Here is a 71,601-nt window from a genome sequence, read left to right on the forward strand (position 1 = left end):
ATGGATTGGCCATTGTAAATTGCCCTTCAGGGGGATTAGTAGGGTAAATATGTGGGGTTATGGGGATAATGCCTGGGTGGGATTGTGATCGGTGCAGGATCGATGGACTGAACGGCCGCTTTCTGCACTGTAGGGATTCTATTAAAATGAATTGGAATCTATTGTGATGAGCGTGAGCTCTTCCTATTGCACCTGGCAGTAGTTTGCCTAATTCATGTTGACAGTGCAATGGGACTAGCCGTGGTACACTAGCTAATCAACACTCTTCTCCCATCTTTTAGAAGACGACTCGCACGACCGTCTCTCGCTCTTTAGGGTCCACATGCAGTAAAGCTTCACTACAAGGCCACACCCAGAATTCGACTTGTTGTGTGCTCCGAGACCTTTCGATGCAGCAGAACAAAGCATGGGCTCCATCCTTCACCAGTCCCGTCTCTTCATGAGCCACTGGCGACGTAGAAAAACACTTCAGCGCCGGAGATGAAGTTGCAGAGGGAAGCTCCTCCTACTCTTAGCCTCAAGATGGCGAGGGGAGGAGAGCGGAAGAGAGAGCGGTGCTCCTTCTTGTACATGCTTTCTTCCTTTCCAGAACTCTGAGCTCAAGTCCACCCAAGACACTTAGGATAGAAGTCTCTTCCACTGTTTACTTTCTGTAAAAGATCCCCTTTAAATCTAATGCCAAATAAAAGAAAGATTGACCTTGAACGATTTATTGGAAAAAGATATACACACGAGGAAAGTAGACCCTAGTGCACATGACGCGACTCGCACAATCCCAGGAAAAGAAAACTTTAATTCCCATAAATAAATCTTTGCTCTAATGTACATAATTCTGAAAGGCCATATAAATATATACACAAATCGCTTCTACAGATCCCCAGCAGGGAAGACAAAGAATATTTATTGGAACAAATAGGTAAGCAGTGTTAAGAGTAAGGAAACAGTGCACCCGTTCTCAGGCTAGACACATTTCCATTTTCTGAGGCAGATCACACAAGCCCCCCCCCCCACCACCAATCTGGGCAGACAGAGCCCACTCTCCCCGCCCCCACCAATGAACGGTTTCACTCAACAATGTGAGACTTCCACTGCTGACGCTCATTGCAAAGACTTTCTCGAGGGACTGCTCGTGCTCCTACACTTTTTTGTGGGTTCGGATAGCTGTTGGGGGTGGGGGCAGCGGCAGAGAAGGGATGGGGGCAATGGACCTTCCATCATTTCAGGTCTCCAGCAACAACCCTCCTCCTCCCAACCCACCAAAAATACCAGGGATACAATCAAAGAAGATTTAGCAGGAAATGGCCCTGCCAGCTTCCCATCACCGGGCGAGGGACAATAATGAAAAAAAAGTCTCCGGAAAAAAAAATCAGTGGCTGTTGACAGGTCATAATTCATCCATGCCAACAAGCAACAGTTGTATTTTTCTGGTAGGGGGTCTGATAAATCACTGAACTACAATTTTTTTAAAAAAACCATTCAGTCATCACGTCCATCTGTCTAACACTTCCACGCAGATTATTACAGTGCACCTCCACTGGTTTTGCCCAGCGAGGTAGAGCTCGTGACATACTGGATAGACACACAAAAGACCATGGTATAGAAAGGGTCCCAGCATCAAAGGAACAATGGCAACAGTAAACCAAATATAATCCAGAAGTCATCTCACAAAGCACCGTGCTGCCGTTGAAGCTAGTTCACAAATATCGCAGGCTGGTCACTCGCAAGTGACTCAATGACCGCAGAATTGGATTGTATCAAATGGATAGCCAAGGATTCAAGGTACAGTCAAAACATGCTCGTTGGTGTGTCGGGACTGCATGTGCATGCCACATTGGTTAGGGTTCCTCTGTTCAAAGGTGGGCACCTAAAACAGACATCAGTCCCTTCATCTGCAAGGCAGGTGCAGAATGGCATTTTCTCCATAGTCAAGTTTCTTCGGGTCCTTAGTAGAGTTCCGCTGGGGAGGCAACTCACTACACATTAAGATATGTAGGCCATTCAGCCCCTCAAGCATGCTCCACCATTCAATAAGCTCATGGCTGCTCTGTTTGTGTTTCTAATCCCACACTCCTATCTACCCCCGATAACCTAGGATTCCCTGACCTAACGAGAATCTATCTACCTCCACCTTAAAAATATTCAGCAAGAAGTCTCACAGCACCAGTTTAAAGTCCAACAGGTTTATTTGGAATCACCAGTTTTCGGAGCGTTGCTCCTTCATCAGGTATCACTCACCTGATGAAGGGGCAGCGCGCCGAAGGCTCGTGATTCCAAATAAACCTGTTGGACTTTAACCTGGTGCTGAGAGACTTCTTGCTGTGCCCACCCCAGTCCAACGCCAGCATCTCACAGTGGTTAGCACTGCTGCTTCACAGCACCAGGGATCTGGGTTCGATTCTCGGCTTGGGACACTGCGTGGAGTTTACCCGTTCTCCCTGTGTCCACATGGGTTTCCTCCGGGTGCTCCGGTTTCCTCCCACAGTCTGAAAGACGTGCTGGTTAGGGTGCATTGACCCGAACAGGCGCCGGACTGTGGCGACTAGGGAAATTTCACAGTAACTTTATTGCAGTGTTAATGTAAGCCTTACTTGTGACTAATAAATAAACTTTAAATCTTAAAAATATTCAGTGGCCCTGGCTCCACCGCCTTCTGAAGCAGAGAGTTTCAAAGTTACACGAGTCGGACAAAAAATCCTCCACATCTCTGGTCTAAAAGGGTGACCTCTAATTTTGAAATAGTTCTGGATTCACCCACAAGAGGACACGTCTTTTCCACATCCACTTTGGCAAGACCATTCAGGATCCTTATAAACTTCACTCAAGATGTCCTCCCTCTTTTTAACTCCAGTAGAAACAAGCCAAGTCTGTTCAACCTTTCCTCATTAGGCAACCCACTCATTCCAGGTATCAATCTAGGAAACTGTCTAGTGAACTGTCTCCAACACACTTACATCCTTCCTTAAGTAAGGCAACCAAAACTGCACACACTATTTGAGATGTGGTCTCAGCATTATCCTGTATAACTTAAGCATTACATTCTTACTTCTAATGTTCAATTCCTCTCGGAATAGATGGTCGCATCCCATTAGCCTCAAGTGCGTGCTGTACCTGCATTCTAACTTTTTTTCCACTCATGCACTGGAACACCCAGATCCCTCTGCACCTCAGAATTCTGCAGTCCTTCTGCCATTTAAGTAATACTCTGTTTTTTTAATCTTCCTGCCAAAGCAAACAACTTTATATTTTCCCACCTTGCATCCCATCTGCCAAATTTTTTGCACAACTTATTGCAACCTCCTTATGTCCACTTCGCAACATACTTTCCTACCAATCTTGCAAATTTAGCTTCCACGCCTTCATTCTCCTCACCCAAGTCATTGATACAAATTGTAGAAAGCGGAGGCCCCAGCACAGACCGCAGCAGGATTCTACTCATCACATCTGGTAAATCGGAAAAAGGCCCATTTATGCATACTCTCTATTTTCTGTCAGCCAGCCAATCTTCTAACCATGCCAATAAGTTACCCCCTACGCCAGGGGTTCCTACTCTGCGCGGTAACTTCTGATATGGGACCTTGTCAAATGTCTTTTGAAAATCCAAAAGACGCCTGTCTATTGGCTCCCCATTACCCACGGCGCATATCACTCCTTCAAAGAGCTGCAGCAAGTTGGTTAAACATGGTTTTCCTTTCACAAAACCATGTTGACTCTTCCTGATCACCTTGATGTTTCTGGAAGTTTTACTTGCCTTAGTGAAGAACCTGGAAGGGCACGAGTCCTAATTCTGGGTTCACCTTACTGGTCTCTCCTGTGGATGTCCTCACCCCCTTCCCTTCAGGCCCTCCTCCTCCTCCCAGGTCTGATGCGCCACCTCTTGGTTCCACAACTGGCACCCACAGCTCAGGAGCAGAAACTACACAAGAACAAGCTCATCTAACACCTGCGGAGAGCTGGGGATCAGAACCCAGATTAAATTGCTGGATATCAGGTGGTTAAACCTACTATGTTACACTCCCAGTGAGGAAGCCACGGGCTTGGGGAGCATCGGACAGAGACCCTGGGCTACAAATCCTTGGACCCGTTAAGCGGCACACCTTACTGCTCACCATGCTGGATCTGTATTTCCAAACTTTGCAAGTAAGTTTTTCTCAATGCAAATAATGCCTCGAGGCCTGACCCTGCGTCTGTAAGAGATCAGAGAACAACATCTCGCTATGTGGGTTATATTGTTTAAAACACAAGGTAGCTGTCGACACCAGTACGCAGGCACACTTGCCTGTCCATGCAGAGGAACCAATGGTGTCATTTGCGGACGACAGCGCCAGCAAGAACCAGACTGTGACCTCTACCTCGGCAATCTTTAAAATGCAACTTTCTTCTCTTACTTCACACGCCGGGGGCTTGCAACCTTTGAGCAGTTCTGTTAAATTAGCACTGCTGCCTCTCAGCGCCGGGGATCTGGGTTCGATTCCCGGCTTGGGCCGCTGTCTGTGTGGAGTCTGCTCGTTCTCCTCTCGTGTCTGCGTGGGTTTCCTCCGGTTTCCTCCCACAGTCTGAAAGATGCGCTGATTAGATGCATTGGCCGTGCTAAATTCTCCCTCGGTGTACCCGAACAGGCGCCAGAGTGTGGCGACTAGGGGAATTTCAGAATAACTTCATTGCAGTGTTAATGTAAGCCCTACTTGTGACACTAATAAATAAACTTCATTTTACTTTAAAATGGTCCATTTATTTCAAAGGAATCATTGGCTCTGCACTCTACTGGGACTGAAGGTTAACGGTGTCAAGTTTAGGAATGTATTTTCATCCCACCCCTATGCTATCAATGCCGGGTAATTAGAATCGTAGAATCCCTACAGTGCAGAAGGAGGCCATTCGGCCCATCGAGTCTGCACCGACCACAATCCCACCCAGGCCCTATCCCCATACATTTACTCTAGCGAGTCCCCCTGACATTTAGGGGTAATTTAGCATGGCCAATCCACCTAACCCGCACATCTTTGGACTGTGGGAGGAAACCGGAGCACCCGGAGGAAACCCACACAGACACGGGGAGAACGTGCAAACTCCACACAGACAGTGACCCCAAGCCGGGAATCGAACCTGCGTCCCTGGGGCTGCGAGGCAGCACCTATGGGATATTCCTATTGGTAAATGACAATGCAGAGCTTTCAGTTTGGTAAGACGCGCATGTATTCAGTTGGCTTTGTGCCAACACGGGGCTGTTCATACTTCCGTCACTCGCAAGGACGCCATGGAGTAAAACAGTACCAACTGCGCCTGCATGGTGCCGGCAGCAAGCGCAACCGTTTCCTTCTTCAGCACAAGGGTATAGTTCCTACAACACAGCTTCCCCACCTTGTCCCAAGTGGTCAACCTTCATAAACAAGCCAAGGACAGCAGGGAATGTCACAGTCAAAAGCCAACAGCCCAGGGAAACACTTCTCAGGAGGAATCACCTGTTAAAACTTACAAAATGGAAGCACCGTCCGATGTGATTCTTGCGAGCCCTGAGTCGCTATGGGCTAACTGTAGTGTTGCTACGCTAGCTGATAAGTGGCCAACTCTGCAGAGGGGCAGGAATCGAGCCTTTCGGATCCGCGTGGCTTGGCCGCATGCTGGTCTCATCAGCTGAGAGAACGTACATCGGTTCAATTTGGGGAGAGGGGAACAGAGAGTTAAATCTCCGTCAGCTCAGAAAAAAGGAGACTTTCAAACCAGGCAGGATAACAAGTGTTTTTTTTTTTTGGAACAGTTTTTATCACACGTTGAATAATGCCAATGGAGTCTTTGCGACATCAGACCAGTGCGCGCACAGAGGGAGGGAGACTATTCTGACATTGCCAGCTAATGGGAGGGGAGGGGGTTAATAACAGCATCCTGCCCAACGGGAGGACTGGGGGGGGGGGGAAAGATCACGCTCCAGACCTGCCTGCCGCACCGTCAGATCTGCCTTAGAAATCAGAAATTGGCTGCTTCAGGATTTTACTTTAATTACTGTAGTCCCCTGTTGTTCACCTCATTAGCAAAACGTTGGGTGGTCTCCGGACAATAAGAGCAGCAGTGTTGTGTAGTGTCTGTGTTTGTGTGTCCCTGTTAGAGTTCGCCCCATGATTCTGGAGGTGGGAACTGGTCCATGTCTCCCATCTCGTTGAAGGTTTGCTCGCCCAGTGCGAACGTGAGCTTGTACCGTAACCGGACTTTCTCCTGCAAGGAACGAGGCTGCACTTTAGTCTTTCACTTACACAGCTTATAAACAAGAACTTCCCTCCACCCCACCCACAGAAATGAATTGCCTCCAACATCTGGGACTTAACAGGATGGAGGGTTATAGGTAGGCCTAAAAGGTAGGGATATGTTCGGCACAACTTGTGGGGCCGAAGGGCCTGTTTTTGTGCTGTAGTTTTTCTATGTTTCTATCACTATCGGTGGCACAGTGGGTTAGCACTGCAGCCTCACAGCGCCAGGGACCCGGATTCGATTCCCGGCTCGGGTCTCTGTCTGTGCGGAGTCTGCACCTTCTCCCTGTGCCTGCGTGGGTTTCCTCCGGGTGCTCCGGTTTCCTCCCACAGTCCAAAGATGTGCGGGTTATTGGGATTGGCCGTGCTAAATTGCCTCTTAGGTTTATTGGTAACTATCTTCTCTCGGGAATTGCGGGTGATGTGTTGGCAGCCCGGAAAGGAAGAACATAAAACCTTGCAAAACAAAAAATCTGTGATGAAGTTGAATATTCAATTGTGCTGGTTAATTCAGTTCCCTCACACAGACAGGAAAGTCCTTGATTATGAAGCCAAACAAAATAATTTGATAAAAATATTAATAGCAATGGATGAAGGGATGCCAAATCCAATATGTGGAATAAACATTCCCAAACCATGGAGTCGCTACAGTGCTGAGAAAGAGGCCATTCAGCCCATCAAGCCTGCACCTGCTCTCTGCCAGAGTATCTTAACCAGGCCCTCTCCCCAACCCTATCCCTGCAACCCCACATTTTTACCATGGCCAATCCACCAAACCTACACATCTTGGGACACTAAGGGGCAATTTAGCACGGCCAATCCACCTAACCTGCACAGCTTTGGAGTGTGGGAGGAAACCGGAGCAGCCGGAGGAAACCCACGCAGACACGGGGAGAATGTGCGGTCTCCATACATAGTGGCCTGAGGCCGGAATCGAACCCGGGAAGCTGTGAGGTGGCAGTGCCAACCACTGTGCCACCCTTAAATTGATTAGATGCATTCAAAGGGCATTTAGTTCCACCTTTTAAACATTTGAAAAGATGTCGCTGCGTATTGAGTGCTTATTGAGTACCCTGTGATTATATACATACACATCAAATCAGATTGTTATTGGACAGAGGTGCAACGAACAATGAGCATTGGTTTGGGGGGTGGGTGGGATGGAATGGCACACCGACAACCTCCCCATCGCTGGAAACCACGCCACGGTGGAGACACTTGGTAACGTGCTGAGCAGTCCCACAGCAATAGAGTGCTGTGTGTGGGGGGCTCTTTTAACGAGGGCTCAGTGGGTCTTTGGCCCCCTCACCGCGGTGGAATCCCCGCCCTCCGGAAGTGCCAGCCAATCCTGGTATACCCGGAGCATGCAAGTCACAGAGATATACAGCACGGAAACAGGCCCTTCGGCCCAACTCGTCCATGCTGACTAGGTTTCCTAAACGGAACTAGTCCCATTTGTCTGCGTTTGGCCCACCTCCCTCCAAACCTTTCCTATCCATGTACCTGTTAAAATATCATTTTAAATGTTGTAGTTGTACCCGCCTCTACCACCTCCTCTGGCAGCTCATTCCATACACACACCACCCTCTGAGAAAAAGTTGCTCTTCAGGTCCCTTTTAAATCTTTCCCCTCTCACCTTAAACCTCTACCTTCTAGTTTTGGACTCCCCTACCCTGGGGAGGCTATTCACCTTATCTCTGCCTCTCATGATTTTATAAACCTCTATAAGGTCACTCCTTATGGGCAGCAAGGTTGGCACAGTGGTTAGCACTGCTGCCTCAATGCCAGGGACCCGTGTTCAATTTCCAGCTTGGGTCACTGTCTGTGTGGAGTCTGCACGTTCTCCCCGTGCCTGCGTGGGTTTCCTCTGGGTGCTCCGGTTTCCTTCCACAGTCTGAAAGACGTGCTGGTTAGGTTAAAGTTAATTTTATTAGTCAAAAGTAAGGCTTACATTAACACTGCAATGAAGTTAATGTGAAATTCCCATACTCACCACAGTCCGGCGCCTATTCGGGCCAATGCATCTGACCAGCACGTCTTTCAGACTGTGGGAGGAAACCCACACAGACACGGGGAGAATGTGCAAACTCCGCACAGACAGTGACCCAAGCCGGGAATCGAACCCGGGTCCCTAGCGCCGTGAGACAGCAGCGCTGACCACTGTGCCACGCCCAGCACAGGTGCATTGGCCGAGCTAAATTCTCCCTCAGTGTACCCGAACAGGTGCCAGAGTGTGGCAACTAGGAGATTTTCACAGTAACTTCACTGCAGTGTTAAAGTAAGCCTACTTGTGACACTGATAAATAAACTTTAAAACTTTAAACTTCATCCCTCCTACGCTCCAGGGAAAAGTCCCAGCCTATCCAGCTCCTCATTATTATTCAAACCTTCCAGTCCCAGTAACATCCTTGTGAGTCCGGGGCCTTGGGCCGGAGGGGGGAGGGTAGGTAGGGACTGGAAAGAAGGTTGGTTTAAAAATTGAAGCGGATCGACAAAGGGCAACCACTTAAAAGCTTGCGCCCCCCAACTCCAAACCATTTGAGGCTTCCTGCTCCCGTTACGCTGTCCACACCAAACATATTACGGCATGGGCAGCGTCTTATTAGGTTCAATCAGCCTGATGGCAAGCCTAGACAACCCTTAAATGGTCATTTTAATATGGTTGGTGGGCAGCTGGATTCAGCGCTGACTCATCCCTTGTATTATGGGGGCGAGCGAGAGTAGGAAGGTGGTAGGGTGTCCCCCCCACCCACCGTGTGAAACACGTCCCGAGGGAACACGTAAAATTCAGCCCTTTTATTTATAACTCCTTTAGCAAAATAAAACATCGCAAGTCGCTTTGCAGGCTTGACGAAAAACACCGATGGGGAATAAGTGAAGGGGCATAAGTTCTCGCTGTGCCAAATCGCCTGCCCGGGCTGCTGGTTAATTAGTGGGTACGTGGTAGAAGCACACTCACCTTCTGTGGGTTTGCTAGCAGCAGGACCTGTGTGATTGCAGAAGGCGGAAGAATAGGATTAAAAGCTGGCAGCTCAGTGCCCGACGGAGGTTGCAGCTTGACCTTCATAACCTGCAAAAGGAAGCTGATTAAAGATTTCCCGCAAGGAGTTGGGAGGGTAGAGAGAGAGAGTGAGCGAGCGAAACTAATTCCTCTAGAAGGACAGCTCGGCGGAAGGGGACAGAACGTTAAAATTAGATAAAAGCAAAATACTGTGGATGCTGGAATCAAACACAAAAAAAAACCCAGAAAAAGCTGGAAAATCGCAGCTGGTCTGACAGCATCTGTGGAGAGAGAATGGAGCCAACGTTTCGAGTCTAGATGACACTTTGTCAGTGCCAGTTCTAACCTGCACATCTTTGGACACTTGTTCCATTGTACACTTCAGGCTTGGGTCTATATTTTTCATCTGAGCAAAGGACAATTGACCACGGTTGATCCCCCTAACCCGCACATCTTGGGACACCAAGGGGCAATTAAGCATGGTCAATACCCCTAACCTGCACATCTTTGGCCTCTTTTTAGGAGTGAGGGAGGAAACCCACGCAGACACGGGGTGAACGTGCAGACTCCACACAGACAGAATCGAACCCGAGTCCCTGGCGCTGTGAGACAGCAGTGCTGACCACTGTGCCACCGTGCATTGTGCTGCCAGCAGTATTAGTACGAACACTGAAATAAAGGCTGGGGCTTTATGCACACCAGCCCTGGAAGCCACGAGTGGATCTTACAACCCGATCAGACAGTTAATTGCTTGCAGTCATGGCTTCTGCCCCTCTGGGGCACTCAAGGGCCTCAACCGAATGGTGGAGCAGCTCAAAAGGGCCAGAGAATTGTAACACTGCTCTGGGAACCTGGATTCAAATCCTGCCATGACAGACGGTGAAATTTGAAAAAATGCTCAACAAAACAAATCTAGAATTAAGACTGAAGTGATTGTTGTAAAAACCCTTTCTGCAGGGTGAGATTTTCCAGCGGTTTCTCTTTTGGTTTCAGATTCCAGCATCCGCAGAAATTTGCTTTCATCCAGTGTTTAACTCACTGCCACTTCTCTTCCAGGAATGCCTACCCTGAAATACTGCTCTTCTCTCCGATAGCATTTCCTTATGTCTCTTCTCCCCCCCCCCCCCCCCATCCACCTTCCCTGCTTTCCATTTCTTAGTGTCTCTCGATGGGCTGCCATTAGCAGCCTTTCCCCTGGTTTCTGTGGCAATGACTCATCTTTCATTCCCTCCTCCTGCGGTATAAATATCTCCCACTTTCTCTGCCTTTTAGCTTTGACAAAGGGTTCATCTGGACTCGAAACATCAGCTCCTTTCTCTCCTCACAGATGCTGCCAGACCTGCTGAGATTTTCCAGCGTTTTTTCTTTTGGTTTCGAAAATGAGGATTGGGTAAAGGTGGCTGCCACGCCCAACGACAATAGAACAACTGCGCGGGGATAAGACGCAAGGCACTGGGAGAGGTATCAGAGTCATAGAGGCTTACAGCATGGAAACAGGCCCTTCAGCCCAACTTGTCCATGCCGCCCTTTTTTTTAAACCCCTAGGCTAGTCCCAATTGCCCACATTTGGCCCATATCCCTCTATACCCATCTTAGAAATCATAGAAACCTTACAGTGCAGAAACAGGCCATTCGGCCCATCGAGTCTGCACCGACCACAATCCCACCCAGGCCCTACCTCCATATCCCTACACATTTACCCGCTAATCCCTCTAACCTACACATCTCAGGACACTAAGGGGCAATTTTTTTTAGCATGGCCAATCAACCTAACCCGCACATCTTTGGACTGTGGGAGGAAACCGGAGCACTCGGAGGAAACCCACGCAGACACGAGGAGAATGTGCAAACTCCACACAGACAGTGACCCAAGCCGGGAATCGAACCCAGATCCCTGGAGCTGTGAAGCAGCAGTGCTAACCACTGTGCTACTGTGCCGCCCATGTAACTATCTAAATGCTTTTTAAAAATTGTACCCACCTCTACTGCTACCCTCTGGCAGTTCGTTCCAGACACTCACCACCCGGTGTGAAAAAATTGCCCCTCTGGACCCTTTTGTATCTCTCCCCTCTCATCTTAAACCTATGCCCTCTAGTTTTAGACTCCCCTACCTTTGGGAAGAGATATCGACTATTTAGCTGATCCATGCCCCTCATTATTTTATAAACCTCTATAAGATCACCCCTCAGCCTCCTACGCTCCAGAGAAAAAAAATCCCAGTCTATCCAGCCTCTCCTTATAACTTAAGCCATCAAGTCCCCGGTAGCATCCTAGTAAATCTTTTCTGCACTCTTTCCAGTTTAACAATATCCTTTCTATAATCGGGCGACCAGAACCGTCCACAATATCGAGCACCGTGGAATTAAACAGAGCTGGCTGGTTCATTCAAAGCGAGGGGTAAATGTGTTTGTCTTTAAAAACGACTCAACAACGTGCAATGACAAGAGGATATTGCTATCCTTCGTACCTTGGGAACAGCAGCTTGGAATCTTATATTTTTCACTGGTTGTGGTGCTGTACTGATCATGGAGGTAACAACAACCAGAACATCCACCTGTCCTGGGGGAGGATCCTTCGCAAAATGAAACAGTACCCGGAAACTATTCTTATCATAGACCGTGACTGGCAAGATGCTACCTGTGTGGGAGAGAGGGAGAGAGAGAGAGGGCGGAGGGAGAGATAGAGATATAGAAAGGTCACTTGAAATGCACTGATCATTACACACTACAGTGTGCATGTCATGTACCACCCACCCAGCCACTGTCACACCCCATCCAACACCATGCTGCCCATGTACCATTCAGCTGTCCAATGTTGTACATGCTAAACACACACCATCTATCCTGGGTCAGGATAAGGGGAGGCGGTGGCCTAGTGGTATTATTGCTCGACTATTAATCCAGAAACTCAGCTAATGTTCTGGGGACCCGGGTTCAAGTCCCGCCATGGCGAAATTTGAATTTGAAAAAAAACTTTTGAATTAAGAATCTACTGATGACCATGAAACCATTGTCAGAAAAACCCATCTGGTTCACTAATGTCCCTTTAGGGAAGGAAATCTGCCGTCCTCACTTGGTCTGGCCAACGTGTGACTTCACAGCCACAGCAATGTGGTTGACTGCCCTCTGAACAAGGGCAACTAGGGATGGGCAATAAATGCTGGCCCAGCCAGCGATGCCTGGGTCCCATGAATTAATTAAAAACACACTAATTCCCAGCCCAGAACTGGTGCCATCTCCCAATCCTACCACATTCTCAAAGGCAATTAGGGATGGGCTACAAGTGCTGGCCCTGGCTGGCAACATAGAATCCTACAGTGCAAGAGGAGGCCATTCTGCCCATCAAGTCTGCATGGACTCTCCAAAAGAGCATCTTACCCAGGCCCTCTCTCCTACCCTATCCTCAAAATCCCAGACATTTAGCATGGCCAATCCATCTAACTTTCACATCTTTGGACAGAGAGAGGAAACCGGAGCACCCGGAGGAAAGCCATGCAGACACAGGGAGAATGTGCAGACTCCACTCAGACAGTGATCCGAGGCTGGAATCGAACCCGGGTCCCTGGCGCTCTCCATGCAAGTGAAAAACAACATGATACTCACTTGGTTTAATCGATTCTAGAGGTACTAAAACATTAGTTAGGGAGATTTCCTGAGGAGGCATCGGTGAGATTCTGAGGCCTCCTTGTGCACTGTGCTGAGTCCCAGGTTGCCCTATGCACGAGGCAGCAGAAGCCGGGGGGATGGACGAACTGCATGCAAATGTGGCTGGCTGATCGGGTTGAAGGGCAAGGCCTGAAGAAAGGGCTGTGCCGAGGATCGGCGAAATGCTCTTGTTTGAAGCGGGATAAAGTGGCGACGTGCCCAAGGCAACTGCAGTGTTGGTGCTGGATTTGTTCTGGAGATCGCGAAGTGTTTGTCTTTGCTGTGGGGCTGACCTGCAAGGAAAATACATGGTAAGAGAAAACATCAGGGCTGCAGACCTTCTCCTTTCCCAGGCCAAATGGTGCCTAACTTTAGGTTTCTTCCAATCTTCTCTTGACTGTGAGAACTTCATGTAGAAACATAGGAAATAGGAGCAGCAGGCCATTCAGCTCATTGAGCCTGCTCTGCCATCCAAGTGGATCATAGATGATCATCCAACTCTCCCCCACTATCCCTCGAGACTATTAGTATTCTATAATCCATCCACCTCTCTGTCCAGGTTGATAGGGTTGTCAAGAAGGCGTAGGGTGTGTTAGCTTTTATTGGTGGAGGGATTGAGTTTCGGAGCCAGGAGGTCATGCTGCAACTGTACAAAACTCGGGTGCGGCCGCACTTGGAGTATTGCGTCCAGTTCTGGTCGCTGCATTATAGGAAGGATGTGGAAGTGTTGGAAAGGGTGCAGAGGAGATTTACCAGGATGTTGCCTGGTATGGTGGGAAAATCGTATGAGGAAAGGCTGAGGGGCTTGAGGTTGTTTTTGTTAGCGAGAAGGTGGTTAAGAGGTAACTTAATAGAGGCATACAAGATGATCAGAGGATTAGATAGGGTGGATAGTGAGAGCCTTTTTCCTCGGATGGTGATGGCGAACACTAGGGGACATAGCTTTCAATTGAGGGGTGATATAGGACAGATGTTAGAGGTAGGTTCTTTACTCAGAGTAGTAAGGGCGTGGAATGCCCTGCCTGCAGCAGTAGTGGACTCATCAACATTAAGGGCATTCAAATGGTTATTGGATAAACATATGGATGAGATTGGAATAGTGTAGGTTAGATGGGCTTTAGATTGGTTTCACGGGTCGGCGCAACATCGAGGGCCGAAGGGCCTGTACTGCGCTGTAATGTTCTATGTTCTGTTTCTATCTTGACCACACTCAATGACTGAGCTTCCACAGCCCCCCGGGGTACAGAATTCCAAAGATTCTCCATCCTTGAGTGAAGAGATTCCTCCTTGAAGAATCCCTACAGTGGAGAAGGAGGCCATTCAGCCCACTGAGTCTACCCCAACTCCCTGAAAAAACATCTTACCTAGGTCTACTCCCAACCCTAATCGGCATAACCCCATGAATTTACCCCGCTAGTCCACCTAACCTACACATCTTTGGACACTAAGGGACAATTTAGCATGGCTAATCTACCTAACCTGCACATCTTTGGACACTAAGGGGCAATTTAGCATGGCCAATCCACCTAACCTGTGCATCTTTGGAGTGCAAGAGGAAACCGGAGCACCCGGAGGAAACCCATGCAGACACAGGGAGAATGCAAACTCCACACAGACAGTGACCCGAGGCCAGAACTGAACCCACGTCCCTGGTGCTGTGAGGCAACAGTGCTAACTACTGTGCCATCATCTGAGTCTTAAATTGCCTACCCATTTGTTCTGAGACTGTGCCCGCTGGTTCAAGACTCAGCAGGCAAGGGAAGCATCCTAACCACATCTATCCCACCACACCCTGTAAGAATACAATGAGATCAGTTCTCATTCTTCGAAATAGAGAGGATACAGGCCCAGTTTCTATCATTAAGACCATCCCAGGGATTAGTCTGGTGAACCACCATTGCAAATGGGCGGCACGGTGGCACAGTGGTTAAAACTGCTGCCCCACAGCGCCAGGGACCCGGGTTCGATTCCCGGCTTGGGTTCACTGTGCAGAGTCTGCACGTTCTCCCCACGTCTGCATGGGGGTGCTCCGGTTTCCTCCCACATTCTGAAAGACATGCTGGTTAGGTGCGTTGGCCATGCTAAATCCTCCCTCAGTGTACCCGAACAGGCGCCGGAGTGTGGTGACTAGGGGATTTTCACAGTAACTTCATTGCAGTGTTAATGAAAGCCTAGTTGTGACAATAATAATTAACTAAACTAAATGTTGAGACCAAAACTGCACTCACAAGAAAACAGGATTTCATTCTACCAAGAGCCAAAACCGCTTCAACATTTGTAATATGGTCAATGTATCACTGCACACAATCCCAGCAAAATATTGCTGGCAACCCAATGGCGCAGAATTGTTACTGATGGGAATAAATGGATGGGACTACATTCCCCACAACCAGATAAGACAGAGCGACAACCAGATAGGACATGGCAACAACCAGATAGAAGTCTAACAACACCAGGTTAAAGTCCAACAGGTTTATTTGGTAGCAAAAGCCACTAGCTTTCGGAACAGGCTGTTCCTTCGTCAGGTGGGTGGGAGTTCTGATTACAAACAGGGCACAAAGACACAAACTCAATTTACATGAATAATGATTGGAATGTGAGTCTTTACAGCTAATCAAGTCTTAAAAGGTACAGACAATGTGAGTGGAGGGATATGCAAAATCTCACTAGCTGTCCTGTCTGGAGACAATACACATCTCTTTAACCTGTGCTTAATGTTCCCTCCACTCACATTGTCTGCACCTTTCAGACTTGATTAGCTGTCAAGACTCACATTCCAATCATTATTCATGTAAATTGAGTTTGTGTCTTTGTGCCCTGTTTGTGATCAGAACTCCCACTCACCTGACGAAGGAACAGCCTGTTCCGAAAGCGAGTGGCTTTTGCTACCAAATAAACCTATTGGACTTGAACCTGGTGTTGTTAGACTTCTTACTGTGTTTACACCCGTCCAACGCCGGCATCTCCACATCATGACAACCAGATAGGACATGGCGACAACGCTGGCTCAAAATGCCGTTCTGGTTCCACCTCCTTCTGTCTCTCACCATTTGACTTGCTGAGATCCTGGAGGCAACGACTGCTGAAGGAGGGTTTTCCCCAACATATCCAAGTCATCCAAGGCTTTTTTCCCAGCAGACGCAGGCACGCAGGCAGGGGCAGGGTTTTGCTGACCGGCGCTCGAAGCCGCTGGTTTCAACAGCTCAGAAGACAATGCGATGGACTCGGCGGAGGTCAGGGGACCGCTCATATCGTCAGACTCCGAGGACTAGGGAGAATAAAACAACAGCTGCTCTTATATGGAAATTGTGCACATCTATTGAATATAACAAACAATGGATATAGGAGGCATGGAAGGTGATTCAAAAAGGCTGACAAGAATTACAGAACAGAACTGAGGTGTTAGGATGACCAGGAATAGAGCGGAAAGACAGCGGCTTCCTTCTCTAGGAAAGAGAAGCCCAAGGAGTGAGCAGCACAGTGGTTAGCACTGCTGCTTTACAGCACCAGGGACCCGGGTTCAACTCCCAGCCTCAGGTGACTGTCTGTGTGGAGTTTGCCTCACGTCTGCGTGGGTTTCCTCCGGGTGCTCCGGTTTCCTCCCATACTCCTAAGATGTGCAGGTGAGATGGATTGGACATGCTAAATTGCCCTTTAGTGTCAGGGGGAACAGCAATCTTCCGACAACCCTGACTCTCGGAAACAGCATCTTACCTAGGCCCACTCACGGCCCTATCGGTGTCACCCCATGTATTTACCCCGCTAATCCACCTAACCTACACATCTTTGAACACGAAGAAGCAATTTAGCATGGCTAATCCACCCAACCAGCACGTCTTTGGAGTGTGGGAGGAAACCGGAGTAACCGACACGGGGAGAACGTGCAAACTCCATACAGAGTCACCCAAGGCCGGAATCGAACCCATGTCCCTGGTGCTGTGAGGTAGCAGTGCTACCACAGATGTGTAGGTTAGGGAGATTGGCAATGCTAAATTGCTTCTTGGTGTCCAAAAATGTGCTGGTTAGGTGGATTAACTGAGTAAATACATGGAGTTACACCGATAGAGCTGTGAGTGGGCCTAGGTAAGATGCTCTTTCAGGGAGTCCAGGGTTGCCAGAACATTAGTGTCAGGGGGAACAGCAAAGAGCAATTTAGCTTGGCCAATCCATCTAACCTGCACATCTTAGGAGTGTGGGCGGAAACCGGAGCACCCGGAGGAAACCCATGCAGACACGAGGCAAACTCCACACAGTCACCCGAGGCTGGGAATTGAACCCGGGTCCCTGGCCAGCCAGGGACACCCATGTCCCATGAATTAATAAAAAAAGGGATTACAAGGATAGGGCCTGGGCGGTTTGTGGTTGGCGCAGACTTGATGGGCCAAATGGCCTAATTCGGCACTGTAGGAATTCTATGATTCTATTCTGAGGCGTGACCGAATAGAGGCCATGAAATTTATGAAGGAATTTGATGAAGTAGATCTTGTTATTTGAGGGAGAGCCAAAAACTAGGGGCCATAAATATTAAAACGTCATTCATAAATCCAATCAGCAATTCCAGAGAAACCTCCTTATCCTGAAAGGACAACTCGGAGCACCTTAGATAACGATTGATGCATTTCAGAGGAAGCCAAGTGCATAAGCGAGAAGCGAGTGAAAGGTTAAGCTGATAAATGAGTTGAGGTAGGGCGGGAGGAGGCTTGTGTAGAGGATAAACACTTGCTCTCCCAGTCACAGTATTGACATGGCTGGTACAGTTCACTTTCTAGTCTCTGGCCTACAGACTTTGGCTCAACATAGCATAGAAACATAGAAGATAGGGGCAGGAGGAGGCCATTCGGCCCTTCGAGCCTGCTCCTCCATTCATTGCGATCATGGCTGATCATCCAACTCAATAACCTAATCCTGCTTTCTCCCCATAACCTTTGAGCCCATTTGCCCCAAGTGCTATATCCAGCCGCCTCTTGAATACATTCAATGTTTTGGCATCAACTACTTCCTGTGGTAATGAATTCCACAGACTCACCACTCTTTTGGGTGAAGAAATGTCTCCTCATCTCCGTCCTAAATGGTCTACCCTGTATCCTCAGACTATGACCCCTGGTTCTGGACTCCCCCCACCATCAGGAACATCCTCCCTGCATCTACCCTGTCTAGTCCTGTTAGAATTTTATAAGTCTCTATGAGATCCCCTCCCTCATTAGTCTGAACTCCAGCGAAAACAATCCTAACCTAGTCAATCTCTCCTCATACATCAGTCCCGCCATCCCCGGAATCAGCCTGGTTCAGTCAATAAATGATCCATCGGAGTGAATATTAATTCATTCATTTTCTTCTTCTTTCTGAAGACACTTCCTTTTTTTTAATAAAATAAGTCACATGGGATGGGAATAGAGGGGTACGGTCCCCAGAAGGGTTTTAGCTCAGTCGGGAACAGGTTTGGAGGGCCGAAGGGCCCGTTCTTGTGTTGTCATTTTCTTTGTTCAATGGGAAACATGAACTCTTACAGAAGCTCAAGGGAATAATAACGATGGGCTCACTAATGTCCTTCAGGGAAGGAAATCTTCCGTCCTTACCTGGTCTGGCCTACATGTGACTCCAGAGCCACAGCAATGTGGTTAGCCTCTCAACTGCCCTCCAAGGGCAACTAGGGATGGGCAATAAATGCTGGGCCCAGCCGGCGACGCCCATGTCCCACAAATGAATTTTAAAAAATTCCACGTTCCGTATTTCCTTACCTGAAACGTGTTCCAGTTACTTGATTCCAGAGATTGCGATGAAGGTACCGCATTGGGAACTAGATCATTCAGTCCTGCAGGGACAGCAAGAGGGGAAAGAGTTGGAACAGAAGGTTCTTGCACAGCAGGTACGCGAGGGATGAAATGCAACCTGCAGATTTATCATTCACATCGATCTCCCTGACAACTGCAAGCTATTCCTGCCACTCTAGCAGACCACCCAACAGTGTAACTATGCTGTGATTTACCACCGCACATCGTTTATCGGATAAACTGAGTCTTATCAACTGGACTCCAAAAGACTACATCGAGTCGTAGAACCGTATCTAATAACACCTGCTTACAACAAGGCCCAATCTCACATGGACGGCACAATTGCACAGCTGCCTCTCAGCGCCAAGGACCCGGGTTCGATTCCCAGCTCGGGTCACTGTCTGTGCAGAGTCTGCATGGTCTCCCCGGATCTGCATGGGTTTCCTCCCACAGTCTGAAAGACGTGCTGGTTAGGGTGCATTGGCCGTGCTAAATTCTCCCTCAGTGTACCCGAACAGGTGCCGGAGTGTGGCGACGAGGGGATTTTCACAGGAATTTCAGTGTTAATGTAAGGCTACTTGTGACACTAATATAAACTGCAAACTCATTGGTCTATTGGGGTGGCACCGTGGTTAACACTGCTGCCTCAGCATCAGAGACCCAGGTTCAATTCCCGGCTTGGGTCACTGTCTGTGTGGAGTCTGCACGTTCTCCTCATGTCTGCGTGGGTTTCCTCCCACAGTCTGAAAGACGTGCTGGTTAGGGTGCATTGGCCATGCTAAATTCTCCCTCAGTGTACCCGAACAGGCGCCAGAGTGTGGCGACTAGGGGACTTTCACTGTAACTTCATTACAGTGTTAATGTAAGACTACTTGTGACTCTAATACTAACTTTAAATTCATTGGTCTATTGGGGTGGCACAGTGGTTAGCACTGCTGCCTCACAGCGTCAGGGATCCGGGTTCGATTCCCGGCTTGGGTCACTGTCTGTGTGGAGTCTGCAGGTTCTCCCCGTGTCTGCATGGATTTCCTCCTACACTCCAAAGACGTGTGGGTTAGGTTGATTGGCCATGCTAAATTGACCCCAGCAGGGTAAATGTGGGGGGTTATGGGAATAGGGCCGGAGTGGGATTGCGGTCGGTACAGATTCGATGGGCCGAATGGCCTCCTTCTGTATTGTAGGGTTTCTATTCTATTCTAACGTGCAGACCCCGCAAAGACAGTGACCCGAGGCCAGGAATCAAACCTGGGTCCCTGGCGCTGTGAGGCAGCAGCGCTAACCACTGTGCCACCATGCCGGTCATATTTCAACTAAAGAAGGGATTCAGTTGTAATAGTACAGTCACAATTTATTTGGGCACCAACGCATGATATCTTGTACCGCGTAAAGTCCCTAAAATTCAGCCAGAGCTAATCACTGCACAAGCAAAAACAACTTGCATTCAGAAAGCACCTGTAGCGAGTAAAAGGCATTCTACAAGCGCTGAATCAAATAAAATCCGACACCAAGCCACACAAGGAGATATTAGGACAGTCGATAGCAGTGGAGGCCGGCTCACCGAATATATTCGGGGCTGAGTTAGATTGATTTTTGATTGACAAGGGAGTCCAGGATTAAGTGGTGGATGCAGACGGGAAAGCAGAAACTGAGCCCACAATTAGATTAGCCATGATCTTAATTGAATGGTGGAGCAGATTCAAAATGGCGAAGGGTTTACTCCTGCTCTTAAGTCCCCTGTTGTTCATAACTTAGGATCTAGGCAGTTGAAAACATGCCCACCAACAGCGGAACTACTAAAAGCAGGGATCAGGCCAGCGCTGGAGGAAGAGCTGGATGGCACGGTGGCAGTGGTTAGCACTGCTATCTCACAGCGCCAGGGACCCGGGTTCAATTCTGGCCTCGGGTCACTGTCTGTGTGGAGTTTGCACTCTCCCCCCGTGTCTGTGTGGGTTCCCTCCGGGTGCTCTGGTTTCCTCCCACAGTCCAAAGGTGTGCAGCTTAGGTGGCTTGGCCGTGCTAAATTGACCTTTAGTGTCAGGGTGATTAGCAGGGTAAATGTGTGGGGTTACAGGAATAGGGCTTGGGTAGGATTTATAAAAAGTTTATTTATTAGTCATAAGTAAGGCTTACATTAACAGTGCAATGAAGTTACTGTGAAATTTCCCAAGTCGCCACACTCCGGCGCCTGTTCTGGTCAATGCACCCTAACCAGCATGTCTTTCGGAATGTGGGAGGAAACCGGAGCACCCGGAGGAAACCCACGTAGACACAGAGAATGTGCAAACTCTACACAGACAGTGACCCAAGCCGGGAATCAAACCTGGGTCCTGGCGCTGTGAAGCAGCAGTGCTAACCACTGTGCTATCGTGCTGCCGGGATTGTGGTTGGTACAGACTTGATGGGCCAAACAACCTCCTTCTGAATTGTAGGGATTCTATGATTGCAGAGCTCGGAGGTTTGCAGGGCTAAACGAGGTGAGAGAGAGCAGTGGGGTGAGGAACTTGAAAATAAGGAAGAGAATTTGAAAATTGATGCGTTGCTGGGCCGGAGTTAAGTAAGCCAGTGAACAGAGGGGGATGATGGGTACAGGGGCTCAGTGGAGGTTTGGATGAGCTAAAGGTCATGGCGGGGTCGGTGAGGAGACCACTGAAATAGTCAAAGTCCAGAGGTAACAAAGACACGGACTCTGGTTTCTGCAGCCGATGAGCTGAATAGGCCCAGCTAGCTCAGTCGGTAGAGCACAAGACTCTTCATTTCAGGGTCATGGGTTCGAGCCCCACCTTCGGTGGGCTTGTTTTGTGGGCGGCACGGTGGTTAGCAACGCTGCCCTCACAGCGCCAGAGACCCGGGTTCGATTCCAGCCTTGGGTCACTGTGCGTGTGGAGGTTGCACGTTCTCCCCGTGTCTGCGTGGGTTTCCTCCGGGTGTTCCGGTTTCCTCCCACTGTCCAAAGATGCAAGGGTTTAGGTTGAATGGTCGTGCTAAATTGGCCCCTTGTGTCAGGGAGATTAGCAGGGTAGAATCATCTAATCCTTACAGTGCAGGAGGCGGCCATTCGGCCCATCGAGTCTGCACCGACAACACTCCCACCCAGGCCCTATCCCCATAACCCCATGCATTCACCCTAGCTAGTCCCCCTGACACGAAGGGGGCAATTTAGCATGCCCAATCCAGTTAACCTGCACATCTTGGGACACTAAGGGGCAATTCAGCATGGCCAATCCACCTAACCTGCACATCTTTGGACTTTGGTAGGGGACAGGGCCTGGGTGGGATTGTTGTTGGTGCAGGCCTGATGGGCCGAATGGCCTCTTTCTGCACTGCAGGGATGCCATCAACAAGATTCTCTGCTACGGTGGAGGTTGGGGGCAGGTGGGAAAATGAAATGTCAAGTCTGGAGAGAAGCAAATGTGAAAAGAATTCTCACCTAATGACATTAATTCGTCATCTAACAATGATACAGAGCCGCTGAGATCCTGTGTTAGATCAGGATTCCAGGCCTGATTGGCAGGGGCGGCAGGGTAGGAAGGAGTGTTTGAGCCAGTGTCCAACCCAGTCAGGTCTAGTAGAGCAGAACTGCTGGCTAAATAACAAAAAAAAATAATAATAGCATGTAAATCACAAGGCATGCAATCTTCTCAAGAGTGTTAATATTAAAAATCATTGCCCTCAAATCACATAACGGCAATTTATTTATTAATTGGTTTAAATTGATTCAAACAAACAAGATAAATTATGCTTCCTCCCAGTTTAACTGCTGACAGAGAGGCACGGCAAATACTAAATAACCCCTTTATGTAGACGGATCATTTCAGTATCACTGCACTCGCAGTGGGAGCTTTGCTGACAGTGAGCATGAGGTGGAGATTGGGCTTGTTAAGATTGTTTCGGGGGGTGTGTGGGTGTCACTAGCTAGGCCCGCACCGATTCCCTCTTGTTGTCGCATCTGCTCCCTGGGGATGCAACACATATTGGTGAATTTACCTGACTGGATTCACTCTCGTTTGTTGCGTTGTGTGGTGTCCACTAATTGGTTAATTCTAGGCTGTCTACGTACCATGCTTGTGGAATTTAAGGAAACCTCATCCCAAATGCTGGAAGTTGCAGCGAGTAAGTTTAGCTAAACAGTGGTTCTCAATTGTTGGGGCTACATAAATGTAAGAAGTTTTTTTTTTATAAAGTTCGTTTGTGGGACGTGGGTGTCGCTGGCTAGGCCAGCACACATCCCTTGAGGCGGTGGTGATGAGCTGCCTCCAAAAGAGAAAATGCTGGAAAAATCTCAGCAGGTCTGGCAGCATCTGCAAGGAGAGAAAAGAGCTGACGTTTCAAGTCCAGACGACCCTGGTTTGACAAAGGGTCGCCTGGACTCGAAACGTCGGCTCTTTTCTCGCCTTACAGATGCTGCTAGACCTGCTGAGACTTTTCCAGCGTTTTCTCTTTTGGTTTCAGATTCCAGCATCCGCAGTAATTTGCTTTTATCCTGTGATGAGCTGCCTTCTTGAACCACTGCAGTCCGGGGTGTGGGTTTTTAGTAATTCGTGGGACATGGGCGTCGCTGGCTGGGCCAGCATTTATTGTCTATCCCTTGGAGGGCAATTGAGAGTCAACCACATTGCTGTGGCTCTGGAGTCACATGTAGGCCAGACCGGGTAAGAACGGCAGGTTTCCTTCCCGAAAGGACATTAGTGAACCAGATGGGTTTTTCGACAATGGTTTCATGGTCATCAGTAGATTCTTAATTCCAGATATTTTCCTACTGATTTTAAATTCCCACCATATGTCGTGGTGGGATTCGAACCCGGGCCCCCAGAACATTAGCTGAGTTTCTGAATTAATAGTCTAGCGATAATACCACTAGGTCGTCGTCACCCACAGTGCTGTGAGGGAGGGAATTCCAGGATTTTGACTTGGCGACAGTGAAGGAACGGCCGATGTACTTCCAAGTCAGGATGGTGCGTGATTTGAAGGGTGGTGGTGTTCCAAGGGACCTGCTGCCCTTGTCCTTTTAGATGGTAGGGAACATGAGTTTGGAAGGTGCTGCCTGAGGAGCCTTGGTGAGTCGCTGCAGTGCATCTTGTAGATGGTACACAATGCGTTGAAATGTGGGCAATTTGGAGCTCAAAGCTCAGGTCTGGGGAGATGCACTTTGAGAAGTGACGAAGGTGCTCATTAAAAATTGGGAGCTGCACACCAGAAGCCGAGAGAGAGAGAGAGAGAGAACACCCACGCACGCTTCACAGTAAAGTTCGAATCAGATACTGCCCGACACCTACAGGACACGTGGGAACTGGTGCATCCGCCCACCACGTTGCAGGGGGAAAAAACATACAAGACAACATCACACACCTTTAATGTTTGGCAGGTCGGTCACCCCATTAACTTCTTCCCCCTTCACTATCTTCTTGTACGTGTTAATGACCTGTGTTAAATTATCATTTGCTTGAAGGATTTCAGCTGGGGCAACAACAACAACAAAAAAACACGGAAGTGAGCTTGCAAACTGAAGTTTATACATTTAACCAAACCTGTTTACTCACGGCGCATGCTGCTACTTAACTTGCTGCAGATCAGATCATAACACATCATCATCAAGCTCCAGAAACCCAGCTGGAAAATGATGTCCCGTTAAGTCCAATAAAAAAGGAGAAAACACACACAGAAAATTCTGCAAATGTTAACACCCGAACAGGAGAATTGGTCAAGACTTGCCGGGCATTTTAAATGTTAAATGTTTCTGCTGTGTAATCCCAGCACTTGGGCGCTTGTACTCGGAGTAACACTCTTGGCACTTTTTTACATATATGTTTTGCTTGCAATGCAATGTAAAACTAACAGGAATCAAACTTATCATAACCTTCTTTCTATTCATTTGTAGGGCATGGGCGTCACTGGCTGGCCAGCATTTATTGCCCATCCTCAAGTTGCCCTTGTTCAGAGGGTATTTGAGAGTCAACCACATTGCTGTGGCTCTGGAATCACATGTAGGCCAGACCGGGTAAGGACGGCAGATTTCCTTCCCTAAAAAGGGACATTAGTGAACCAGATGGGGTTTTCCGACAATGGTTTCATGGTCATCAATAGATTCTCAACTCCAGATATTTTTTATTGGATTTAAATTCCACCTATCCGCAGTGGCGGGATTCGAACCCGGGTCCCCAGAACATTAGCTGGAGTTCCTGGATTAATAATCTAGCGAGAATACCACTAGGCCATCACGTCCCTTTATAATCACTAAAGCTAACTGGAATGAAGTGTGGCCAATTAGAAGCCAATTTCATGTTGTCCTTTCTTTTAAAAAACAGTGTCCCTTGTACGTAAACAGTATAACCAATCTGCCCCGATGCATTTAGCCAGCTTGCTTCCTCCATACGTATCATATCTTCGTGCTGTAACAGTACCCTGCAATAGACTAATTATGATGTGGAGATGCCGTCGTTGGACTGGGGTGAACACAGTAAGAAGTCTCACAACACCAGGTTAAAGCCCAACAGGTTTATTTGGTAGCAAATGCTATAAGCTTTCGGAGCGCTGCTCCTTCGTCAGATGGAGTGGAAATGTGCTCTCAAACAGTGCACAGAGACACAAAATCAAGTTACAGAATACTAATTAGAATACGGATCCCTACAACCAGCCAGGTCTTAAAGGTACAGACAATGTGGGTGGAGGGAGCATTAAACGCAGGTTAAAGAGATGTGTATTGTCTCCAGACAGAACAGCTAGTGAGATTCTGCAAGTCCAGGGGGCAAGCTGAATCTCACTAGCTGTTCTGTCTGGAGACAATACACATCTCTTTAACCTGTGTTTAATGCTCCCTCCACCCACATTGTCTGTACCTTTAAGACCTGGCTGGCTGTAGGGATTCGCATTCTAATTAGTATTCTGTAACTTGATTTTGTGTCTCTGTGCCCTGTTCGAGAGCACATTTCCACTCCATCTGACGAAGGAGCAGCGCTCCGAAAGCTTATGGTATTTGCTACCAAATAAACCTGTTGGACTTTAACCTGGTGTTGTGAGACTTCTTACTGTATAGACTAATTATGACAGCTTTGCATAACTGGATATTCGGTTAACTCGAACTATTACAGAACTGCTTGCGCAAGGTAGCAATTTCAATAGATTTGTTTGATTAATTTACCCAACGCTTCATCATTATCCTCAGTGTCACTGGCCAGTCTGAATAGTGTGGGCCTCATCTTCTCACATCGCTGGTACAACTCCTGTGTGGGGGAAAGAAGAATTCAGTTAAGGAAAAAGAACATCAAATATCCTCCAAGTACCTCAGTGCATTGCAGCGCATAAGCATGTGGAGCCAGGGTGCGATTCTGTCGGACACACACGGGACATCCTGTGTCTGAGGCATGAGGAGCAGATTATCCTTCCCAGTCTGTCCCAGTTTAGGCAGACGCGATGAAGAATCCCTCTCACCAACAACAATCCTAAACTGATTACAAGTTTGGGGAGTATTGAGGCAACAATATTTTTCCCACTGCAGTATTTTTCAGTTCAAGTGCTCCGTGAACACGACTGGGAATCAGTTCTCAAACCCCGTGGTCTGCGTGGGTTTCCTCCGGGTGCTCCGGTTTCCTCCCACAAGTCCAAAGATGTGCGGGTTAGGTTGATTAGCCATGCTAAAATTGACCCTAATGTCGGGGGGGGGGGGGGTGGGGGGGGGGTATTAGCGGGGTAAATACGTGGGGTTACGGGAATAGGGCCTGGGTGGGATTGTGGTCGGTACAGACTCGATGGGCTGAATGGCCTCCTTCTGCTCTGTAGGGATTCACTGGATATAGTTCTCATGATTACGTTTGTCATTTTTGGACTAAGGACACAGCTTGAGGTTTACCTAGCTGTCCCTCACTGGCTTAAGGGGCCCTTCACATCCCCGTCGGGAGCATGTCATGCAGTTCAGTATTAGCCCAGCACATCAAGCAATGACACAAAGTATTGTGCGTGCTTTTATATTTTTACGCACACTGGAGGCGAAGGACGCTACTTCGAATTCCTCCACCTGTCATTCAGTAAACACACCCTGCCAACAAGGTCATTTTTTATTTATTTCAGAGGGTGGCACGGTGTCACAGTGATTAGCACCACTGCCTCACAGTGCCAGAGACCCGGGTTGGGTCACTGCCTGTGTGGAGTCTGCACGTTCTCCCCGTGTCTGTATGGGTTTCCTCCGGGTGCTCCGGTTTCCTCCCACAGTCCCAAGTTGGGTGGATTAGCCACGGCAAAATGCTTGGGGTTACCGGGATATGGCCGGGTGGGTGGGCCTGGGTAAGATGCTCTTGCAAAAGAGTTGGTGCAGACGTGATGGGCTGAACGGCCTCCTTTTACACTGTAGAGATTCTGTGGTTTCTACAATACAACCCTAACAATAACAGGGAACCCCCCACATTGCACCATGCCTCTTTCAATGGGACCGTACAACCGTGGGCACACTTCATTACATCCGGGAGGAGCTGGATTGATGGGTGTCATCACTTGGAGACATCCAAGGCCCTTATGGCTAGAGGAGACAGAAGGTCATAGAATCCCTACAGTGGAGGCGGCCATTTGGCCCATTGGGTCTGCACTGACCACAATCCCATCAAGGCCCTATTCCAGTAACCCCACACATATTTACCCTGCTAATCCCCTAGGGATTGACGCTAGGGTCAATTTAGCATGGCTAATTAGCCTAACCCGCATATCTTTGGCGTGTGGGAGGAAACCGGAGCACCCGGAGGAAACACACGCAGACATGGGGAGAACGTGCAGACTCCACACAGACAGTGGCCCAAGCCGAAAATCGAACCCAGGTCTCTGGCGCTGTGAGGCAGCAGTGCTAACCACTGTGCCACCGCGCCACCCAAAATTACATCCGGTTTCCTCCCACACTCTAAAGATGTGCGGGTTAGGTGGATTGGCCATGCTAAATTGCCCCTTAGTGTCAGGGGGACTCGCTAGGGTAAATGCATGGGGTTATGGAGATAGGGCCTGGTTGGGATTGTGGTTGGTGCAGACTTGATGGGCCGAATGGCCTCCTTCTGCACTGTCGGAATTCTATGATTTATCTCTATTGAGAGCGATGCTGCAAATGAAGTTTTCCCCGTGTCTGCGTGGGTTTCCTCCGGGTGCTCCGGTTCCCTCCCACAGTCCGAAAGACGTGCTGGTTAGGTTGATTGGCCGTGCTAACTTGCCCCTAGTTTCGGGAGGACCAGCAGGGTAAATATGTGGGGTGATGGGGATAGGACGGGATTGTTGTCAGTGCAGGCTCGATGGGCCTAACGGCCTCCTTCTCTGCGGTAGGGATTCTATGATTCATTCTCTAGATGTGGGGCAAGATTCTCCGGCCTCCCAGCCGTGCCTTTCCCGCGGGCAGGAGGTGGCGCACTGTTTGCTAGCGACGGGATTCCCTGGGCCCGCCGCCGTCAAGGGGAATTCCCACTGACATCACCCGACGCCGGCGGGAGACCTGCGGGTTGGGGTGCACGGCCGGTGTGAACGGCTGGAGAATTCCAGCCGCGATGCCCCTCACTTTGACCAACGCGTGCACACAAGGTAATCGCAGCCTCACGCACACAAACACACACCCTCTCCCCCGCCTTTACCTTCATTATTTCTTCATTACTCTCGGAGGTTTCATCTTTGCTGTAGTTCTCCAGCATTTCACTCAGAAGTTTCACGTTGTTGTTCACCTCTTCGATGGCGTTCACCCGTTTGGAAATCTTCTCCATTCTTTTCTGGTCCTAAGGGTTTAAAGATCGGGTTTGGGTTCTCTGCACAGCCCTCTCTGCGGGTAGCACGTCATTACTGGATTGTTAGCGACATGAGAAAAGAGGAACAGAAACTGTGTGGGGAGGGAGGGGGTGGTGGGAGCAAGGCAAGGGTGTGGCTGGGCCAATAGGTCACCGCGGAGATCGAATTTACTGCCGTCAATCTGGGATGGATTTGAAGTCTCCTTCAGCCGAAGCCGGGTTGTGGAGAGCGAGTTTGGACAGTTTTCAATGCATGTACCTCACACTGACCCCACATTGGCACTGATCGATAATCTTACACATGGGGCTAAAGGACAGAGGGCACAGCAGTGTGTCACAGAACTGCAGTTAGGGACACTGCACTGAGGTTGGGAACAGAGTATGGGCAGCACGGTGGCACAGTGGTGAGCACTGCTGCCTCACAGCACCAGGGACCCGGGTTCAATTCCGGCCTTGGGTGACTGTGCAAAGTCCGCACATTCTCCCCGTGTCTGCGTGGGTTTCCTCCAAAGATGTGCAGGTTAGGTGGATTGGCCATGCTAAATCGTCCCTTAGTGTCAGGGGGATTAGCAGGGTAAATACATGAGATAGGTCCAGGGGCGGCACGGTGGCACAGTGGTTAGCAATGCTGCCTCACATTCGATTCCCGGCTTGGGTCACTGTCTGTGTGGAGTTTTCACATTCTCCCTGTGGGTTTCCTCCGGGTGCTCCGGTTTCCTCCCACAGTCCGAAAGACGTGCTGGTTAGGGTGCATTGACCCGAACAGGCGCCGGACTGTGGCAACTAGGGGAATTTCACAGTAACTTCATTGCAGTGTTAATGTAAGCCTTACTTGTGACTATAAATAAATAAACTTTAAACTTTACTGGGTGGGATTGTTGTCAGTACAGGGTTGATGGGCTGAATGGTCTCCTCCTGCACTGTAGGGATTCCATGATTCTACAGCAAGGGTTAGTTTGCATATCCGATCGGAGTTTTTTTTATTCATTCATTGGTGGATCTGGACTTGACTGACAAGGCCAGCATGTCCGCCCCTAGCTGCCCAAACAGTGACATTATTTGAATCAGAATGGCATGTGGTTTGAGAAGGAAACGTGGAGGTGGTGGCACTCCCACTCCTCTGCTGCCCTTGCCCTCCTGTGTGCTACATGGCACGACGGCTTGTGTTGTCGAGGAAGCCCTGGTGAGTTGCTGCAGTGCATTTTGCAGATGGTACACAGTGCAACCACCATCCCTCTGCAACAGCAAGTACTCCGTTCCCAGCACAAACACCTCCGCATCACGAGACTCAGAGAAATGAAAATAAAAAATAGATTAGGCCAAAATAAAATCAGACCTTACGGTCCATTTTACACTTGGCAATCTTTAAGAATGGGGGGAAAAGACCCACCTCTTGGACCATCTCCTTGATGAGTTTATTCGCAGCTCGAAGATCCTCTGGATGTGTGCTCTTCAGTAGTCTGGCCAATAGCTACAGAGATAATTGCACAAAGAGATTACAAGGTCAAACTGGCACAGAGGCCTCTCTGGCATTTCCCCACTAGACAACAAAACACAAAATGTTTAAACAACGCATGGTATCGCACTAGTTACAGCACTCAAACTCTCCCACTAGGGCAGCATGGTGGCACAGTGATTAGCTCTGCTGCCTCATAAAGCCAGAGACATGAGTTTGATTCCCAGCTTGGGTCACTGTCTGTGTAGAGTTTGCACGTTCTCCCCGTGTCTGCATGGGTTTCCTCCGGGTGTTCCGGTTTCCTCCCACAGTCCGAAAGACGTGCTGGTTAGGGCGCATTGGCCATGCTAAATTCTCCCTCAGTGTACCCGAACAGGTGCCAGAGTGTGGCGACTAGGGGATTTTCATTGCAGTGTTAATGTAAGCCTACTTGTGACACTAATAAATAAACTTTAACTTAAACGCCAGCTACTGCACTCTCACCCTCGCGCTAGTTACTGTCCTCAAACTCTCCCATTAGTTACTGCACTCAAACTCTCCCACTAGGTAGTGCAATGTGTAATGATACAATACCACCTAGTGATGGGAATGAACACTACATTAACTGCATGACTTCCTGAATGAAACATGCTGCTATTGGGCCATAATAGTGAAAGTTGCTATGTTGCAATCGTGACCACACTTCTGAAGTATTTCACTGGCTGTAAAGCACTTTGGAATGTCCCGCGGTTGTGAAAGGTGCTACATAAATGCAAGTCTTTCCACTCTGAACACCAGCTGGAAAAGTACACGGAACGTATCTGTTCATCTAACACTCACATCGTGAATATAAAATGGGCTGCTGATATATGGGAATTTTTATTCATTCATGGAACATGGGCGTCGCTGGCTGGGCCAGCATTTATTGCCCATCCCTAGTTGCCCTTGAGAAGGTGGTGGTGAGCTGTCTTCTTGAATCGCTGCAGTCCACGTGCTGTTGGTTGACCCACAATAATTCCAAGGCTATTGATTTGGATTAGTTAAAACAACCCCTCGTCACATTTTCTTATCTCCAAAAAAACCAATAAAAATTCTAGAACCTCATATAATGGAAACTAAATATGACATGTGTAATAGAAATTAACTGTGACTCACTCGGGCGCCAGTGGCTTTGTTCCAAATTTCAGTTTCTGACGCAGTACCACAGTGACAAGAACTAGCCTACATATTAAAAAACTTACGTCTGTTCACAACTTTTGTCGCGAATTTGCATCAAACTTTTCCGCAAACGGTAGAGAAATTCCAATGCCCCAACCAACTCGATTTCTCTGCTATCTAACCATATTGTGACACTAATCATAGAATCCCTACAGTGGAGGAAGCGGCCGTTCGGCCCATTGAGTCTGCACCGACCACAATCCCACCCAGGCCCTCATCTCTGTAACCTCATGTATTTATCCTCGCTGGTCCCCCTGACACTAAGGGGCAATTTAGCATGGCCAATCCACCTAACCCGCACATCTTTGGACTGTGGGAGGAAACCCACGTAGAATAAAATACATTTTATATAAAGTTTAAAACGTTTGAGATCAGCGCTTTAAAATGAAGATTAAATTACACGCACACACCAACTAAACACATCTCCTCTAAATCAGACATGTCAGCTACGACTCTCACCAACTTTTACAGATGCACCACAGAAAGCATCCTTTCTGGTTGTATCACAGCTTGGTATGGGGCTCCTGCTCTGACTAAGACCGCAAGAAATTACAAAGGGTCGTGAATGAAGCCCAGTCCATCACGCAAACCAGCCTCCCATCCATTGACTCCGTCTACACTTCCCGCTGCCTCGGCAAAGCAGCCAGCATAATCAAGGACCCCACGCACCCCGGACATTCTCTCTTCCACCTTCTTCCGTCGGGAAAAAGATACAAAAGTCTGAGGTCACGTACCAACCAACTCAAGAACAGCTTCTTCCCTGCTGCTGTCAGACTTTGGAATGCATCTTCCTCAAATCAGGTTGATCTTTCTCTACACCCGAGCTATGACTTTAACACTATTCTGCACCCTCTCCTTTCCTTCTCCCCTATGTGCTCTATAAACGGTATGCTTTGTCTGTATAGCGCGCAAGAAATAATACTTTTCACTGCACCCCAACACATGACTATAATAAATCAAATCAAAATACACTGGCCGTGTGGGCGGCACGGTGGCTAGCACTGCTGCCTCACAGCGACAGGGACCCAGGTTCCGAGTTTGATTCCCGGCTTGGGTCACTGTCTGTGCGGAGTCTGCATGTTCTCCCCATGGGTTTCCTCTGGGTGCTCCGGTTTCCTCCCACAGTCCCAAAGACGTGCTGGTTAGGGTGCACTGGCCGTGCTAGATTCTCCCTCAGTGTACCCGAACAGGCACCGGAGTGTGGCGACTAGGGGATTTTCACAGTAACTTCACTGCAGTGTTAATGTAAGCCTGCTTGTGACAATAAATAAACTTAAACCTGACTTCACGGTAAGTCCAATGTTCCCACTGATTCTTCGCCCGAGCGTGCAGGCAATTTCTCCAAATACATGTGACCTTCGCATGATCACACGTCCTTTAACTCCGTGTCTCGAGGGCAATTAGGGATGGGCAATGAATGCTGGCAGAGTCAGCGATGCCCATATCCCTTGAACAAATACAGACAGCTTTGAGGGAACAGTGAAGAGCACCTCTCCACTTGGTGAAGAGCGCTACGGGACAGCGACAAGATACCTTAGACTTTTCCTCATCTTCAAACATAGCATTCTTCGAGCGTGGTGGGGGTGGAGGGAGCGGTTCATCGTCAGGCAGCACGGGATCCTGTTTTATAATTCCTGTGGGAGGTCAAAATATTAACACAGAAAAATCACTGCCAGCAGCAGACCACTTTTCACACAGCTCCGCGCGAGAAACGTGGCGTTACTGAAGAGTCCAGGGGCACGTGCAGCTCTGGATAAGCAGAACAATGAACAGCCACTCATCAGCACCATTACTGCCCCGACCTCCAAATCCATAACCTACATCTTTGCTTCACCTCTGCTTCATGATCTGTCAGCGAATCCCTACGGAGCAGGAGGCGGCCATTCAGCCCATTGAGTCTGCACCGACTCTCTGACAGAGCATCTTATCCAGGCCCATCACCCCCTCCTACCCCATGTCTCGTTCATCTAACCCAACACACCTTGAGAAAATAAAGGGCAATTTAGCATGGCCAATCCACATAATCTACACATCTTTGGACGGCACGGTGGCACAGTGGTTGGCACTGCTGCCTCACAGCACCAGGGACCCGGGCTCAATGTCTGTGTGGAGTCTGCACATTCTCCCCATGTCTGCCTGGGTTTCCTCCGGGTGCTCCGGTTTCCCCTCTCAGTCTGAAAGACGTGCTGGTCATGAGGATTAACCATGGTAAATTCTCTCTGTGTACCCGAACAGGTGCTGGAGTGTGGCGACTAGGGAATTTTCTTGGTGGCTTCATTGCAGAGTTAATGTAAGCCTACTTGAGACACCAATGAAATAAACTTTAAATAAACTAAGGGACAATTTAGCATGGCTAACCCACCTAACCTGCACATATAGAATTATAGAAACCCTACAGCACAGAAAGAGGCCATTCGGCCCATCGAGTCTGCACCGACCACAATCCCACCCAGGCCCTACCCCCATATCCCTACATATTTTACCCACTAATCCCTCTAATCTACACATCTCAGGACACTAAGGGCCAATCAACCTAACCCGCACATCTTTGGACTGTGGGAGGAAACCGGAGCACCCGGAGGAAACCCACGCAGACACGGGGAGAAAGTGCAAACTCCACACAGACAGTGACCCGAGGCCGGAATCGAACCCGGGTCCCTGGCTTTGCGAGGCAGCAGTGCTAACCACTGTGCCACCGTGACTCCCTTCCATTCTTTTCTCCTTCATGCGTTACCCAGCTTCCCCTTAGAGGGGATTCGCCGCAACTTCTCCTTGAGGTAGCGAGTTCCACATTCTAACTACTCTCAGGGTTAAGCTGTTTCTCCTGGGTTTCTTGTTGATTTAGTGACTACCTCCTATTTAATGGTCCCTAGACTTTGGTCTCTCATACCTGTGGAAATCCTTCAATAATCTTTCACAGCTACGACGGGTCACCCTCCAGCCTTCTCTGTTCTCGAGTAAAGAGCCCCAGTCTGTTCAATCTTTGCTGAAGAGGTATAAACTTCTGAGTTCTGGTATTATTCTTGCAAATGGATGCATTTTATTTTGTTAAATTCTGCATTGTGTCTTTTGAGGCGGCACAGTGGGTTAGCACTGCTGCCTCACAGCGCCAAGGACCCAGGTTCGATTCCCGGCTTGGGTCACTGTCTGTGCCCGAGTCTACACATTCTCCCCGTGTCTGCGTGGGTTTCCGCTGGGTGCTCCGGTTTCCTCCCACAGTCCGAAAGATGTGCTGGTTAGGGTGCACTGGCCATGCTAAATTCTCTCTGTGTACCCGAACAGGTGCCGGTGTGTGGCGACTAGGGGATTTTCACAGTAACTTCATTGCAGTGTTAATTTAAAGTGTATTTATCAGTGTCACAAGTAGGCTTACATTAACACTGCAATGAAGCTACTGTGAAAATCCCCTAGTTGCTACACTTCTTATTTAACAAACAGCACAATTAAAAAGGTGACCATTTTTCTAAACAGCATTCCGTTTTTGGTACAAATTAAAAGGCAAGGCAGGAAAAAGAGAAAAAAATATCCTAAATGTCTTGAAACTCAATAGGGACTTTTAAGAGACTCCTGGATGAGTACATGGGACTTAATAGGATGGAGGGTTATAGGTAGACCGAGAAGGTAGGGATATGTTCGGCACAACTTGTGGGGCCGAAGGGCCTGTTTTGTGCTGTAGTTTTTCTAGGAAAGTGTGTTCATGTTCAGTAAATTAATTGGAGGAGCACTGATTGTTGTTATTCAGGCAAGTGTTTTATTAAAATGTATTCATTAGTCACAAGTAGGCTTACGTTAACACTGCAATGAGGTTACTGTGAAAATCCCCTAGTCTCCACACTCCTGTTCGGGTACACGGAGGGAGAATTTAGCACGGCCAATGCACCCTAACCAGCACATCTTTCGGACTGTGGGAGGAAACCGGAGCACCCGGAGGAAACCCACGCAGACACGGGGAGAACGTGCAGACTCCACACAGACAGTCACCCAAACCGAGAATCGAACCCAGGTCCCTGGCGCTGTGAAGCAGCAGTACTAACCACTGTGCCGCCGCCCTCGTAACGTAAGCCTACTTGTGACACCAAAAAAATAAACTTTAGCGCAGTCTGGGTACAGGGCATTTACCGATACAGTGGTTGCTAAAATAATACTGCAAATTAGTACTTCAGAGTTGCACAGTTCAGGGTGTTTTGTCAGATGAAGCAGTAGTTTAAAGTTAAGGACCCGCTGGTGGATCACACACAATTGGAACAGAATGAACTAACCTTGTTTTTTAAGCATGTGATAGGCCTCTGTGATCTTCAGCTCATCTGGAAGTCCCACTGTCCAGCTGAACATTAATTCTAAAACTTTAGTTTTTACTTTCTCAGATGCTCGTGTTCCCAGATACTGGTGAGGAAAACAAAAAAAAAAATATAGGTTAAACACAGTAAGCTTTGAGAATTCCTATTAATACAACTCGACAATTTGTTTAAAGGTTAGCTCCAAGTAGGTTTTCATAGTCACGGATTTATCAGGGTCAATTTTTCAATCCCACCGCAGCTGGTGGCCTCATTCAGTAAGTGCCAAGCTTGTCGAATCATTTTCTGGGGCACATTACCCCAATGACACGCCCAGCAAAGGGCTGCTGGCCATCTGTCCGGTGCTGAGCCTTTGGCCCAGCGTCTGGGGAGCGGTGTGTGGAACAATGCGCGGAGGGCGTCACGGTGGCGCAGTGGCTAGCACTGCTGTCTCACAGCTCCAGGGACCCGGGTTCGATTACGGCGTCGGGTGACTGTGGAGTTTGCACCTTCTCCCCGTGTCTGCGTGGGTTTCCCCCGGGTGCTCCGGTTTCCTCCCAAAAGACGTACTGGTTCGGGTGCATTGGCCGTGCTGAATTCTCCCTCGGAGGAGGTGCCGGAGAGTGGCGACTGGGGGATTTTCACAGTAACTCCATTGCAGTGTTAATGTAAGCCCACTTGTGACACTAATATGTAAACTTATAAAAACTGGCATTGGGCGCCACGTCCCCCTTTTGGGTTTTCCAAATGCCTCACAGCGCCAGGAACCCGGGTTCGATTCCCGACTTGGAGGTGGAGCTTGCACGTTCTCCCCGTGTCTGCATGGGTTTCCTCCGGGTGCTCCGGTTTCCTCCCACACTCCAAAGATATGCGGGTTAGGTGGATTGACCATGCTAAATTGACCCTAGTTTCAGGGGGACTAGCTAGGGTAAATGCATGGGGTTACGGGGATAGGGCCTGGGTGGGATTGTGGTTGGTGCAGACTCAATGGGCCGAATGGCCTTCTTCTGCACTGTAGGATTCTAAGATTCTTTGCCCAATCCAAAATGGCACTGTGTGACCAGGCTGCCAATCTGGTGCACCCAGCGCATTTTGGAGTAGCCCCCTAACTTCAATACTTTGTTGGGATCCTCGTGACCGGGGCGCAAATACTTCCAGAGCTCTTAGCGCTGGTCATCAACTAAGACACGCAACGTTCTTTTGGGCAAATCAACTGAACTAAATGAAGTGAAATAAGGGACAAAGCGAGAAGAGCAGCCTCCCAAAAGGAGGAAACCGCCCGAAACAAAAAAAAAACAAAGCAGAAAGAAAACTTAAAATATCAAATCAAAACGTGATCAAGGGGATCGATGATACACCCCAGTCCCTATGGTGCCCAGTGAGCACGGAAGGCCTCGACAGTGCCCTCGGACTCCGCATGCGCCCTCTTCAGGGACACCTGGCCGCGAAGGTAGCAGGGCAGACAGTCGGGTTGGATGACCCCCTCGGTCGCCCGCTGCCTGGACCAGTTTACAGCTCCCTTGGCCTGGCCCAGGAGCAAATTCATGAGGAGGTCCTCCTCCCACCCCCGCACCGAGTGCCGCTACCTCAAGCAATGAGGGCTTCTCTGCCCAATAACATGCATCATTATTGCATCCATTATTCTAGAGTTTTCTATTTCTTTGGGAGAATCAGGTAGCAGATGAGTCATTCGTGGACGACTTGTTCATCTATTTTCCGTCACCATGCAAGAATGGTACAAGATTATAGAACCCCCGTGTATCAGGCTTACCTTGGGCGATACCACTTTGATTAACTCATTCAAAAACCTGAATTTTCCTACTTCATTGTGAAACCGCTTTCCGCAGTTTTTCATACACGTCTCCAGGACCTGAACAAAAGTCAAAGGGAGAGGATTTCATTTTACTGACGCTGAATGAACTTACTTTTTTTTTTAACAAAGCGGACCACATTTATTTTCATCTACTCTTTACAGCATTTTTTAAAAAAACTTCAACACATTAAGCCTTCTCCCCTGGGTGACTGTGTGGAGTCTGCATGTTCTCCCCGTGTCTGCGTGGGTTTCCTCCGGGTGCTCCAGTTTCCTCCCACAGTCCGAGCGACGCGCAGGTTAGTGTGCATTGGCCGTGCTAAATTCTCCCTCAGTGTTACCCGAACAGGCGCCGGAGTGTGGCGACTAGGGGATTTTCACAGTAATTTCAGGATGGCACGGTGCCACAGTGGTCAGCACTGCTGCCCCACAGCCCCAAGTTCGATTCCTGGGTTAGGTCAATGTGGAATTTGCACGTTCTCCCCGTGTCTGTGCGGGTTTCCTCCGGGTGCTCCGGTTTCCTCCCACAGTCCGAAAGGTGGTTAGGTGAATTGGCCATGCTAAATTCTCCCTCAATGTACCCGAACAGGCGCCGGAGTGTGGCGACTACAGGATTTCCACAGTAACTACATTGCAGTGTTAATGTAAGCCTACTTGTGACACTAATAAATGAACTTTTCTGCTGAGGTTCCGTGGGAGATCTCCCTCCCACCCGCCGTTAACTTCGACAGCAAAGCAGAGGAAACCCTGGAAGATGGTGGATCGCGGGTTCTCGCTGAAGATAAAGGTTGAAACACATCTCTTAATCCCTCAACTTTTCTAAACTTCCGGAATGTTCTCTGGCACTCAGCCAATGATCTAATGGGCTAGCACGGTTGCACAGTGGTTAGCACTGCTGCCTCACAGCGACTGAGACCCGGGTTCGATTCCAACTTCGGGTCGCTGTCTGTGTGGAGTTTGCACATTCTCCCCGTGTCTGCGTGGGTTTCCTCCGGGTGCTCCGGTTTCCTCCCACAGTCCAAAGATGTGCAGGTTAGGTTGATTGGCCATGATAAATTGCCCCTTAGTGTCAGGGGGACTAGCTAGGGTAAATACATGGGGTGACGGGAATAAGGCCTGGGTGGAATTGTTGCCGGCGCAGGCTCGATGGGCCGAATCACCTCCTTCTGCAGCGTAGGGATTCTATATCTGTCCATCTGCAAGGAGCTGTCCCCGTAATAATGATGGAATAATTCACGAGCGATTCAGCGCCAATTAGCACCTGGATCCTGAACAGAAGGTCCCAGAAACGTAATGAAAAAAAAACTCCATCTGATAAGCCAAGTGCACAGTAGGCACAAAATTTTGATTTGGTGACATTTCAAGATTGACATTTAAGACTAAAAGAAATGCTTATCACACCATGCTGGTGACAGACTCCCAATGCGAATGTCAATGAACATCTCAACTGAGTGATTCCAATTAGTTTTTACAGATTGTGTTGGGGTCTCCGACAGGCTGCCAAGATGTAGAAGCCAAAGGCGGCCATTCAACCCATCGTGTCTGCTCTACCTTTCAATGAGATCATGCATGATCTGATATAATTCCCAACTTTCCCACCTTATCCCATAACACAAGAACTACTTGAGTAGGCCATCTGGCATCTCAAGCCTGCTCTGCCATTCAATAAGATCATGGCTGATCTTTTCGTGGACTCAGCTCCACTTACCCGCCCGCTCACCATAACCCTTCATTCCTTTACTGTTCAAAAATCTATCTATCCTTGCCTTAAAAGCATTCAATGAGGTAGCCTCAACTGCTTCACTGAGCAGGGAATTCCACAGATTCACAACCCTTTGTGTGAAGAAGTTCCTCCTCAACTCAGTCCTAAATCTGCTTCCCCTTATTTTGAGGCTATGCCCCTTAGTTCTAGTTTCACCTGCCAGTGGAAACAACTTCCCTGCTTCTATCTTATCTATTCCCTTCATAATTTGATATGTTTCTATAAGATCTCCCCATATTCTTCTGAATTCCAAGGAGTATAGTCCCAGTCTACTCAGTCTCTCCTCATAAGCCAACCTTCTCAACTCCGGAATCAACCCTCGATTCCGTTACTAATTAAAAATCTGTCTATCTGAGCCTTGAACATACTTAATGACCCAGCCTCCTAGCCCTCTATGGTAAAGAATTCCACGATTCACTACCCTCGAGAGAATAAATTCCTCCTCATCTCGGTCTTAAATTGGCAACCCCCTTACTCTGAGATTATGCCCTCCGGTCCTAGACTCTCCCACAAGAGGAAACATAGAAAATAGGAGCACTCCAAAGATGTGCAGGTTAGGCGGATTGGCCATGATGAATTATCCCTGAGTGTATGTTTTTAACGCATCACTTCCTGTGTTCTATACACTATTATAACGCATCACTTCCTGTGTTCTATACACTATTATAACGCATCACTTCCTGTGTTCTATACACTATTATAACGCATCACTTCCTGTGTTCTATACAAGACATAGAAGCAGAATTAGGCCACTCGGCCCGTCGAGTCTGCTCCGCCATTCAATCATGGCTGGTATTTTTCTCATCCCCATTCTCCTGCCTTTTCCCCATAACCCCTGATCCCCTTGGTGCCTCTTAAATTACCCCTTAAATGTATGGTTTTTTTTAAAGACACTGCTTCTGCGATTCTATGCTGAAATACTCAATTCTACAAAAGCATGCTTTTAAAAAAAAAAAAGTGGTTACATAGTTCGACACTTGCGTAATTTTAAGGTCATTTAATGCTCTAAAAGGGACAGAGGTACAGATGATCTTACTGTCAAGGCTTGAATAGCTTCCCATTCCTGAGGAGACTGAATCTTGTGTGCCAGGAATCTTGTGGCAAGCTGGGGTCTGAGGAAAACAAAGGGGACGAGAGATTAGTGCATTCGGTATGTCACAGGAGGGACAACAAGCAGAGCATACCAACTCCGCAGCAAGCAAGGCGGAACTTTATAACAAGATTGAAGCTCTGAAGAAGGGTCCGATGGATTCGAAATGTAAACTCTTCTTTCTTTCTCCAAACGCTGCCAGATCTGCTGAATCTGTCCAGCATTTGCTGTTTAAATTTCAGATTTCCAGCATCCTCGGTATTTTGCTTTAACTTTGTTTTTATTAAAGTTTACGCTGTCGCGAAAATGTCGCGAATTAAGAAATCATCCACTCGCGCCCAGTAATCAGAGACAGGACATGTGGTCCAACCAGGATGGCACTGTGACAAGCACTGCTGCCTCATAGCGTCAGGGACCCGGGTTCGATTCCGGCCTTGGGTCACTGTCTGTGCAGAGTCTGCACATTCCAGTCCCGAGGGCCAGATTATAACACCATCCTTGTCCAGTTTTTACACACACACACATGTACCTCATTGCGTGATTTGTTTAAATCGTTCACATGGGGTGGCACAGTGGGTTAGCACTGCTGCCTCACAGTGTCAGGGACCCGGGTTCGATTCCCGGCTTGGGTCGCTGTCTGTGTGGAGTTTGCACATTCTCCCCGTGTCTGCGTGGGTTTCCTCCGGGTGTTCGGTTTCCTCCCACACTCCAAAAATGTGCAGGTTAGTGGATTGGCCGTGCTAAACTGCTTGCTACCAAATAAACCTGTTGGACTTTAACCTGGTGTTGTGAGACTTCTTACTGCCCTAGTGTCAGGGGGATTGGCAGGGTAAATATGTGGGGTACAGAAATAGGGCCTGGGTGGGATTGTTGTTGGTACAGACTCAATGGGCCAAATGGCCTCCTTCTCCACTATGGGGATTCTACGATTCTAACCAATCTGTCTTAGTTTTTACCCTCCCACGGACAAATAATTGCATCCACTAGTTTCCTTCAACCCCTTTACCTTCATCCACTTATCCAATCTAATCTTGCACGTTGACATGGACTTTCCCTCAAGCAGTGCCCCTGGGCACAAATTCCACACCCTCGCAAATCCCTTTGCAGATCTGGTTTCACTGGTGCCAGCAACACCTGTCACCTGATGCAGGTAACCACTCTGCACCTCTTGAGCCCAGGCACCGAGGAAAGGGTCGCCTGAAGCCAAGTCCGATGTCCAGTCGGAATTGCTTACAGCAATGAATTCCAGTTCCAAATGCACGGCAGACCTAGCTTAGACTAATTGTGCCAATAGAATCCCCACAGTACAGAAGAGGCCCATCAGCCCATCAAGCCTGCCCCATCCCCATAACCTCACGTATTTACCCCCCCCCCCCCCCCGACACCAGGGGGCAATTTAGGATGGCCAATGCACCTAGTCTGCACATCTTTGGACTGTGGGAGGAAACCCACGCAGACATGGGGAGAACGTGCAAACTCCACATATTCACCCAAGAACCATGGAATAGAATCCCTACAGTGCAGAAGGAGGTCATTCGGCCCATCGGGTCTGCACTGACCACAATCCCACCCAGGCCCTATCACCGCGTATTTACCCTGCTAATCCCCCTGACACAAAGAGGCAATTTAGCATGGCCAATCCACCTAACACACACATCTTTGGACTGTGGGAGGAAACCGGAGCACCCGGAGGAAACCCAGGCAGACACGGGGAGCACATGCAAACTCCACACAGACAGACAGACAATCGCCCAAGGCCAGAATTGAACCCGGGTCCCTGGCGCGGTGAGGCAGCGGTGCTAACCTCTGTGCCACCGTGCCACCCCTGTGAATGTGAAGCAATGCCTGAGCCTAGGCCATATCCAGCACCCCTCAACGTAACCTTTCAGTTGACGGGGCTCCCTGATAACCTGATATCCTTTTAAGGCAAGGATAGATACATTTTTGAACAGTAAAGGAATTAAGGGTTATGATGAGCGGGCGGGTAAGTGGAGCTGAGTCCACGAAAAGATCAGCCATGATCCTACTGAATGGCGGAGCAGGCCCGAGGGGCCAGATGGCCTACTCCTGCTCCTAGTTCTTATAACACTGGTAATTTTCCACTGACTCAGGTCAGCAAACCCAGAAGGATCTTCAGCCTCCGAAGCAAAGATGTACGAGAGTCAAAGGCCAGTGCCGGCCAACGGCAAACACTTTATATAGCAAACTCCACGAATCGGATACAGTGCAGTTTGCATTACTGGCTTCGTCTGGTACCTACCCTTCCAATTCCTTGTTCAGCTGATCACAGAATGCTTGAATGTCGTTCCATTCCAGCTCCCGGTTTAAAGGATTTGTGGCTTTGTCTGCATTGAAAACAAGATAAATATAGTTCAGCATGAGGAAAGGATGCCAAATCTGCCAGAGTCAGAGTCAATCAGCTCTAGGACTGGACGATTAATATTAATAACTTTCTTGACTTCAAAAATTCTTTCCATAATTTTAATGAGAAATTGAAGGATGTACAGGCGGAGGCCAGTCAGCCCCCTTCTATATTTGCATTTACAGGTTCGTAGCTCCTTGAAAGTGGAGTCACAGGTGGACAGAGTGGTGAAGAAGGCATTCGGCATGCTTGGTTTCATCGGTCAGAACATTGAATACAGGAGTTGGGACGTCTTGTTGAAGTTGTACAAGACATTGGTAAGGCCGCACGTGGAACAGTGTGTGCAATTCTGGTCACCCTATTATGGAAAGGATATTATTAAACTAGAAAGAGAGTGCAGAAAAGAAAAGGGGCGGCACGGTAACGCAGTGGTTAGCACTGCTGCTTCAAAGCGCCAGGGACCTGGGTTCCCTGCTTGGATCAGTGTGTGTGTGGAGTCTGCATGTTTTCCCAGTGTCCGCGTGAAACATAGAAACCCTACAGTACTGAAAGAGGCCATTCGGCCCATCGAGTCTGCACCGACCACAAGCCCACCCAGGCCCTACCCCCATATCCCTACATATTTTACCCACTAATCCCTCGAACCTACGCATCTCAGGACACTAAGGGCAATTTTTAGCATGGCCAATCAACCTAACCCGCACATCTTTGGACTGTGGGAGGAAACCGGAGCACCCGGAGGGAACCCACGCAGACACGAGGAGAATGTGCAAACTCCACACAGACAGTGACCCAAGCCGGGAATCGAACTGGAGCTGTGAAGCAGCAGTGCTAACCACTGTGCTACCGTGCCGCGTGGGTTTCCTCTGGGTGCTCCGGTTTCCTCCCACATTCTGAAAGACACAGTAAGTAGGCTCACAACACCAGGTTCAAGTCCAACAGGTTTATTTGATAGCATGAGCTTTGGGAGCATTGTCCCTTCATCAGGTGGAGCAGCAGCACTCCCAAAGCTCGTGCTACCAAATAAACCTCTTGGACTTTAACCTGGTGTTGTGAGACTACTTACTGTGCCCCACCCCAGTCCAACGCCGGCAACTCCACATCATTCTGAAAGACGTGCTGGTTAGGTGCATTGATCCAAACAGGCGCCGGACTGTGGCGACTAGGAGAATTTCACAGTAACTTCATTGCAGTGTTAATGTAAGCCTTACTTGTGACGAATAAATAAACTTTATTTACTAGGATGCTACCAGGACTTGATGGTTTGAGTTATAAGGAGGCTGGATACACTGGGACTTTTTTTCCCTGGAGTGTAGGAGGCTTAGGGGTGACCTTATGGAGGTCTATAAAATAATGAGGGGCACAGATCAGCTAGATACTCAACACCATAAGAGAAAATGCTGGAAAATCTCAGCAGGTCTGGCAGCATCTGTAGGGACAGAAAAGAACTGACGTTTCGAGTCCAGATAATCCTTGAAGTTGTTGAGAGAGAGAGAACGAGTTCAGCCAGGCGGAGGAGAGTGGTGGTGGATGGGAATTGTTCAGGCCTCTTTTCAAGAAAGAAGCAAAAAGAGCTCTCAGTCTGTCCTGGTGTGGGATGGAGGTGTAGAGAGATTGCACCTCCATGGCGAATAGGAGGCGGTTAGGGCCTGCGAACTGGAAGCTGTCAATATGATGCAGGGCATCAGAGGAATCCCGAATATTAGGTGGGGAGGGAATGGACCAGATAGTCAACATCTTTTCCCAAAGGTAGAGGAGTCTAAAACTAGAGGGCATAGGTTTAAGGTGAGAGGGGAGAGATACAAAAGTGTCCAGAGGGGCAATTTTTTCACACAGAGTGTTGAGAGTGTCTGGAACGAGTTGCCAGAGGTGGTAGTAGAGGAGGGTACAATTTTGTCTTTTAAAAAGCATTTAGACAGTTACATGGGTAAGATGGGTATAGAGGGATATGGGCCAAATGCGGGCAATTGGGAATACTTAGTGGTAAATAAAAAAAGGGCGGCATGGACAAGTTGGGCCGAAGGGCCTGTTTCCATGCTGTAAACCTCTATGACTATTATTGAGTTACTGAAACGTGTGTTTGGGCGCGCCTGTATGCTGGGTGAAGATGGATCCGGTTCTGCTTTGATGATCCCTCTACATTTCATATCTGGACTCTCACGTAAAGAAGAGTCAATTGGACCAAGGTAGGAGACAGCTGCTGTCACTCGGGAATGTGAGGGACACAGTCCGTCAGCGCAGGGACGGTGAAAAGGGTGGAAGTCGTCAAAATTCATCTTCAATTTTACCTCATGGGAAAATCACGTTAATCTTGCATATCATCACTCCCCCCACACTAAAGCACCAACAAGCCGCGCTCTCCTTGACATTTATTTCCAATTATATATTAGAGCTTCTGCATATAATCGCTACAGGCATCTGCCTCCCTCATGAAAAATGCAGCAACATCTGACAACATACAGAGTAAAATATTTTCTGACAGCAGAGGAAAGCCCTACCAGTCCTGAGCAGAAGTGATTCCCAGCTCCCTGTGGAGAAAGTGTGTTTGACGGGAGCACAGGTCAGGGAAACGTTCCAAAGATTACAGACCTGATTGTTCAAGCATGATCCTTGTGAAAAGAGATCATTGCCTGAAGGATTGTGGAAACATGGTTCAAGTCTCTGTACTACGTAAGCATTCCCTTCCCGATTCAAAATGCTGCCCACTTCAGGGACTTGAGCACATAATCTAGGTTAACACAGCAGTGCTGTATAACACATTACAACAGCGACCCCGTTTTAACAGTACTTAATTGGCTGCAAGTTGTTTTGAGGATGTGAAAAGTCCATAGACAAATGCAGGGTCTTTCGAGTTTGGAGGAATCAAGTATGGAATCCAAAGATGTGCGGGTTAGGTGGATTGGCCATGCTAAATTGCCCCTTAGTGTCAGGGGGACTCGCTAGGGTAAATGTATGGGGTTATGGGGATAGGGCCTGGGTGGGGTTATGGTCGGTGCAGGCTCGATGGACCAAGTGGCTTCCTTCTACACTGTAGGATTCTATGAAATGTCACATTAACAGAAGCACTGTCCTGCTGGCAACATGTTAAGCTAAGGTTCCAGCTATCTGCTTAAACTCGGATCTGTAAGAAGTCTCACAACGCCAGTTTAAAACCCAACAGGTTTATTTGGTAGCAAAAGCCACTAGCTTTCAGAGCGCTGCCCTTTCATCAGGTGAGTGGGAGTTCTATTCACCCAAACAGGACATATAACGACACAAACTCAATTTACAAAATAATGGTTGGAATGCGAATCTTTACAGGTAATCAAGTCTTAAAGGTACAGACAATGTGAGTGGAGAGAGGGTTAAGCACAGGTTAAAGAGATGTGTATTGTCTCCAGCCAGGACAGTTAGTGAGGTTTAGATAAGATCTCACAGAATCTTTGAAAAGTAAAGGAATTCTGCTGCTATCCCTAACCAATGTTGGCCATCAAAACACATCAGCTGGCCATATAAAGAACAAAGAACAAAGAACAGTACAGCACAGGAAACAGGCCCTTCGGCCCTCCAAGCCTGTGCCGCTCCTTGGTCCAACTAGACCAATCGTTTGTATCCCTCCATTCCCAGGCTGCTCATGTGACTATCCAGGTAAGTCTTAAACGATGTCAGCGTGCCTGCCTCCACCACCCTACTTGGCAGCGCATTCCAGGCCCCCACCACCCTCTGTGTAAAAAACGTCCCTCTGATGTCTGAGTTATACTTCGCCCCTCTCAGCTTGAGCCCGTGACCTCTCGTGATCGTCACCTCCGACCTGGGAAAAAGCTTCCCACTGTTCACCCTATCTATACCCTTCATAATCTTGTATACCTCTATTAGATCTCCCCTCATTCTCCGTCTTTCCAAGGAGAACAACCCCAGTCTACCCAATCTCTCCTCTTGGCTAAGACCCTCCATACCAGGCAACATCCTGGTAAACCTTCTCTGCACTCTCTCCAATGCCTCCACGTCCTTCTGGTAGTGCGGCGACCAGAACTGGACGCAGTACTCCAAATGTGGCCTAACCAGCGTTCTATACAGCTGCATCATCAGACTCCAGCTTTTATACTCTATACCCCGTCCTATAAAGGCAAGCATACCATATGCCTTCTTCACCACCTTCTCCACCTGTGTTGCCACCTTCAAGGATTTGTGGACTTGCACACCTAGGTCCCTCTGTTTCTATACTCCTGATGACTCTGCCATTTATTGTATAACTCCTCCCTACATTATTTCTTCCAAAATGCATCACTTCGCATTTATCCGGATTAAATTCCATCTGCCACCTCTCCGCCCAATTTTCCAGCCTATCTATATCCTGCTGTATTGCCCGACAATGCTCTTGGCTATCCGCAATTCCAGCCATCTTCGTGTCATCCGCAAACTTGCTGATTACACCAGTTACACCTTCTTCCAAATCATTTATATATATCACAAATAGCAGAGGTCCCAGTACAGAGCCCTGCGGAACACCACTGGTCACAGACCTCCAGCCGGAAAAAGACCCTTCGACCACTACCCTCTGTCTCCTATGGCCAAGCCAGTTCTCCACCCATCGAGCCACTTCTCCTTGTATCCCATGAGCCTTAACCTTCTTAACCAACCTGCCAGATTGTTCTTTGGACTGTGTGTGTAAATTGGCTGCTGTGTTTGTCCAAGACAAAGTTGGCTGTGAATTGCTTTGGGACATCCCGTGAATGCGAAAGGTTTAATGGCCCAGAATGCCTGTTCCCTGGTGTGTGTGTGCATGTGCATGCACGTGTATGTACGCTCGTGTGTTTGTGTACACCCCACAGGTACCCTCAGAAGAGGTGCTATGGGACTATCACCCCCCCCCCCCCCCCCCAAAGTCCCCAACGAAGGACTATATGGGAATTGTCTGGGAGGTTTAAACTTCTGTGGAGCAATGATCCTACATCTGGAACCCTCCGATTTAAATCAGAGACTTTGGATAGTTCTGACTCTCCGAGCTGAATAGTTACCTGAAAAGGATGGAAAGATTTAAACCACTGCAAACTCCAGGGTAACTATGGTACTGGCTCCCCCCATAGACTCCCACTGGAACCCCAGCTACCCTCCCAACCTTCTGACTACACTCCCCCTCCCCGAACACCCTAGCCCCCCCCACCCACCCCCCAACACCACTGACAACCCTCCATACCCACCCCTCCCCAAAGACCACCCTGACTCCCACCCCATCCACTGCTCCATCTCACCCACTCACCTACATTCCTGTCAGAGTGGCTGGGAACTTCAAACTTACCCGTTTTATGGGTGCCAGTGCTGCGAGGGGGGCTGGGGGCTTCATTCCCCCTCGCCCTTCCTCTGATACACTGAAGGACTCCAGGAACGGGAGCACTGCACGTTTCCCACCAGAATCAGGGTAGAATCTGGATGAGAAATGCGCAGCTCCAGGCTAAGCTAAGTGAAACAGAGCAGAGTGACAATCTGACAGTTATTCCTACTTCAAGGAGGGTCTGGTATAAATGCTGTGTGTCAACGGCTAATTCGCATGAATACAAACTTTTTTCCAAACATTTTTGGGAACTGGCTTAGAGACGACAAATATTTTGACAACTTCTTCCTCTCCCTTACAAAGTTTTAAAGTTTATTTATTAGTGTCACAAATAGGCTTGCATTAACACTGCAATAAAGTTACTGTGAAAATCCCCCAGTCGCCACACTCCATCCCTCTGCATCGATGCCATAGTCAAGAAAACCCACCGACGCCTCTACTATCTCAGGAAATTTGGCATGTCCACTACGACTCTCACCAACTTTTACAGATGCACCATAGAAAGCATCTTTTCTGATTGTATCACAGCTTGGTATGGCTCCTGCTCTGCCCAAGACCGCAATAAACTACAAAAGGTCGTGAAGGAAGCCCAGTCCATCACGCAAACCAGCCTCCCATCCTTTCCCGCTGCCTTGGCAAAGCAGCCAGCATAATCAAGGACCCCACGCACCCCGGACATTCTCTCTTCCACCTTCTTTCGTCGGGAAAAAGATACAAAAGTCTGAGGTCACGTACCGACCGACTCAAGAACAGCTCCTTCCCTGCTGCTGTCAGACTTTTGAATGGACCTACCTTATATTAAAGTTGATCTTTCTCTACACCCTAGCTGTGACTGTAACACTACATTCTGCTCTCCTTTCAACAAAGAACAACAAAGAACAATACAGCACAGGAACAGGCCCTTCGGCCCTCCAAGCCCACGCCGCTCCCTGGTCCAAACTAGACCATTCTTTTGTATCCCTCCATTTCCACTCCGTTCATGTGGCTATCTAGACAAGTCTTAAACGTTCCCAGTGTGTCCGCCTCCACCACCTTGCCCGGCAGCGCATTCCAGGGCCCCACCACCCTCTGTGTAAAAAAACGTCCTTCTGATATCCGTGTTAAACCTCCCCTCCCTCACCTTGAACCTATGACCCCTCGTGAACGTCACCACCGACCTGGGAAAAAGCTTCCCACCGTTCACCCTATCTATGCCTTTCATAATTTTATACACCTCTATTAGGTCACCCCTCATCCTCCGTCTTTCCAGTGAGAACAACCCCAGTTTACCCAATCTCTCCTCATAACTAAGCCCTTCCATACCAGGCAACATCCTGGTAAACCTCCTCTGCACTCTCTCTAAAGCCTCTGCGTCCTTCTGGTAGTGTGGCGACCAGGACTGGGCGCAGTATTCCAAATGCGGCCGAGCCAACGTTCTATACAACTGCAACATCAGACCCCAACTTTTATACTCTATGCCCCGTCCTATAAAGGCAAGCATGCCATATGCCTTCTTCACTACCTTCTCCACCTGTGACGTCACCTTCAAGGATCTGTGGACTTGCACACCCAGGTCCCTCTGCGTCTCTACACCCTTTATGGTTCTGCCATTTATCGTATAGCTCCCCCTACATTAGTTCTACCAAAATGCATCACTTCGCATTTATCTGGATTGAACGCCATCTGCCATTTCTTTGCCCAAATTTCCAGCCTATCTACATCCTTCTGTAGCCTCTGACAATGTTCCTTACTATCTGCAAGTCCAGCCATTTTCGTGTCGTCCGCAAACTTACTGATCACCCCAGTTACACCTTCTTCCAGATCGTTTATATAAATCACAAACAGCAGAGGTCCCAATACAGAGCCCTGCGGAACACCACTAGTCACAGGCATCCAGCCGGAAAAAGACCCTCCCACTACCACCCTCTGTCTTCTGTGACCAAGCCAGTTCTCCACCCATCTAGCCACCTCCCCCTTTATCCCATGAGATCCAACCTTTTGCACCAACCTACCATGAGGGACTTTGTCCTTCTCTATGAACGGTATGCTTTGTCTGTATAGTGCGCAAGAAACAATACTTTTCACTGTATCCCAATACATGTGACAATAATAAATCAAACCAATCAAACCTTTTCTTTACTTATTTTCTTGCTATTAATGTGTTAGTAAAACATCTTCGGATTTTTTTGATCTTACCCGAGGACATTTTTTCATATCCGCCCTTTGCTTTCCTAATTTCCATTCACCCTGTATTTTCCATGTGCCTCTAGGCTTTCTACAGTATTAAGTCCTTTGTGGCTGACATAAGCTTCTCAGTGCAAATCTTGCCATTCCAGTTTGACCACTTCATTATATGGGAGGGGCAACTTTGCAAAGAGTGACCTTGAAAAGATTCTGGTTATATGATAACCCATGGAGATTAGGAAAAGTGGATCAGCAAGCGGCAGTTATAACCCAAGCCTGTGAACCACAGGGTACGGGGTTCCACTGTTTTGTTTTGTACCTTTTGGTGCTTTATTCTGAATCAAAAGAGCAAATTAAGTCGAACCATGGTCCCCACATGAGGGGCAAATTAGATGCAAGCTGACAAGATAAGGATGTACATCCCATCTTGTGCTCCATCAAACAAGATCCAAGCTGACAGGATGAGACATTGCACCCCCTCACGCAGACCAGCCTCCCATCCACTGACTCTATCTACACTTCCCGCTGCCTCGGAAAAGCAGCCGACATAATTAAGGATCCCACGCACGCCGGACCATTCTCTCTCCCACCTTCTTCCGTTGGAAAAAAGATACAAAAGTCTGAGGTCACGCACCAACTGACTCAAGAACAGCTTCTTCCCTGCTGCCATCAGACTTTTGAATGGACTTACCTTGCACTAAGTTGATCTTTCTCTACACCCTAGCTGTGACTGTAACACTACATTCTGCATTCTCTCGTTTCCTTCTCTATGTACGGTATGCTTTGTCTGTAAAACGCATAAGGAACAATACTTTTCACTGTATCCCAATATGTCGGCACGGTGGCTAGCACTGCTGCCTCACAGCGCCAGGGGCCCAGGTACGATTTCCGGCTTGGGTCACTGTATGTGGAGTCTGCACATTTCCCCTGTGTCTGCGTGGGTTTCCTCCGGGTGCTCCGGTTTCCTCCCACAGTTCAAAGATGTGCAGGTTAGGTGGATTGGCCATGTTAAATTGCCCCTTAGTGTCAGGGCGACGAGCTAGGATAAATGCATGGGGTTATGGGGATAGGACCTGGGGTGGGATTGTGGTCAGTGCAGACTCGATGGGCTGAATGGCCTCCTCTGTACTGTAGGGATTCTATGAATACCTCAACTCAAAATCTAACACTTCATCTTAGCCAAAAGGCAGAGATAAATTGCATCAGGTAAAGCCTTGGTTTAACCTCAGTGGCTACCTGATCTACCCGGGGGAAACCATGATCGCAGGTGTCAGTGCTCCCCCAGTGCAATGGGCTAGCCATGTCCCCCACCTGATCATGGTTTCACCCCTGCCAAGTAAGTACCCATGGAGATCAACCTGCCTGATCATTGGCTCTCCCCTGCCAGGTAGGTATGTAGGTGCAGCAGGTAATTAAGGCAGCAAATGGAATTTTGTCCTTCATTGCTAGAGGGATGGAGTTTAAAAACAGCGGGGTTATGTTGCAGCTATATAAAGTGATGGTGAGGCCACACCTGGAGTACTGTGTACAGTTTTGGTTTGCTTACTGGAGAAAGGATTTATTTAAAGTTTATTTATTAGCCACAAGTAAGCCTACATTAACATTGCAGTGAGGTTACTGTGAAAATCCCCCAGTTGCCACACTCCGGCGCCTGTTCGGGTACACTGGGGGAGAATTTAGCACGGCCAATACACCTAACCAGCATGTCTTTCGGACTGTGGGAGAAAACTGGAGCACCCGGAGGACACCCACGCAGACATGGGGAGAACATGCAGACTCCACACAGACAGTGACTCAAGCCGGGAATCGAACCAGAGTCCCTGGTGCTGTGAAGCAGCAGTGCTAACCACTGTGCCACCGTGCCGTCCTCTGTACTGACACTGGAGGAAGTGCAGAGGAGATTCACTAGGTTGATTCTGGAGTTGAGGGGATTGGCTTATGAGGACAGACTGAGAAGACGGTGATTATACTCACTGGAATTCAGAAGAATGAGGGAGGATCTTATAGAAACATATAAAATTATGAAGGAATAGATAAGATAGAAGTAGGGAGGTCGTTTCCACTGGCAGGTGAAAGTAGAACTAGGGGGGCATGGCCTCAAAATAAGGGGGAGCAGATTTAGGACTGAGTTGAGGAGGAACTTCTTCACCCAAAGGGTTGTGAATCTGTGGAAGTCCCTGCCCAGTGAAGCAGTTGAGGCTGCCTCATTGAATGTTTTTAAGGCAAGGATAGATCAATTTTTGAACAGTAAAGGAATTAAGGGTTATGGTGAGCGGGCGGGTAAGTGGAGCTGAGTCCACAAAAAGATCAGCCATGATGTTATTGAATGGCGGAGCAGGCTCGAGGGACCGGATGGCCTACTCCTGCTCTTAGTTGCTATGTTTAAGATGTTGCAAAGAACGAGGCAGAGAGCATGCAGCGAGCCTTAATTTTAACACAGTGAGAAGACAATCAGGGAATTAGCAGTGACGGCAACAAGAGCCCCAAAGCCCAGGATCCGTCTCCTTAAAAAATTCTGCTCCAACTCTTTATTCCTGCTTTATCAGCTCCATAATTTTAATCAAATTATTCATCACCTGCCCTAATATCTCGTGTGGCCAGGTGCCAAGTTTTGTTTCGTAACACACACCTGTGACATTTTAATATGTTAAAAAGCATCGGGAAAATAATGGAAGATTTTTAAAGCGGAGGCAAGCTGTGTGTTAAATTATTTCACAAACTCAAAATCACATTGCTACTTTGGGCCCAAGACACAAACTCCCGCACAGAACTAATAAATTGATTTTTAAGGCGGCATGGTAGTGGTTAGCACTGCTGCCCCTCAGCACCAGGGACCTGGGGTTCGATTCTGGTCTTGGGTCACTGTCCGTGCGGAGTCTGCACGTTCTCCTTGTGTCGGCGTGGGTTTCCTCCGGGTGCTCCCAGTTTCCTCCCACAATCCGAAAGACGTGCTGGTTAGATGCATTGGCCGTGCTAAATTCTCCCTCAGTGTACCCCAACAGGCGCTAGAGTGTGGCGACTAGGGAATTTTCACAGTAACTTCATTGCAGTGTTAATGTAAGCCTACTTGTGACACTAATAAATAAACTTTTTAAAAAGTTGTTTTCAGTGCATGTCGATCACATCGGCAGTGCGGTAGCTGTGAGACTCCTGACCCTCAACCTGTGGGGGAACTAACATCCATAGGCATGTCTAACCTTGGAGACGCGAGTCAAAGTCCTCCCACCCTTGTCATTTGGGATTGCCCCTATGAATATAAGGGATTCTGTTGCACTTCACACGGATAAAAACAGAGGCTGGAATCGGAAACTAAACCGGAAAACCTCAGCAGGTCTGACAGTGTCTGCGGAGAGAGAATAGTGCTAACATTTGAGTCTGGATGACCCTTTGTCAGAACTATCGTTCTTATTTCTACTGCGTGTATAATTCGATGCTAGAGTTGCCATTCCAACATTCAAAACCGCGTTCACGTTATGATCCTATGTGTTAGTGATGCACAGTGGTGCTTTTTATATTATTTCTGAGCTTTGCAACAACACAAGCCATAACCCCCCGCCCGGGCTGTGGAGAAAAGCAGAGGATTGGGACTGTTCTAATCACTCCGTTAGAGGGGCCAGCAGAGATGTAATGAGCCAAATGGCCTCCTGCTGTCCTGTAGTAACCATGCAATTTTTGACTGCGTCTGCAGAGAGAGAGAGTGTGAAACCACCTGAAGCAGTCAGTTAGTTTCCACTGGTTGAGTATGCCTTTCAATTGAGGCATGAAAAATAATCCACCTGCATACTTGGAAAGGAGCCAAAAACTAAGATGACTTCTAAACACACCTAATCTTCAGCTTGGTGTGGCTCCTGCTCTGACCAAGACCGCAAGAAACTACAAAGGGTCGTGAATGTAGCCCAATCCATCACGGAAACCAACCTCCCATCCATTGACTCTGTCTACACTTCCCGCTGCCTCGGGAAAGCAGCCAGCATAATTAAGGACCCCGCGTGCCCCGGACATTCTCTCTTCCACCTTCTTCCGTCGGGAAAAAGATACAAAAATCATAGAAACCCGACAGTACAGAAAGAGGCCATTCGGCCCATCAAGTCTGCACCGACCACAATCCCACCCAGGCCCTACTCCCATATCCCTTCACATATTACCCCCTAATCCCTTTAACCTACGCATCTCAGGACACTAAGGGGCAATTTTAGCATGTCCAATCAACCTAACCCTGGCCTCCTCAGACAAAAGTCTGAGGTCACGCACCAACCGACTCAAGAACAGCTTCTTCTCTGCTGCCATCAGACTTTTGAATGGACCTACCTCGCATTAAGCTGATCTTTCTCTACACCCGAACTGTGACTGTAACACTACATTCTGCACCCTCTCCTTTCCTTCTCCCCTCTGTACTCTGTGAACGGTATGTGTTGTCTGCATAGCATGAAAGAAACAATACTTTTCACGATGGTGGTATCATGGTGAGCATAGTTGCCTTCCAAGCAGTTGACCCGGGTTCGATTCCTGGCCATCGCATTGGTAGTTTGTTTGGGCGGCACGGTGGCACAGTGGTTAGCACTGCTGCCTCACAGCACCAGGGACCCGGGTTCAATTCCAGTCTCAGGTCACGGTCTGTGTAGAGTCTGCAAATTCTGCCCACGTCCGTGCGTGTTTCCTCCAGGTGCTCCGGTTTCCTCCCACAGTGCAAAGATGTTGGGTTAGGTTGATTGGCCATGCTAAATTGACCCTAGTGTCAGAGGATTAGCAGGGTAAATATGTGGGGTTGCGGGGAGAGGGTCTGGGTGGGATTGTGGTCGGTGCAGACTCGATGGGTCGAATGGCCTCCTTCTGCACTGTAGGGATTCTAGGATTTGACAAAATAAATCATCTTTATTTCATATCCAGCCCCGACTAGCAGCAGGAAATCTGCACAGATCCAGCATCAATTCAACACTTAAATCATTCATACAAAATAAATTTCCACATGTCAGTCCTCAGTTTGCTGTTTAAAAATGCAAAAGCCCCGCACTCCATCTCCAATTCTCCATTTAATTTAAAATAATTCTCTGAATTTTCCTTTACTGGACCATTTGCAAATTTACCTAGTTGTACAAGGTCATCTCTCAAATAGCTGAGGAAGCCAGGTCGCTTTTTTCCTTTCCAGTTCTTCCTTTCCAGCTATTGTGACTTTTGAGTTTGGGGATCAGTCCTGTGGCCCTTCTCTTAAAGTTTATTTATTAGTGTCACACGTAGGCTTACATTAACACTGCAATGAAGTTACTGTGAAAATCTCCTAGTCACCACACTCTGGCGCCTGTTCGGGTACACTTGAGGGAGAATTTAGCACCTAACCAGCACATCTTTGGAACTGTGGGAGGAAACTGGAGCACCTAGAGGAAACCCACGCAGACACGGGGAGAATGTGCAGACTCCGCACAGATAGAGATCCAAGCCGGGAATCGAACCCGGGTCCCTGGCGCTGTGAGGCAGCAGTGCTAACCGCTGTGCCACACCCTGCAACACCTCCATGACTTCCGGCGTCTCAGTGGCTAGAACGGGACATAAAAAGTTCAAGATGTGATCTGCCCCAAGCCCCTGTATTCTTTTAGATTTACTCAGAAGCCAATGTTAATTGTTTTTCGAAGTTCTCATGCAGAGTGGCATGTGGGATGTCACACCTAGCACAATGTGATGTGTGTGAAGTGAGGGTTCATTATGAGCTGGCTGAGAAAGACAGTGGACATTAGCCTGCGTCAGTTAACAGCATGGCCTTGGATACAAAGTTTGTGTGGTTCAAACCACACTCTGGACTTTAGCACATGATGTAGGCTGACGGTTCAGTGCAGAATTCAATGCATTGCTAGAAGCATGTCTTTGAGCGGAAATATGAAGGCGAGGCCTTGATTGCCTGTTCGAGCATACGGTCTCCATTCTCACGCCAGTGTTAGAAATGAAGCAGGGAATGTAACGTCCATCTTGATCAACGTTCCTCCCTTAGCCAACACCAGCTAAAACAAGTTAACATCATCGCTGTTTATAGGATCTGATCATGCACAAAACAACCGTTGCACGGTGGCACAGTGGCCAGGGACCCAGGTTCGATTCCCGGCTTGGGTCACTGTCTGTGCGGAGTCTGCACATTCTCTCCATGTCTGTGTGGGTTTCCTCTGGGTGCTCCAATTTTCTCCAACAGTCCAAAAGACGTGCTGGTTAGGTGCATTGGCCATGCTAAATTCTCCGTCAGTGTACCCGAACAGGCGCCAGAGTGTGGCAACTAGAGGATTTTCACAGTAACTTCATTGCAGTGTTAATGTAAGCCTTTAAAAAAACACTTGCCTGAATAACAACACTCAGTGCTCCTCCAATTAATTTACTGGACATGGAAACACTTAAGACATTAAGGATTTTTTCCACCTTTTTTCCTGCCTTGCCTTTTAATTTGTATCAAATACCGAATACTGTTTTAAAAGATGGTCACCTTTTAATTGTGCCATTTGTTAAGTAAGGAGTGTTTGATTGCTAATTATTTTGATAAAAGTCATAGAATCCCTACAGTGCAGGTTAGGTTGATTGGCCATGGTAAATGGGCCTCTTAGTGTCAGGAGATTTGTAGGTGGACAAGTGGAGTTAGGGGAATAGGGCCTGGGTGGGATTGTGGTCGGTGCAGACTCGATGGGCCGAATGGTCTCCTTCTGCACTGTAGGAATTCTATGATCTTATTTAACATATGATAAAGCTCACAACAGCAGCACATTTGGAGTACTGCGTCCAGTTCTGGTCGCCGCACTGCCAGAAGGACATGGAGGCTTTAGAGAGAGTGCAGAGAAGGTTTACCAGGATGTTGCCTGGTATGGAGGGTCTTAGCTATGAGGAGAGATTAGGTAAACTGGGCATGTACTCCCTGGAAAGACAGAGAATGAGGAGAGACCTAATAGAGGTGTACAAGATTATGAAGGGTATAGATAGGGTGAACAGTGGGAAGCTTTTTCCCAGGTCGGAGGCGACGATCACGAGGGGTCACGGGCTCAAGGTGAGAGGTATAACTCAGATATCAGAGGGACGTTTTTTACACAGAGTGGTGGGGGCCTGGAATGCGCTGCCAAGTAGGATGGTGGAGGCAGACACGCTGGCATCGTTTAAGACTTACCTGGATAGTCACACGAGCAGTCTGGGAATGGAGGGATACAAACGAGTGGTCTAGTTGGACCAAGGAGTGGCACAGGCTTGGAGGGCCGAAGGGCCTGTTTCCTGTGCTGTACTGTTCTTTGTTCTTTGATCAGACTGTGAAGTTCTAGATACTCACGGGGCAAACTCAGATGAGGTGAGAGGGACAACCCTTGACATCAAGGCAGCATTTGAGTCGGGCATCAAGGAGCCCTAACGAGTCAATGGGAATCAGGGGGAAGTCTCTCCACAGGTTGGAGGCATACTGAGCACAAAGGAAGATGCTTGTGGTTATTGGAGGTCAATTATCTCAATTGTGGGACACCGCTGCTGGAGTTCCTCAGGGCAGCGTCCGAGGCCCAACCATCTTCAACTGCTTCATCAATAACCCTCCTTCACAAGGTCAGATGTGGGGATGTTTGTTGATGATTGCAAAATAATCAGTAACATTCACAATGCCTCAGATAGTGAAGCAGTCCATTTCCACATGCAGTAAGACCTGGACAACATTCAGCCTGATAACTGGCAAGTAGTAGGCACTGACCTAGGGTGGCACAGTGGTCGGCACTGCAGCCTCAGTGCCAGGGACCTAGATTCAATTCCCAGCCTCGGGTCACTGTCTGTGTGGAGTCTGCATGTTCTCCCCGTGTCTGCGTGGGTTTCCTCCCACACTCCGAAAGACGTGCTGGTTAGGGTGCATTGGCCATGCTAAATTCTCCCTCAGTGTACCTGAACAGGCGCCGGAGTGTGGCGACTAGGGGATTTTCACAGTAACTTCATTGCGGTGTTAATGTAAGCCTATTTGTGACACTAATAAACAAACTTTGAAAACTTTAAAACTTTGACCAGCTTCAACAAGTGTCTTGACATTACATTTTTGAATTCCCCACCATCAACATCCTGCGGGTTACCACTGTCCTGAAACTGAACTGGGCCAGCCATATAAATACTATACTCCTTATACACCTATGACTGTGTGGCCAAATTCCCCTCCAATTCGATCTTCAAGTTTGCTGACAACACCATCGTAGTGGGTCAGATCTCGAACAATGACATGACAGAGTACAGGAATGAGATAGAGAATCTGGTGAACTGGTGCGGCAACAATAATCTCTCCCTCAATGTCAACAAAAACGAAGGAGATTGTCATCGACTTCAGGAAGCGTAAAGGAGAACATGTTCCTATCGACATCAATGGGGACAAATTAGAAAGGGTCGAGAGCTTCAAGTTTTTAGGTGTCCAGATCACCAACAACCTGTCCTGGTCCCCCATGCCGACACTATAGTTAAGAAAGCCCACCAACGCCTCTACTTTCTCAGAAGACTAAGGAAATTTGGCATGTCAGCTACAACTCTCACCAACTTTTACAGATGCACCATAGAAAGCATTCTTTCTGGCTATATCACAGCTTGGTATGGGCTCCTGCTCTGCCCAAGACCACAAGAAACTACAGAAGGTCGTGAATGTAGCCCAGTCCATCACGCAAACCAGCCTCCCATCCAGTGACTCTGTCTACACTTCCCGCTGCCTCGGGAAAAGCAGCCAGCATAATTAAGGATCCCATGCACCCCGGACATTCTCTCTTCCACCTTCTTCCTTTGGGAAAAAGATACAAAAGTCTGATGTCACGTACCAACCGACTCAAGAACAGCTTCTTCCCTGCTGCTGTCAGACTTTTGAATGGACTTACCTTGCATAAAGCTGATCTTTCTCTGTACCCTAGCTGCGACTGTAATACTACATTCTGCACATTCGTTCCCTTCTCTATGAATGGTATGCTCTGTCTGTATAGTGCGTAAGAAACAATACTTTTCACTGTATGTTAATACATGTGACAATAATAAATCAAAATCAAATATAAATATTGCGGCTGCAAGGGCAGGTCAGAGTTTGGAAATTCTGCGGTTAGTAACTCACAAACAAACAAAGAACAGTACAGCACAGGAAACAGGCCCTTCGGCCCTCCAAGCCTGTGCCGCTCCTTGGTCCAACTAGACCAATCGTTTGTATCCCTCCATTCCCAGACTGCTCATGTGACTATCCAGGTAAGTCTTAAACGATGTCAGCGTGTCTGCCTCCACCACCCTACTTGGCAGTGCATTCCAGGCCCCCACCACTCTGTGTAAAAAACATCCCTCTAATATCGGAGTTATACTTCGCAACCTCTCACCTTGAGCCCGTGACCGTCACTTCTGATCTGGGAAAAAGCTTCCCACCGTTCACCCTATCTATCCCGTTCATAATCTTGTACACCTCTATTACCTCTCCCCTCATTCTCCGTCTTTCCAGGGAGAACAAGCCCAGTTTACCCAATAACTAAGACCCTCCATACCAGGCAACATCCTGGTAAACCTTCTCTGCACTCTAACGCCTCCACGTCCTTCTGGTAGTGCGGCGACCAGAACTGGACGCAGTACTCCAAATGTGGCCTAACCTGCGTTCTATACAGCTGCATCATCAGACTCCAGCTTTTATACTCTATACCCCATCCTATAAAGGCAAGCATACCATATGCCTTCTTCACCACCTTCTCCACCTGTGCTGCCACCTTCAAGGATTTGTGGACTTGCACACCTAGGTCCCTCTGTGTTTCTATACTCTTGATGGCTCTGCCATTTATTATATAACTCCTCCCTACATTATTTCTTCCAAAATGCAACACTTCGCATTTATCCGGATTAAATTCCATCTGCCACCTCTCCGCCCAATTTTCCAGCCTATCTATATCCTGCTGTACTGCTCGACAATGCTCTTCGCTATCCGCACCTCCTGACTCCCCAAAGCCTGTCCACCATCTACAAGGCACAAGTCAGGAGTGTGATGGAATACTCCCCGCTTGCCTGGATGAGTGCAGCTCCAACAACACTCAAGAAGCTTCACACCATCTGGGATAAAGCAGCCCCGCTTGATTGACACCTCACCCACTACCTTAAAAATACACCCCCCCACTACCGAAGCACAGTGGCAATAGTGTGTACCGTCTACAAGATAAACTGCAGCACTTCAAGGCTCCTTCGACAGCACCTGCAAACCCTCAACTTCTGACAACTAGAAGGATAAGAGCAACAGACGTATGGGGACACCACCACCTGCAAGTTCCCCTCCAAGCCACACGCCATCCTGACATGGAACTAAACCACCGTTCCTTCACGGTCACCGAGTCAAAATTCTAGAATAGGGGAGGCGATGGTCTAGTGGTATCATCGTTAGACAATTCAGAAACTCAGCTAATGTTCTGGGGACCCGGGTTCGAATACCGCCTCAGCAGATGGTGGAATTTGAATTCAATAAAAAAAAGATCTGGAATTAAGAATCTACTGATGACCATGAAACCATTGTCGGAAAAAGCCATCTGGTTGAATAATGTCCTTTGGGGAAGGAAATCTGCCGTCCTTACCTGGTCTGGCCTACACGTGACTCCAGAGCCACAGCAATGTGGTTGACTCTCAACTGCCCTCCAAGAGCAACTAGGGATGGGTAACAAATGCTGGCCCAGCCAGCGACGCCCATGTCCCACAGCGAATAAATAAAACGCTCCCTCCCTAACAGCACTATGGGTGTACCTACACCACATAGAAACATGGAAAACTACAGCACAAAACAGGCCCTTTGGCCCCACAAGTTGTGCCGAACATATCCCTACCTTCTAGGCCTACCTATAACCCTCCATCCTATTAAGTCCCATGTACTCATCCAGGAGTCTCTTAAAAGACCCTATTGAGTTTGCCTCCACCACCGACGGCAGCCGATTCCACTCGCCCACCACCCTCTGTGAAAAACTTCCCCACATGGACTACAGTAGTTCACCACTTCTCAAAGGCAATTAGGAATGCTAAATGCTGTTCTAGCCAGTGACGCCCACATCTCCTGAATATTTTTAAAAAAATGTTCATCTTCCCCACTGCAGGGAACGAGGATCAGCTGGTTTCACCGTCTCAGCGATGTGTACAAAAACATTTTTTTTTCACATTCACAGCAAGTGCGCTGAGCCGTCACACAGGAGTGATTCAGCTGTGGAGATCCCACAGGGATCTTCATCCCAGTAACTGGAATGTTATTGGGGATACTTCTCATCATGTCTTTTGAAGGCACCAGTTTCATCAGAGTGAACCGACGTACATTCCTTATATGTACACAGTCATTAACCGTAAAGTTTAATTTAAGCTTCTCTAATATTGGGGCTGGAGGCAAAATTAAACTGAGCTTTTGAGGCTTATTATCGTCAATTGATGGGCTACAGGTGGCACAGTGGTTAGCACTGCTGCCTCACGGTGCCAGGGACGCCAGGTTCGATTCCGGCCTCAGGTGACTGTTTGTGCAGAGTCCGCACGTTCTCTGCGTGGGTTTCCTCCGGGTGCGCTCCGGTTTCCTCCCACAGTTCAAAGATGTGCGGGTTAGGTGGCTTGGCCATGGTAACTGCACAGAGTTGTAGAAATTGGTGGGGGGGGTGGAGGGGGGGGGAGTCGTGATAAGATGCTCTTTCAGAGTCAGTGCAGTTCAATGGGCTGAAAGACTTCCTTCTGCAATGTAGGGGTTCTAAGAGATTCTATGATCCAACTTGCATTGAACCAGGACTCTACACTACCCCAAAAGAGAAATGCCCCACTGAACTCATTGCAACAAGACACTTGGAATTCTGGCTGTACATGTGATGAATAGCACAAGCCACATGGCAATACCAAACATTCGGAGATTCAATCAACACTGAACAGACCCATGAAGACCAAGTTTCTCATATTACTCAATCCACATGATATACTTTTTACAATTCCAACTGGCAAAAAAGCAATTACAAGACATAATTGTCTACACATTATACAGAACAATACTCTTTCCTAAAAGTACGTTGCCAGGCAGCTAAACGTCTCAGCACTGGGGTAATGCTAATTAGTCTCTCACTGCTGCATCAACATCTCGTTACGCCCCAATCTTACTGCCAGGATGCAGTCACATTATTAATGCAGTGACGCTGTGAAGTCCTTCTTCTGTTTTGCATCGTTCACTGCAGTTATAGTGTAAACTGAGTCGGAATCCACAGTCAGGGTCTGACCTGACCGCGGTACTTGGCTTCGAGTCTTGGCACTCACATTTGTCATTGGGCAGCACGGTGGCACAGTGGTTAGCACTGCTGCCTCACAGCACCAGGGACCCGGGTTCGATTCCCGGCCTCGGGTCACTGTGCAGAGTTTGCACGTTCTCCCCGTGGGTTTCCTCCAGGTGCTCCGGTTTCCTCCCAGTCAGGGTGCACTGGCCATGCTAAATCCTCCCCCCCGTGTACCCGAACAGGCGCCAGAGTGTGGGGACAAGGGGATTTTCACAGTAACTTCATTGCAGTGTTAATGTTAGCCTACTTGTGACACTAGTAAATAAACTTAAACCTCAACGGCATGACAGAAAAAAAACACTTTGCACCAGTGCTGACTATGCACGATCCTCAACCTCTGCGATGTACAGCCTCAGACACACGTGTCGTCATAATCTGCAATTTAGAAAATATCTTTTCTTACCCTGCAACAGATGAAGGTGGGGGAGAAAAGAATTTGGAGACTTAATACTGCAGGAAACTTGCTTGGCCCTCACAAGGTGGCCTTACAGGCGCCACTATGGCACAGTGGTTAGCACTGCTGCCTCAGTGCCAGGGACCCCGGTTCGATTCCCGGCTTGGGGTCACTGTCTGTGCGGAGTCTGCACGTTCTCCCCCGTGTTTGCGTGGGTTTCCTCCGGGTGCTCTGGCTTCCTCCCACAATCCAAAGATGTGCGGGTTAGGTGGATTGGCCGTGCTAAATTGCCCCTTAGTGTCAGAGGGACTAGCTAGGGTAAATGCATGGGGTTATGGGGATAGAGCCTGGGTGGGATTGTGGTTGGTGCTGATGCAATGGGCCGAATGGCCTCCTTCTGTACCTTAGGGATTCTATGATTATCCCACTTGGGTATTTATTCTCTTTTGCATTGTTTAGTTTATATTCCAGACGTTTAGTGTGTACGACTTGGCTTCCTGAAATTACACAACTGAATCCAGAGTTACAGGCCCAGAAATAACTGCATCTATGATTCTACTGCCAATCATTTTGGCAACTTAAATAAACTAAACTAAACTGAGGGACAAAGCAAGAAGGGCCGCCTCTTTAAGCTAAACTGCCCGAAACACAAAGAAAGCATAAATGAAACTTAAAAGATCAGTTCAAAAGGTGATTGAAAAGTGTTAATAACGCACTCCAGGCCCTGCGGTGCCCAGCAGGCGAGGAAGGCCTCAATGGCACCCGTGGACACCGCGTGCTCCCTCTCTGGGGGACACCCAGCCGCGAATGTAGCCGCAGTAGAGGGGATGGTAAGAGGCGGATTGTAGCGATGCAATTACAGGGATCTGGGCTATAAGTTGCTCATGTCCTGAAAGCTGAATGTAAAGCTTTAAGGGTGTGCAATGTATTTCTTGTACAGTTGTTATGTCTGTAGTCTGTCTGCATCGTGCCTGAAGAAAAGAAATGATGTGGAGATGCTGGCGTTGGACTGGGGTGGGCACAGTAAGAAGTCTCACAACACCAGGTTAAAGTCCATCAGGTTTATTTGGTATCACGAGCTTTCGGAGCGCTGCCCCTTCATCAGCTGATTCACATTTTCACAGTAATTCCATTGCAGTGTTAATGTAAGCCTACTTGTGACAACGAGTGTGTTTTTTTTGTCATGCCACTAAGTTTTAATGTCACAAGTAGGCTTACATTAACACTGCAATGGAGTTACTGTGAAAATGTGAATCCCCTGATGAACGGGCAGTTCTCCGAAAGCTCATGATTCCAAATAAACTTGTTGGACTTTAACCTGGTGTTGGAAGAAAAGAAAGTACAAGTTTCCAAGAAGACAACCAAGAAAGCTCAGAAGAAGCAGTCAACCAAAAGCAGGAAGAAGACGTGGTGGTCCAGGATGGAGAGTTACTTCATATACACAACTACAAAATGATGAAGCAGGTTCACCCCGACGCTGGCACCTCCCCCATGGCCAGGAGCATCATGAACCTGTTGGTCAAAGACATCTTCAAGTACATTGCAGGCAAGGCTTCCTGCCTGGCCAAATACAAAGTAAGAAGTCTCAACACCAGGTTAAAGTACAACAGGTTTATTTGGTAGCAAATACCATAAGCTTTCAGAGCGCTGCTCCTTCGTCAGATGGAGTGGAAATGTGCTCTCAAACACTGTTTGAGAGCACATTTCCACTCCATCTGACGAAGGAGCAGCGCTCCGAAAGCTTATGGTATTTGCTACCAAATAAACCTGTTGGACTTTAACCTGGTGTTGTGAGACTTCTTACTGTGTTCACCCCAGTCCAACGCCGGCATCTCCACATCATGGCCAAATACAACCAGCGGCAGCACCATCAGCTCCCAGGAGATCCAGGCTGCCATGCACCTGCTGCTGCCTAAGCATGCCATGTCGGAGGGGACAAAGGCGGTGACTAAGTACACCAGCTCCAAGTAAAGCTGTACAACACACTGAAAAACACACCCTTAATTTACCACATCAATCTATTTCCACTACAAATAATGCAGGCATCACAACGTCATTCCTGTTTAAAATATTCTCCCCAGTCACACCCAATTCTGGAAGGACAAATTCTTTTGATTATTTTAACATGGTCAGGATAATAGCAACACAAAAGTTTTACTTTTCCAGTTACATTTCAATAAAGCTCAGCAAATTAGGGCAGCACGGTGGCACAGTGGTTAGCACTGCTGCCTCACAGCACCAGGGACTCGGGTTCGATTCCCAGCTTGGGTCACTGTCTGTGTGGAGTCCGCACGTTCTCCCCATGTCTGCGTGGGTTTCTTCCCACAGTCCAAAAGACATGCTGGTTAGGTGCATTGGCCGTGCTAAATTCTCCCTCAGTGTACCCAAACAGGCGCCGGAGTGTGGCGACTGGGGGGTTTTCACAGTAACTTCATTGCAGTGTTAATGTAAGCCCATAGAAACACTACAGTGCAGAAGGAGGCCATTAGGCCCATCAAGTCTGCACTGACAACAATCCCACCTCGGCCCTATCCCCCGTAACCCCACATATTTACCCCACTAATCCCTCGAACCTACGCACCCCAGGACACTAAGGGGCAATTTAGCACGGCCAATCAACCTAACCTGCACATCTTTGGACTGTGGGAGGAAACCGGAGCACCCGGAGGAAACCCATGCAGACACGGAGAACATGCAGACTCCACACAGCCGGGATTCGAACCCAGGCTCCTGGTGCTGTGAGGCAGCAGTGCTAGCCACGGTGCTACCCTATTTTGCTGAGCTTTAGAGAAATGTAACTCTGGAAAAGTTTAGGTGTATTGGCCATGCTAAATAATCCCTCAGTGTACCCAAACAGGCACCAGAGTGTGGCAACTAGCGGGTTTTCACAGCAACTTCATTACGGTGTTAATGTAAGCCTACTTGTAACAATAATAAATAAACTTTAAAAAAAAAACAAAGGAACTGAAATTGGGCCATCTGATTTAACGCAATATTTTAATTATTTAAGCTAAAACAGTTCAGGGGTAATTGAGAGCTCCGTACTCAAGAACCGATGCTCACTTAGAAGAAAAATCACTGACAATGTGAACCTTATCATTATTGGAGTGCTTTGATACCCAAGCAACAATTAAAAAGGCATTGCATATTAATCTACCGATAAAAGATTCGGAAATAAAGTAATTGTACCCTTACATTGCGTAGACCAGAGACACAAATTAACAAATTGCACACCTTGTAATTATGGTTTCCTCTTTGCCAAATCAGTATACTGAGGGAGCCGCTTGAAATGTCTTCAAACTATAATTTAGCACTTCCAGGATGCAGCCACACAACTTACACTCCCAAAGGGTTGGAAAATTATTGCCAAGGACAGGTTATTTCAAACTAGCTGCAATTTAGTCATGGGGTACATGGTGTAAAGGTATTGTTTGAATTGATGAATTGGGAAGGTCTGGTATTAAAGTTAAAGTTTATTTATTTGATTTATTATTGTCACATGTATTAGCATACAGTGAAAAGTATTGTTTCTTGCACGCTATACAGACAAAACATACCATTCATAGAGAAGGAAAGGAAAGGGTGCAGAATGCAGTGTTACAGTCACAGCTAGGGTGTAGAGAGTATAAAAGAGTTAGAATGAAGTTTTAGAAGCACAGAACAAGAGTAAAAGATGGAATTAGAAGGAATGATGGGCACAGCTCGCAAGAAGTCGTCTCGCTCCAGCGCCACTTTAGAGTAGAGGTTTATTAGTCACAAGTAGGCTTACGTTAACACTGCAATGAAGTTACTGTGAAAATCCTCTAGTCGCCACACGCCGGCACCATTTCGGGTACACCGAGGGAGAATTTAGCACATACCTAATCTGCATGTCTTTGGACTGTGGGAGGAAACCGGAGCACCCGGAGGAAACCCACGCAGACACGGGGAGAATGTGCAGACTCCACACAGACAGTGACCCAAGCCGGGAATCGAACCCGGGTCCCTGGCACCGTGAGGCAGCAGTCCTAACCACTGTGCTATCGTGCTGCCCCAAGTCAGAAATTAATGGGACAAAGCTATATCTTGTACATTTGGATCATGGAATAGAATCATCGAATCTTTACAATGCAGAAGAGGCCATTTGGCCCATCGGATCTGCAATAACACAGAGGTGCGGCACAGTGGTTAACACTGCTGCCTCACAGTGCCAGGGACCAGAGTTCGATTCCCAGCTTGGGTCATTGTCTGTGTGGAGTTTGCACGTTCTCCCCCGTGTCTGCGTGGGTTTCCTCCGGGTGCTCTGCTTTCCTCCCACACTCCAAAGATGTGCAGGTTAGGTGCATTGGCCATGCACATCTTTGGAGTGTGGGAGAAAATGAAGCACCCGGAGGAAACCCACACAGACACGGGGAAAAATGTGCAGGCTCCACACAGTCACCCAAGGCTGCAATCGAACCCAGGTCCCTGGAGCTAGGAGGTGCCAGTGCTAACCACTGCGTCACCGTGCCGCCGTTGACTGCAGCATTTAACATTTAGCCATTGGCACTGCTAGCTGAAACCTTTCTTTAAAGACTGCCCATCGGCCCTCATTCACTGCAATGTCAGTTTAATGTTCTCCTAGGTTTTCACAATGAATGGCGGTGAATTGTGGGGTGACAACAGCGGCTCTCGATATCTTGACGAGGGCAAAACATTTTGTCCTCCATATCGCCCCGGACACCCTCCCTGAACCAACTGCTCAAGGGGAACTGGCGCTCTGCTTTTATGAAAGCCACATTACTAATCTGAGTTTACAGATGAAATAATCACAGTTCAGTTTCACCCAGATTTCTCTCTGGACATAACACAGAGTATCTATCATATGGTGCATGAATACTGTAAATGTTGGATATCTGAAATGTCCAAACAGCGCATCATTGGCTTCTAGACAAACAATTTTAAAAACACATGCGTTCTATCCATACAATGTTTTTGAAGATTATTGCTTAAGGAAATAAAACAGATCAATAAACTAGTCTCCATGCATCATAGAGTCATAGAGGTTTACAGCATGGATACAGGCCCTTCGGCCCAATTTGTCCATGCCGTCCTTTTTTTTTTAAGCCCCGAAACTAATCCCAATTGCCCACACTTGGCCCATATCCCTCTATATCCATCCTACCCATGTCACTGTCTAAATGCTTTTTAAAAGACAAAATTGTACCCACCTCTACTACTACCTATGGCAGCTCGTTCCAGACACTCACCACCCTCTGCGGGAAAAAACTGCCCCTCTGGACACTTTTGTATCTCTCCCCTCTCACCTTAAACCAATGCCCTCTGGTTTTAGACTCTCCTACCCCTACCACCAGTAAGTACTCTATGCGAGTTACCATTTTTTATTTGGAATTGGGGGCGGCACGGTGGCACAGTGGTTAGCATTGCTGCCTCAGTGCCGGGGGCCCGGGTTCGATTCCCGGCTTGGGTCACTGTGTGTGGAGTTTGTACGTTCTCCCCGTGTCTGCTTGGGTTTCCTCCGGGTGCTCCGGTTTCCTCCCACACTCCAAAGATGTGCAGGTTGGGTTGATTGGCCGTGCTAAATTAGTGTCAGGGGGATTAGCAGGGTAAGGTGGAGTTACGGGAATTGGACCTGGGTGGGATGGTTTTTGGGGCAGGCTTGATGGGCCAAATGGCCTCCTTCTGCACTGTAGATTCTACGATTGAATAACTGCTGTTGGGACGATTAAAATCACAACCTTAGCACGAATCTACAAACTTAAATTATTAATTAAAAAAACACTACTTTGCAAAGTTAAAAACTTAACTATACGAACACTAAGCGCAGGAAAAGGTCATAGGGTTCCTCCACAGAAACAGAAAATACTGGAAAATCAGCAGGCCTGACAACTGAAGGGTCAGAGCTGACAAAGGGTCATCCAGATTCAAAACGCTGGCTCTATTCTCTCTGATGTGGAGATGCCGGCGTTGGACTGGGGTAAACACAGTAAGGAGTCTAACACCATCAGGTTAAAGCCGGCATCTCCACATCATGTTAGACTCCTTACTGTGTTTACCCCAGTCCAACGCCGGCATCTCCACATCATGTTAGACTCCTTACTGTGTTTACCCCAGTCCAACGCCGGCATCTCCACATCATGACTACCATCGACACCGCAAACTGCCGGCTCCAAGTGGAGAGGATCTCCAAGAAGATCGTGCATATCGACGCAGACATCAAATTTCTGTTGGACTTTAACCTGGTGTTGTTAGACTCCTTACTCTATTCTCTCTCCACAGGTGCGGTCAGACCTGCTGAGATTTTCCAGCATTTTCTGTTTTTGTTTCCGATTCCAGCGTCCAGTGTTTTGCCTTTACTCTCCTACTCAATACAGTCATGGCTCATCTTCTGCACCTCCAACTCCATCTTCCCACCCACTTGATTCCCTCAGCGACGAACAATCTGTCTATCCCACTCAATGATGGAGCATCCACCACCCTCTGGGGAGAGAATTCTAAAGACTCAACCCTTTGAGTGAAGCAGTTTCTCCTCATCTCAGTCTTAAATGATTGCCCTCTTATCCTGAGGCTGTACCCCCATGTTCTAGATTCCAGAGCCGGGGGAAAACCATCTCTCACGTGTCAATCCTGTCAAGTTCCTCCAGAATCTTGTGTGCTTCAACGATATCACCAGGATGCTGCCTGGGAAGCCACAATTAAGTTATGAAGAGAGGTTGGATAGACTTGGGTTGTTCGCTCTGGGGCAGAGAAGACTGAGTGGCGACCTGATCGAGGTGTTCAAGATTATGAGGGGCATGGACAGAGTGATTAGGGAGCAGTTGTTCCCCTTAGTTGAAGGGTCAGTTACAAGGGGACACAAGTTAAAAAAGTGAGGGGTGAGAGGTTTAGGAGGGATTTGAGGAAAAGCTTTTTTACCCAGAGGGTGGTGACGGTCTGGGAATGCACTGCCTGGGAGGGTGGTGGATGCCTCACATCCTTTTAAAAAGTACCTGGTTGAGCACTTGGCGCGTCATAACATTCAGGGCTATGGGCCAAGTGCTGGCAAGTGGGATTAGGTGGGCAGGTCAGGGCCTTTCATGCGTTGGTGCAGACCCGATGGGCCTCTTCTGCACTGTAGTATTCCGTGATACCACTTCTCATTCTTTGAAATTCCACAGAATGCAGGCCCACTTTACTCAGCCCCTCAATTTGGGTATCCCAGGAACCAAACTAATGAATCTGTGCTGTATCGTCTCCAAGGCAAGTAGATACTTCCTTAGATAGGGAGACAAGACTGCGCACAATATTCCAACTGTGGTTTCACTAAACCCTATCCAATTGTAGAGAGATTTCTTTATTTCTCTACTCTAAACCAAACTCCCCCCTTTAGCAGAGCTCCTGTTATCACCGGGACACTATCTTACATGTGATGAGCTGCACAGTTGCAGCTGCTCATTCCATTCCACCTCCAAATTGACCCATTTCTCAAGGCAAGGCAGCAATAAATAGATTTGCGTCACTTGAAGCAACACACAGGGGCCCAGCTGCGCAGGGTAATAATTCTTCAATCTTTCATTTAAATTACTGAAACATTCAGCACTTAAAAACCCCTCACGATTGACAATAAATGTAGCCCAGTCCATCACGCAAACCAGCCTCCCATCCATTGACTCGGTCTACACTTCCCGCTGCCTCAGCAAAGCAGCCAGCATAATTAAGGACCCCACGCACCCCGGACATTCTCTCTTCCACCTTCTTCCGTCGGGAAAAAGATACAAAAGTCTGAGGTCACATACCGACCGACTCAAGAACTGCTTCTTCCCTGCTGCTGTCAGACTTTTGAATGGACCTACCTCGCATTAAGTTGATCTTTCTCTACATCCTAGCTATGACTGCAACACTATATTCTGCACTCTCTCCTTTCCTTCTCTATGAACGATATGCTTTGCCTGTACAGCGCGCAAGAAACAATACCTTTCACTGTATGTTAATAGATGTGACAATAATAAATCAAATCAAAATAAAACCCTGTTGGCGAAGTCACCATTCTTCAGGATAATTCGCAACTTACATGGCGACATGGTGGCACAGTGGGTTAGCACTGCTGCCTCACAGCGCCCAGGCACCCGGGTTCAATTCCCAGCTTGGGTCACTGTCTGTGTGGAGTTTGCACGTTCTCCCAGTGTCTGCGTGGGTTTCCTCCGGGTGCTCCGGTTTCCTCCCACAGTCTGAAAGACGTGCTGGTTAGATGCTAAATTCTCCCTCGGTGTAACCCAAACAGGCACCAGAGTGTGGCAACTAGGGGATTTTCACAGTAGCTTCATTGCAGTGTTAATGCAAGCTGACTTGCGACTAATAAATAAACTTTAAACTTAAAAGATAAATCAACGTGAAGAAACTGGTAGGCCAGGAAGACCATCACAAGAAAAGTCACCCCTCAACCAAGTCAGAGGTTGGCATCTAATCTGTCACTGAAATCCAGCAATGACAAATTCAGCTGAATGAGTGTGGTCATTTCCGAATCAGATTCAAGGAGACTTCTGTGTGACAGCAGTATCATCTTAGCGGAGGGTGGTGGGGGGGGGGGGGGGGGGGGGGGGCGGCGGCGGGGGGGCGGTAGCGGGGGGTGGGGAGTGGTAGTGGGGGGTGGGGGGGCGGTAGCGGGGGGGCGGTAGCGGGGGGTGGGGAGTGGTAGTGGGGGGTGGGGGGGCGGTAGCGGGGGGCGGGGGAGTGGTAGTGGGGGGTGGGGGAGTGGTAGTGGGGGGTGGGGGAGTGGTAGTGGGGGGTGGGGGAGTGGTAGTGGGGGGTGGGGGGGCGGTAGTGTGTGGGGGATGGGGGGTATGGTAGTGTGTGGGGGGTGGGGGATGGGGGGTGTGGTAGTGTGTGGGGTGTGGGAGAGGGGGGGTGGTAGTGTGTGGGGGGTGGGGGGTGTGGTAGTGTGTGGGGTGTGGGGGGGGGGGGGGTGGGGGGGTGGTAGTGTGTGGGGGATGGGGGGTGTGGTAGTGTGTGGGGTGTGGGAGGGGGGGTTGGGTGAGAACCAGCATCACTTATCCGGAAACAACAGCAGACGTCCCGCCCCCTGGGCGCTGATTGGCCGGTAGCAGCCTAGCCGCGCCTCCCCCAGCTGCCCATTGGCTGGGCCGCCTGTCCATCACCGCCACCCCTCCCCCCCCCTCCCCTC

General features: G+C 48.3%; 1 protein-coding gene across 2 annotated transcripts; it reads right to left on the reverse strand.

Annotated features, from left to right (window-relative positions):
- Window positions 1-773: 773 nt before the first annotated feature.
- Window positions 774-42,336, reverse strand: LOC144509102 (ADP-ribosylation factor-binding protein GGA1-like). 2 transcript variants are annotated; one of them, XM_078237459.1, is made up of 16 exons: window positions 42,242-42,336; window positions 39,928-40,003; window positions 37,091-37,189; window positions 35,305-35,428; window positions 32,579-32,679; window positions 29,783-29,863; window positions 28,246-28,383; window positions 25,791-25,872; window positions 24,002-24,109; window positions 22,083-22,238; window positions 18,623-18,696; window positions 15,932-16,152; window positions 12,843-13,177; window positions 11,708-11,877; window positions 9,199-9,309; window positions 774-6,207 (listed from the first exon to the last, which is right to left on the reverse strand). In XM_078237459.1, the coding sequence occupies exons 3-16, from the start codon at window positions 37,172-37,174 to the stop codon at window positions 6,097-6,099; spliced, it is 1,896 nt and encodes a 631-aa protein (XP_078093585.1). In that variant the 5' UTR covers window positions 37,175-37,189; window positions 39,928-40,003; window positions 42,242-42,336; the 3' UTR covers window positions 774-6,096. The 2 variants fall into 2 exon arrangements, with proteins under 2 accessions (XP_078093585.1, XP_078093584.1); XM_078237458.1 differs by lacking the exon at window positions 22,083-22,238 and having other exon boundaries at window positions 42,242-42,320.
- Between the last annotated feature and the right edge of the window lie 29,265 nt (window positions 42,337-71,601).

This window comes from Mustelus asterias, chromosome 21 (assembly GCF_964213995.1).
Source record: "Mustelus asterias chromosome 21, sMusAst1.hap1.1, whole genome shotgun sequence".
Lineage (NCBI taxonomy): Eukaryota > Metazoa > Chordata > Chondrichthyes > Carcharhiniformes > Triakidae > Mustelus > Mustelus asterias.

Bases quoted from the DNA above. Each gene is read 5' to 3' on its own strand.
- LOC144509102 (XM_078237459.1), bottom strand. From the start codon at position 37,174: ATGAAAAACTGCGGAAAGCGGTTTCACAATGAAGTAGGAAAATTCAGG. The intron at 25,873-28,245 runs GTAAAGGCGGGG...TCCCCCACACAG, and splicing joins GTAATGAAGAAATAATGAAG to GAGTTGTACCAGCGATGTGA. The intron at 9,310-11,707 runs GTACGAAGGATA...TTCCTTTTGCAG, and splicing joins TCCAAGCTGCTGTTCCCAAG to GTTATGAAGGTCAAGCTGCA.